Below are 60,948 nucleotides of genomic sequence, written 5' to 3'. Positions count from 1 at the left end.
CACAGCAGGAGAAGCACTTCTTTGTTGAGGTGGTTTTCAGGAAAGGGTTGTACCTGTCCCTGGGGGGAACGGGGAGATCAGGAATTCTGGGGGGAGAGTGACCTATGGGGGTACCTAGCCCTGCCCTTCGGAATGGGGAGATGAGGAATTTTGGGGGATGAGTGACCCACGGCTGTCCCCAGCCCTGCCCCTCGGGGGAACGGGGCGATGAGGAATTTTGGGGATACAGTGCCCCCCGCGGAGCCCCGGCCGGCCGCCCGCCGCCCCCCGCGCACGTGTGCTGCCGGCCCCGCCCACAGGGGTGGCCGTGCCCAATCAGAGGGCGGTGCGCCGCCCCGCCCCGCGCGCCGGCCAATGGGGTTGGGGCGCCGCTCCGCCGGACGCGGCGGGAGGCGCCTCTCGGGAGGTGACCCGGGACGGGCCCGCGCCACCCCGGAGCGCGTCGGCCCGGCAGCGCCTCACCCCGCCCCGGCTCCGGCCCCGGCCCCGGCCCCCGCCCCTGCCCTGCCCGGCATGGCGGGCCCCCCCGGGGGCGGCCGGCGCGGCGCTCCGCCCGGGCTGCCGGCGGCGGCGGCGTGTGCTGCTGGCGCTGCCCACGGGGCTGCTCTGCGCCTACGGCTTCTTCTGCAGCGTGCGGCCGTCCGACCTTTCCTCACCCGCTACCTGCTGGGCCGCGCAAGAATCTCTCCGAGACACAGGTACGGCGGCCCCGGGCGCCTCGCACCCCCGCGGGGTGTGTCTGTGTGTCTGTCGGTGTGTCTGTGTTTAGTTTGTGGGTGCTGGGGGTCACCGCCGCCTTCTCCTTCCCGCAGGTGTTCAACGAGATTTACCCGGTGTGGACTTACTCCTACCTGGCGCTGCTGTTCCCGGTGTTCCTGGCCACAGACTACCTGCGGTACAAGCCCGTGGTGCTGCTGCAGGGCCTGAGCCTCATCGTCACCTGGTTCATGCTGCTGTACGCCCAGGGGCTGCGGGCCGTCCAGTTCCTCGAGTTCTTCTATGGGATGGGGACGGCCACCGACATCGCCTATTACTCCTACATCTACAGCGTCGTCGATGTCAACCTGTACCAGAAGGTCACCAGCTACTGCCGGAGCGCCACCCTGGTGGGCTACACGGTGGGCTCGGTGTCCGGGCAGGTCCTTGTGTCGGTGGCAGGATGGTCCCTCTTCAGCTTGAACGTTATCTCCTTAACCAGCATATCCATTGCCTTTGGCACAGCATGGTTTCTGCCGATGCCACAAAAAAGCCTTTTCTTTCACCACGTCTCGAGTCAACAGCTCAGCTGTGAAATGAAGGTGATGGACTGTAAAAATGGATCGGCCGTCCAAGATCATCCTGATGTGCAGAGTGCACCTGGCTGGGAGGATGAGACAAAAGTTCCCTTAAATGGGGAGGGTCATTCAGCAGAGAAACAGGTGAGTTGTGCCCTGGGTTTTCTTAAGGAGAAGATGCCATACTGATGTGGTTGTCACACATGCATATGTGCATATATGTACATAGCAGTAGAGATGTAATATCTAACATCAAAAAAGTATCCGTTTGCTTAGCCCACTTTCCTTATTTATGGCACAGGGAAAATTATTACTGGCATTCTTTTGCTGTTTGAGCATGGTAGGCTGCTCCTTAGTTTTCTGAAATTGCTCTCCATGTCTTCCAATGCTATAATTAAAATGCTCTGGGCATCAAATTGCCACTCAATGGTACAAAAGCAAGGGATGTCTCTGGGGCACTAAAAATTCAGTATATATACAGATTCTGTGTGTGCTTCTGGATGCATCAGTGACTTGCAGAAAAGAGACAATTCTTCCTGCACTCTCATTTTGACATTTGTTTCTTCGACTGTTGTGCAAGTTGTGCAGTAATAAGCTGTGTAGTAATTGGGTTTTATCATATGATCCTGGAAGGAAACTAGTCTAGGAAGGGAACTGCAGTAATTCTTGAGAGCACTTGGAGACAGACATTGATGATTTATAGATGGTCAGAATACAGATAAATTACAGGAAACACCTTTGCATAATAGCAGCTTAATGCAGCCCATGAGAGCACTGAGGTAGTGCCCTGACTTGTGGCTTTTGTAGGTTGCCTAACCTCTAGCAAAGTCATTTGTATGGAAACAAGTGTGCAGACACCCTTGTTGGGTGATGGGATGTGTTGGGTCCCACAAGGTGATGAGTGAGCAGCCTCCAGTCTGGAGGCCCAATGTGTGTGTGTAGTTGCCTGCTGGGCAGGTCACTGCTCTACTGCTCCAGGGAAACACCTGTAGGGGGATTCTCAGCAGGGGGATTTGAGGGCCTGGGGAAAGGTCAGCCTTGCTCCTTGGACAGAAGGAGGCCTTGCTTGTTCTGAGAACAAGCCAGAAGGTAAGCACGGCTATTGGATTAGTCAGCAGTGGGTATTTCACTTAGCAAGTAAGCCACAGTTAGCTTGTTTGGGGGAGGCAGCATCCAGGGCTGCTTTCAGCTTCTCCAGCTACAGCTGAGAATTAAAAGTATTAACATTCCAGGGACTTAATCCTGCCCCATCCAGCACGATCTTGTGTGAGCAAAAGTGTTTCTAACTGTGTTATGCTTGTGTGCCGAAGGACATTTGTTAAGACAAGCTCTGTGCCAGTAATGACTAACATATAACTTATCCATCCCTTTTGTTTATCCTACTCCCACCCTGTAAGAGTACATGTGGTTCCAAAGTAATGGTGAATAGCTTAAAGAAGGAGCAAGTACACCCGTGTAACTCTCCGGAGTTCAGTTATACTTGGTGCTAAAAGTTGAGACTATCGTCACACTGGTGTGTGATGATAGTCTTCCTTCCTGAGGTAACGACAACCATATCTCACAAACATGAATGGCTGTAGGAATAATTATACTGAAGAAGCACTGCCAGGTGGTAGGAGGGCAGATGGGCCTTTCTGCTTTATCAGGCACATGCTTGGGCTGAATGTGCCGAATCAGCTTTTGCAGTGTATGTGACAGTTAGTTCCCTTCCCTTGTTTTCCTGTGCCTAAACTTGAGCTTCATGTGAAATCTTCTGTGTGGGCATTATGTGCTAAGGTCACACTGTCACAAGGTGACCTCTTCCCAAGTTGTTCTCTTGGACTTTGGAGGAATGGTCTCTGTATGCAGAACAAGAGTTATGCCATTGGCAAAGCACCAATGGAACTTCATGTGTTTAATGAAGATGCTTAGAAATTAGTGACCCTTTAAGGGGTGGAAGAAAGCAAGTTCAGGACAGGGTTCAGGCTGTGGTCTTTGGGAGTGTTAGTAGAAACACTGTAAAATGAGTTTTATTGCTCATGGAAAATAGTCTTTCCCAGGCACGCTGCACAATTCCCCCAGGCAAAGGGCATACCGCCAAGAGCCCAAAGTTGCTGCTGCTGTCTGGAAACCACGCTGAAACTGGACCTGTGACAGCACAATGTGCAATAGCTCAGTCCTGTGACACTGCTGTGTGTTTCCCTGCGGGGAATCCAGGTTCACAGGGGCCAGAGATGCTGGGTGGGCCTTGGGGCTCTGCCCAGTCTCACATAAGTAGTCTAACTGCTCCTCTGAGTCACCCAAGAAGGGTCTTGCTTGTTTGCACAGACTCTGTACATGTGTGCATGCAGCAAATGTTATCAGAAACTCTTGTCTACGAAGTAGACATGCTCTTTTCCTCTGCTGTTGTTGACATAAGTTGGTAAAGAACAGGACTGTAACAGTGTGCATGTAAAAAGCGATTTTGATTGTTGTCATCCCCTGTTGTTAGAATTGATCTATTTTCAATTATATTTTTTAAGGGTCTGCCCCCTAGTGTGCTCTTTCTGGACTGGAAAGATTCATTTTTTTACCTCATGCCATTTGACAGGGCACTTAATTTCATGCCATTTGTCAGGACACTTGTATGTACAGGAGCTGCCATTTGTGACAGCAGTGTCTGGTGGAAGTAGCTTCTGTTTCTCTTCAGATCCCCAGATGATATCTCTCACCTTCTTGAAGCCTTGGTGAGCTATAACAGGGGTAGAGTGTGTTGTAATGAGATTGCTTCTTTGAATATTAATAAACTCGAAATGTTAGTACCAATGAAAATCTACTTTTTTTGTGGGGAGATATACTCCTCTTTCATGTTCTTTGTGCTACAAAATTTGGATCATGACTTAAAAGTGGCAGTGATGGTTTTTGCCTTTATGATTTAAATGGCTGACTTCTGATCCTGTCTTGTCCAAGTGGATATCGTGTCTTGTTCTTCTGTGTCTCTTCTCTGGTACCTTTCTGTTGCTCATATAACATCAGCAGTTCCTGTTCCCCGATTGGGAGAGCTAGAGATGGAGGGATGCTTGGGACTGAACCCTTTCTCTGCACTTAAGGGGATGGCCCTAGTTAGTGCAGAGACCAGTTCCTGAGACTGTGGGATGAGGAAGCTTTTTATTCATTACTGTGTGGAGGTTTGTGTCCAAGAGTGGTATTGTCACTCATCAGTGATCAGACCACCTGAAACGGGCAGTTTTGTGGGTCAGTGTGAAGTATTTATAAACAAAAACTTTACATTTCTGTCCCCTTCCTTCTCCAATCTATGCAGGAGCAGAAAGTAGACATCGTAAAGGTGCTCAAGGATCTCTGGCGGGACTTCCTGCAGTGCTACTCCTCCCGGACCATGCTCTGCTGGTCCGTGTGGTGGGCACTGTCCACCTGCGGATACTTCCAGGTCATCAACTACGCTCAGGGGCTGTGGGAGATGGTGCTGCCTTCTCATAGCACAGACATCTACAACGGTGCCGTGGAGGCAGCCTCGACGCTCCTAGGTAAGCTTCCCTGACAGACACAGCTAGGGTGCTCAGTGTTGAGTTAGTCACTGCACACAGCTCTGATTCCTGTAATCCAGGACGTAGGTGTTTAAAGGAGCCTCCCAAGTCAGTCTTCATTCTGAAGTATTTGGCAGAAGGCTTCAGGCCTGTGGCTGGCTGTGTGTTCTTGGCTGTCACTATGGCAGTGGAGTTATGCTTGGTTTAATTACTTAGCATCAGACTAAAGGTCCTGTGCTTTTGGTTTTCCTTCAGCAGTGTAGGGAACATATGAAGGTTTCCTGTACACATACAGCATGCAGTGAGCCATGTTTAGTCATTTCAGCACTGTTAAGAGGAGAAGCTATTAAGATGAAAGAAGTTGGTCGACTTGAAAGGGACAGGTAGGTCAGTCAACACAAACATTTGTTTATTAAGTTGTTCAATACTGTTTCATTACCAGAACTAGGACAATAATTTTTTCACATAGCTATCCTACCCTTAGAGAGGCTTTCTAGATATTGCTGCAGCATGTTCCTTTTCTTTGATGGACTCATTGTTCCATCATCTGCTGTGGACATCCCGTACTTGGGGGCAAAAGAAACCAAGGTATACAAATAAATTATTAGTACTTTCTTGGGCGTACTCACCCGCCTCTTGAAGTTTGGTAGGATGTTGTAGCTGGTTTATAGTTCTAAAAGCTGGTCTACAGCCTATTGTTAGTTGGCTTTGGAACTGTTGGCAAGTTGATTTTGAAGACTTTGGCTATTCAGTAGTCCTTAGTGTGCTAAACCTGCACTTAAATAGCACAGTCATACACTGTTCCTCCATCCTAGCACAATGCTATGGCTCTGGTTTCTTGTTTGAATTGGCTTCCTCTACCATCCTGCCTTGTTCCCAGGAAGGAAAAGAATCGGTATCAAGGGAAGGAAGACCCATAATGTGGTCAAATGTCAGCAGATTTAAAAAAATGGAAAAAGAAAAGAAAAAAGAAAGGAGGAGTATTTTTCAAACCTTACCGCAAACATCTTTACTATAAAGGTCCTTTTTCAAAGGCCTATGAACAATGGACCTGTTAGAAAAAAAGGTGGATGGCACTAAACTCTTGTAAAACTGGAGTTTTTAGTTTCCCATTTTGATTTTTTTTTTCTCTAGTATCTTTTTTATAAATGGTTGAATCATTTTGGGTGACGTTTTCTGAAAGCAAATTAGCCTCTGGCCCTGAACTGCTCTAAAGACAGAACCAGAAGATCCTTTCAGTTGACACAGATTAATTGCCTGAAAGAAGTAAAGTTTAGTGAAGTAATAGTCACAACTAAAAGCTTCAAGTGTATATCAGGACTGGAAGGGACCTGTTAAGGATGAGCATGCAGTGACCTGACTCCCCAGGCACTAGAGCAAATGCTCTAGTTTCTGATTTCCAGTTAAAATTTATTAATGAGCAGTTTATTTATCTCTGATGTCATGCCATGGTTGTATTTTAGCACAAAATCTTTACTCTGAGCCAAAGAAATCAAGTTTTTCTAGTGTTCTTGGGTAAGGTTAAGCTTTTTGTTCTCTTCATCATCTTATTAGGTCCTCTTTGCACCAAACCTTGAGTTTGAGTTCCATTGTCTTTGAAGGTGGGTGACTGGAGCTGCAGTCGGCTTTATTCAGTGAAGCCTCAGACTTACAGAAGAACATACTGTTTACTCCTCTCCCTTTAGTAGATATACCTCTCCTGGTGCATCCCAGATCTGATTTTTCATCATTTTCATCACTTTCATCACTCTTAGTTATGAGCAGTGTTTGGCAACCTTTGTGTCAGATGGTGTTGCCATCCTTGCCTGTGTGGCCCTGCAGAAGGGTTTAAGTTGAGCAAGGTGACTCACGTCCCTGTTGGCTTCCTGTCCTGGGCAAGAGAAATAGTATTCCTTCTAGGGAGGTCAGCTGACTGTTAAGCTGCATTCATGCACTTTCTTGGGAATGTCCTTTATCAGGTTGGGTTGTGAAACAACTGGATCAGCTGCAGGTGTCTCATGGCAGGACACAGATTGAATATCTTAATTAGGTGTCAGGCTGATACAACCCTTACACATAGGGAGAGCACAACTTCATGAGTTGCCATGAGATCCCAGAGAGTCATGTCTGTTCCCAAATTTCAGAATTGCTAAGACAAGTAGGAAGAAGGCCCTAGGACTTTACCTTCTTTTTGCATCTCAGGGTTTTGCTACAGGGGAGCCAGACTTTCAAATGTCAGTCACATAGTGTCATAGCAAGCACTGGGAAGAAGAGTTTAGTGGGGGTAATAAATTCCTTTCCCTTGGCATAGCTCCCTTCTTCTGTAGTCTGCAAGATTGATGTGAGGCCTGATGGGATCACAGGCTTGTGCACACTGATGGAACACAAGGAGTCTTGGTGTGCTTGAAGGTTTTCTAAGATAATAGGGCATCTAAGGGCTACAAAGAGCTTAGATGCTGCACTATAGCACTTCTGTACTTATAATGCTGAATACAATCCTGTTTTTCACGGATCCCCAGTAAACCTCCCTTTGTCAGTAGGCTGTTTGTCTAGTTTGCTCTGTACAGCGGTGCTGTTATGCTGTTGGTTGCTATTTGGCTTGTTTGCAGAACAAGGCCTACCCCAAATGGGAATTTTCTATTAATGTAATATGTATTTAGGCTTCTCAGTAGCTACAACAGTGGTTCTGCATGAACACCTTGTCTGCTCATTGATTTGCATGAAATATCACATATTTTCCATCTTGTGATCTGTCTTCTCTCCCCATCTCCCCTTCATAAAATCCAGTCAGAGTTACAAACCTGTTCTGATTTCAAAGGATTGTTCTTGCACAATCAGTAGTGCATGATTGTACCCTGTGATTAGGCTGCATCCCAGGAGATGTGGATTTGGACTCCTCTTCTTACTTACTCTTACAACCCAATGTGCTGATGACAGTAAATGTAGGTTTTTGTGCCTCCAAGGAGAGAGCTCTAACAGCTGTGCATCAAAGTAGGTAATGTCTTCCTACCCCCCTAAAGCAGCACAAAATAATTAGCTGAGTGCTTTTGAGAACCAGGGTTTGCATTTCTCAACAGAAGTTGCCAAATTGACAACACTGCCACAGTCAAGTGCAGAGAACTAAGCAGCAGTGGCCTGAGTCCTGGGGCTGTGGAGAGGAGACTTCAGAGGCCGTCAGCATTGACCTTCGTATTTTTTTTTTTGTCTTTCTGTGAAAGCGAGTGGGAGTTTACAGGGTTCCAGGCAAGGGAGGGGTCAGGAAGGAGAGCCTCTAAGGTGGTCACATTCATGTCCTCCACTTCAATCATGTTTGGCTGTCAGGGCTGTACAGCTCCTAATACACGGTCTCCAAATTGCCCCAACTGCAATTACTAATGGTTATGCTTTCCTTCCTCTCACAGGAGCTGTTGCAGTTGTTGTTGTGGGTCACATAAAAACATCCTGGGCAATGTGGGGTGAAGTGGCACTTGCCCTGTTCTCCTTTCTCATTGCTGCTGCTGTATATGTCATGGACACTGTTCATAATATCTGGGTGTGCTATGGATCCTATGTTGTCTTCAGAATTATCTACATGATGCTAATCACGATAGCAACGTGAGTATCTTTTTTAATACAAACTGCTCTCAATGTTACAGCTGTTGTGAAAGTGGGGTATTTTCTGTGTAACAAGAGTCTATTGCAAGGGTTTGTGTGGTGATTCTGGTTGGAAACTGAGGCCTGGAGATATATTTAGCTGGCAGCATGCCCAAGCTTAAAAGTCTTATGACACTAAACTGACTACTTTTGAATATTATATAGTGCTGTTTGCCAGGGGGATGTTTTTTACAGACATGGCTGGAGTGAAGTGTTAACAGATGAGGAGAGGATGATGCTTTGTGTTAAAGCATCAACTCTTCCTAACCTGTAAGGAGGAAAACTTCTTCAGTGTTATTTGTCAGTTTGGGGAGGAAAACACTGTTGTTGAACCACACATGCATAATCACTACGAGACAGCTCAATATGAGGAGTGATGCTGAAACTGGTAACTGCAAAGGGAATTCTGGTTAGGAGGATGCCAGAGGTTATGGACCACACTGCAATGGATTGACACTTTGAGACTGCCAGCATCTCTATGAGATCAGAGTGTGTTGTATCATGTCTGCATGATGAGACCCTTTACATCGAACTGGAGGGCTACTTCAGTAACAGAAACCCAGAGAGCTCCCAAAGTGCTGTTTTAAGGTTTTTTTGGTTGTTTTTTTTTTTTTAAAGTTTTGCATGTATCTAAGGTTCTCTTTTAGCTTCTAGTCCATCATGAACCTGTTTAGAAAAGTACACTATCAGTGCAAGGTAATTTAGCTGTGAAAAATAGTGGACTGGTCCATGTAACTCCTAAGGCTGCATAGTTGTCTAGAAACATCCCTCCCATTTGTGCAGTCTCTTTTTCCCCTGTCCTTATGTTTCTGGTCATCCCTTTCTTTCCAGGTTCCAGATCGCTACAAATCTCAGCGTGGAGCGGTATGCCCTGGTGTTTGGGGTCAATACTTTCATTGCCTTAGCACTTCAGACTGTGCTCACTTTGATTGTTGTGGATGCCAGTGGGCTTGGGTTGGACATCTTCACCCAGGTATGACAGATGCTCTTACCTCAATTGATGGAAGGCAGGGAGGGAGGAAGGTAAACCAAGCTGTAAAGCTTCTCAGCTGCCTGTTTCTGGATCAAGGGTATGTAGAGAAATAATCACTGATTTCTGATATTTTAGAGGAGGAAGGGAGCTTATTTATTAACCTTCTTATAAATTTGGTAACTGCTTGATTTAACCACTTCTTTTTATTTTCTTTTCCTTTTCTCTGCAGTTCATGATTTACGCCTCTTACTTTGCGGTCATCTCACTGGTGTTCTTGGTCAGTGGCATATGCAGTATTGTGAGAGCTTACAGAAGACAAGAGCAGATGCAAAGCAGATCTCCTGAAAGCCAGTAGCGCACCAAGCGAAGACTCTTGGTGACTACATATGAAGATATAGATCTATTTTTAATCTCTGCCTTTTCTTCCCAAAGCAGTCACCTTAAACGGTATTTGATCCATATTTATACTATATTAGTAGCACATTTTAGAAGGCAAATGTATTAGCTCTTACATAAGTAAGAACAAATATCTTCTTTCTAAAATGCCTTTCGTTCTTCTGTTGCATGTATGGATGTGCAGCAAAGAACAGTAAAGCTTTCTCAAAGAATGAGAACCCTGGGAGGTTTTAGTCTAAGGCTGTCCGTCTACAGGCAGCTTTGTCTAGTCAACTGCTGCTCTCTCTGTCACTGAGGTGCTGCTGCAGGGCAGAAGTGAGGGCACACTAATGGACCTCTCTGTGGAGAGCCCCAGGCCTGGGACAGGAGGTGGCCTTAGGGCTGTGCTCTGCAGTGTGGCTCTCACTGGGGCTACCCTGTGATGCTGGGTGCTCCGTTTTGAGGACTGGTACACTAATGTTTCTGCACACGCACATGCTTCCTTGAGGAGCTTGTACTGTTTGTTTCTCCTGCTCCTGTCTTCTGTCGCCCCTTCTGCCAGCCCATGGCTGATCATGGTGCTTCCCCAAAAACATAACTGTGTCCTGGGGCAATTTGTAACACTGCTGGACTGGTAATCAGCAAAACTACTTGTGCCAGTACCCAAAGGATTGTAAAGCTGGAGGGGAAGTTAAGAGGGAGTTTAAATAGACGAGATGCTAATCCAAGGGACCCTTAGACAACTTTGCGTTTGTCCTTTAGGGCTGCAGGTTTCTGTGATTACAGGAGTCACTGCTTCACAACCCTGGGGGCTGAACTGTTTCAGTGGGATGGTGGATGTTAGCACTAAGAAGTAGGGTGACTTGCAGGATTTTAAGCTATTCTTTGTGGCCTTAGAGAACTGTGACTCTGATGACTAAATAGACACCTTCAGTTATGGTAGTTAGCACACTGACTGTCTGAGGCTTTGAAAAATGATGACTTATGGTCTATCAGTTTTTTCCCCCTTATTATAAAATGCCTTTATGCTTCTGATGGGTCTCTGTCCACTAATGCTACCTCTTCTTTCCACGTGAGCAGAACAATGAATGTTTGGAGTGGGCAGTCCTTTTGTTTTGTCCAGTTTAAGCAATTTGGGACTTGCATCATGTCTCTTTTTAAAAAATAATTTATTTTTTCTAAATTGCTTCAACACTGGGAAGGAGTTGCACAGAGTTGTCCTGGGCTTGGGCACCTGGATACTCAGGTGCCGTGATCAGCACAGCAACAGATATCTGCAGTATACTGTGGAAATGGCCTGTGGACTGTCCCTGTTGCTGTGAAGGTTGTGGTGATTTTAAGTGTACAGGAGAGCTGGCAAGGGAGAAGATGCAACACGTCGTGCTTCCCTCCATGCCTTCTCTTTGTGTGTTGGTTAGAGGTTCTTCCTACTTTCAGCTGAAGAAGCAGCTTTGGTTCATCACTTGCTTTTAGTGCCATGGAAACTTCACAGCATTGGGGTTGGGAAGGTGTTTTCCCTCTGACTGGGACATTTCTCATCATTTTCTGTGAACCTGAGCCTTTATCACACAAGGTGAATGATTAATGTGTTTGGGATCTGGGGCCTGGGGACCCCTTCCAGGCTGGCTGCTCAGGGTAACCCACTCCCCAAAGCTTCTCTGTGTTTGCAGGCTGCCTCCTAAAACAGTCCCCTAAAGAGGGCTCAGCTGCACTGGCATTTACAGACGTAAACTTCAGCCTTATCCTGAAATGGAAACTTGAAGCCACCCATGTATATATTCCTTTCTCTGCTGTTTTTTGTTTTAAAAAAAAAATCTGAAGCCATGAAATGCTAGCTGATGAGCTGTCCTGGTGCAGAGGTAGTCTGTCCTTTGAGTTCCTTGGTCTGATGGCAGTTGCAGCAAGGCCAGAGGAGTGGGTGTATGGCACTCTTGTCAAGTGACCCAAAGGAGCAGCTCAATTTTAATCATGTTTTTCATACAGAGAGCAAATCTTTGATGGGGAACAGCCCAGTTATTTTAAAAGCAAGCCAAAAATTAACTAACAAACTACAGCAATAGCAATGATTTGTCTACCAAAGTAATGAAACTGTGGCAACTGCAATAGAGAGGCATACTACACTGTGTACATCTTCAGGTCTGCTAATGTATGGGAGCCATACCTGGATGTTGTTCAGGTTCCTAACTGTGCTGTTGCTGTGGTGATGAGGTGACTATAAAGCCTGACTGGAGCTGTATGCAGAGTTAATGATGCCTATGAAATTCTGTAACCATGTTGACATTGTTGGTTTCTAATTGAATAGATATTTTTGTTAAATAAAACTACTTCGAGATATCCTGTGTGGCCAGTGTTTGTTTTCTATCTTGATACCTTGCTAATCCACAGCACTGCTGCTTCAGGTTTTTCTGAGCATCTTTGTAACAAAGAAGAAAACAATATAGGACAAAACACGCAAAAAGAAGGTAGTCTTCAAGAGGCTGGTAATAACTGGCTGGCTTCTGTAGGTTTGCAGAACTCTGTGCAAGTGTCTTGTATTAAAGATTCTTAATTGCTGAACTCCAGTTCCAGTGCAGACTGGTCCAGTGAGGTAAGTCATCACTCACTGATGTAGGGTAACCCTGGTCAGGATGCATCAGTCTCACTGAGGGTGACAGCAGGGGAGAGCAGGTGTAGGTTTGCCATGCAGGAGCACCTTTTTATTTACATTGACCTAATTACAAAATTGAGGCCTTAAGGAAGAAATGCTGTAAGTTCTGCATCCTGGCATACCCGCACTTGTCTGCCTTGGAAAGCTGTCCCTGCATTGTGCTTCTAGATGTCTTGCACCTCATAGTACAGGGTGGGCTGGAGGGCAAAGTGATCTCTGAGTACGTGCTGCCAGTTTGATGTAGGTTGGTGTGGGTAGTAGTCCAGCAAGCCCTCTGCACAACCCGAAAGGCAAGAGAAGAGGGGTGTTCTGGGGAGGAAAGGGGGAGGGGAGGCGTTTTTAGGATTGTTTCCTTCAGAGCTTTATTGCGAGGCAGGAAGGATAGGACTGTCAGCATGTCCAGTTTGCTCTGACTTTCATTCATCTGCCGTCCCTGGGTGAATGCAGGAGTAAGCTGTGCAGGGATGAGTTTAACAGTGTGAGGGATTAAAATCTCTGCTTGTATATGTCAGGAAGGCAGCTAGTAGCTCATACAGGCATATAGCATTACCCTCTCAGGTGGATTCAAATGTTTCACATGCGGTGCTGGTGCAAGGTGCTGTGACAAGAACCCTGAGGCTGCTCCTGACTTCAAGAGAAGCAAGTCCACATCAACAGTGGCAATCCTCCTTGCTCCTCCCATCTCATCCTGCCACATCGTGTACAGCTGAGAGAGCTGGAAAGGGACACACAGCTGCTGTGAAGGAGCTGAATTTCTGCATTGGAGATACAGCATGCAGTGCAGTTTGATGGAGATGAGATAAATACACAGCTCTGCCTGGGAAGCTGTGGCTGTTTCTTTGTTCCAGTTGATGCTCCGGGCTGCTGGAGGTGAGTGTTACTACTGAATCTGTGTGTCCTGCATCAGATCTTACCTGCTGGTAAGATCAAGACAGTACAATTCCTGGACTAAAGCTAAAGAGGGGGTTTAGTTCCTGGGATCACTGTTACATTGAGATGTGCTGGGCTTGTTCTGTCCAAAAAGCAAGAATAGTAAGAGCTGCCAAAGGCTGCTGTTTCGGGAGCAGCACCCACTGCTGTCCCTCTGGGCTAGCACTGGCTGTGAGAGCCCACCAGGGCATGGCAGGGCTACACTCAACCCTGCTGTGGCTGTGTGCATATGTGACAGAGCTGGCTGCTCTGGTGGTGCTCAGGGAAAGGGAAGGGCTCCGTATGGAAGGGGTTGCATTTTCTTCTCTGTTGGTGTGATCACAGCCAAGTACTGGGAAAGAAAGAGGGAATTTGGCTATGGAACTGGGAGCTCTGGACCCTGTTCCCAGTGGCTTCTAATAGTGTCAACTGTTTCCTACATAACATACAAAGGTGGTAAGGTGCTTGTTCACCATTACTCTGGAGGTGTTATGCAGCCTTTCTCTGTGAAATGTACTCTCTCTGCGTGAAACAGTGTTCCCTGAACAGTGTCTGATGCATTAGTGACATGGAAAAGAGCAGCCAACATGTCGGGGCTGGTCCTTGGAGCCCTGCACTGCTTAGCTGCTGTTTTCATAGCATTTTTCATAACCATTCTCTGTAGCTTCTTCACAGATGGGAACATCTGAAAACCTACATTTAATGACATGTGGGTTAATGAATGCATGCATGAATTTAGGTTGACCTCATATCATTAAGTTATCATTACCAAGCATCACAGCTTGATATTCAGACAATGGGGTCTAATCCTTGTCTTAATCATGCTGATTTGTTATTAGTCAAATAAAGCATCTCTTGTGAATAAAAGCATTAGCACTGGCTTTTAAGCTGAAGGATAGTCTTATGAAAAAAGCAGAGTGGAAAGCTTTGGTATTGTGCCAAGTTCTCTGAATTTTAGTGTGCTATAAATTTGTCAATGACACTTATCTGTAAAATGTGGAAAATCAGAAACTCGGTGTATTGTCTGCAAGGGTGGGATAACTGCATGCCCTAGATGAGGTCAGTGGTTGAAGTAATTCCAGGTATAGAAAGAACCATTGCCAAGCAAGAACCATACCCAAGTGTTATCTCCAGTAAATATTAGGGAGTCCTTCCAGCCCACTGGAAACAAAACCCGTTTCTCTTTCTTGCTATATGGTGTAGAATAAGCAGAAATCCTGAGGTAGTGGAGTCCAGCCTCCTCCCATGGCATGTGGCCTATGATGACAGATGTCTTCAGAGATCTCCTGAACCCCACCTTGAAGGGGTTTAGCTTTTCTATCCCATGTGACTGAGTGAAAGGGTAACTCTACTCAAGTTACTCTGAGAGTTATCAAAGCCCTGGCTTCGTGGCTGTTTTCTGCATGTATTTTCTTCCATTAACATTAACCCTTTAGTACAGCAGGGATCCTGCCCTCTGAGGTCTGTGGCCTTGTAGACTGTCATCCTTCACTTTGCTGTGCCAGTGTACTCATTTCCAACTGGGAGCCATGGCTGTGTGAAGAGAGTGTGGTAGGCACCATGTCAGTACTGCCAATGAGGACAACTCCCTCCCTCCACCCCCGGGGGGGTCATGCTGCCACAGCCCAGGGCCACGTTCTGGCAGGAGGGTTGAGGAGGGTCATCCCCCAAAATATGGTGCTGGGAAGCATCTTGTGATGCTGCGTGAACCTTGGTCACCCTGGAGAGCTGCCGGCAGCTGCTTCCCCTTGCAGGGAGCCCTGCGTGTGCTCCATGGCGAGTCTGATGGTCACAGAGCTTGTTGGGGACCTGCTGACCACAGGGATGTGGCATCCAATACCCGTAGGGGCTGCTCAGTCCCCCACAGAGGAGGCTGTGATGTGCCACCTCCCCCTCAGCTCTACTGAGGAGCCTGACACCTCTGCCAGCTCCCTGGCCCTGAAGGTAAATTGGGGTGGGTTTTTTTGTGTTTGGGTTGTTGTTTTTTTTTCCAGACGGGAATTAATTCAGGATGTTTTCCTGATTTTCTTTGTTTCTTTTTTTCTCCCCGTTTCCAAGTTCTAGGAGCAAAGTGTGGTTAACACAGAGAGGTGTTTCTCTGGAGAGTCACTGCTTGTCTGTCATTAGTGGTGAGGCACTGGAACAGCTTGCCCACGAAATTGTGGATGTCCCATCCACGGAACCACTCGAGGCCAGGTTGGGGCTCTGAGAAAACTGGTCTAGTTGAAGGTGTCCTGCCCATGGCAGAGGGGTTGGAACTAGATGATCTTTAAGGTCCCCTTCCAACCCAAACCATTCTGTGATTCTATAATTCCGTGATTAACAAAAGCCCGAATTCTGACGCTGCTGGCTCTTGCGCTGATCCGATTGCTCATCATGAATAATACAACACAGAAACCGAGGCTCTTCCCTGGCAAGTGCATAATTTAACAGCATCCAAGGGCTTTCATCTGGACAGGGAGAGCCGCCGGCCGCTCTCCTGGGGAGGGGGGGATGTCCCCCGGCGCCCCTCAGTGTTCTGCTTCCCGTCAATCCCCAGGCGTTAAATGGAATTGTGTCACACGGAAGGGGGGGACAAGGAGGGGGGTCGCGGCGCGGAGCCCCGTCTCCACGGCAACGGGGCGGCGGCGCCTCTCCAGCGCCGTGCCCGGCGGGCGGGAGCGGAGCGGGGAGGAGGGCGTTTGTCCCTCGGGAGCCGCCGTGCGGTGACCGGCGCCGCAGGGAGGTGAGGGGGGGCGGCCCGCTGTGCCACGGCAACGCCGCGGCGGGCGGCGGCGCCTCCTGTGCCCCGGGGCCGGGCAGCGGCGGCGACCCGGCGGACCCGGGCAGCGGGCGGGCCGGCTGTCCGAGCGGAGCAGGGGGTGCTGGTGAGGAGCTTCCACACCGCAACGGCGCTGGGCTCGGGTTTGCGGGTCTGTGTGCCTGTATGTGTGTGTGTGTGTGTGCATGGTTTAGCGCGAAGGGACAAAGCGACAGAAATCCATCGCTGTATCCCGCCTTTTGCTGTGGCGGTGCCTGAGTGTAAGCACGTAGAGGTGTCACTAAGGTGTGCGGAACAGTCCCCCCACAGACACACCCCGGTTGGAACAGAAGCAGGTGGAAATGAAGGTCTGAGATTTTCTGAATACTTTTGGTCCCTCTTAAAGCTGAATCACTTTAGTTCATGAGACCCCAAATAGAATAGCAGCTGAATCCGGATTTTCTGGTGCCATCAGCATAAGAAAGACATGCTGGAGCAAGTCCTAAGGCGTCCAGAAAGTTGATCAGGAGACTGAAGCACCTCCGCTACAAAGACAGGCTGAGAAAGTTGGGCGTGTTCAGCCTGGAGAAGAGAAGGTTGTGTGGAGACCTCATAGCACCTTCCAGTATCTGGAGAGGGACTACAGGGATGCTGGAGAGGGACTCTTCATCAGTGACAGGACAAGGAGCAATGCGTACAAATTGAAAGAGGAGAAATTTAGGACAGAGGAAATTCTTTACTGTGAGGGTGGTGAGGCTGGAACAGGTTGCCCAGGGAGGTTGTGGATGTCCCATCCCTGGAAGTGTTCAAGGCCAGGTTGGATGTGGCTTTGAGCAACCTGGTCTAGTGGGAGATGTCCCAGCCCATGGCACAGGAGGTTGGAACAAAGTGATCTTTATGGTCCCTTCCAGTCCTTATCTTATGTGATTCTATGAAACAAGGACGTAGAACTGGAAATTCGCTCTTCAGCCATGACTACTTTATCTTACAATAGAAGAAGTTGATTTTTATGCTGGTCCCCTTTATTATACTCTAACTAAATGAATTGAACAGTTTTCAGTGTTTGTGTTGAGTGCCACAGGCTAATGTGAATGTGTTTTGTTAAAGGCACAGTTCAGCTGTGCAGGTTTTTTGTCCGCTTACCATAATGATGAAGTCATAGAGAAATAGTTCTTTTGTGCTCAATATGTACGAGAGCAAAGTAACCTCTGTTAAGAACCCAGGTACATGTCACCACCCAAACCAACGATATTTGTGAAGGAAAGAGCATTTTCCAGCAAAAATCATTACATGTCATATGAGGTGGTGCAGGAAAATGATCGAAATAGACATGGCGTGGAAAGCCAAGGCAACAGGCTGAAAGAGCTCTAAAAATTTAAATTCTGAGAAATCTAGCGTGAACGAGTGACTCTGGTGGCAAGTGATAGCTTAAAAGAAGTGAAAAAAAAAACTGCCAGATTTTCTCGAACAGCGTATGGATCAAAGAAAAGAAAGACCTTTTAAAAGTTTCTGTACAAGTTTGCAGCAAAAAATGCCCAGCTCTATTACCACTTTTTTCTCTTAGACAAATCTTGACTGAATTTTGAAGTCTAAAAGAGCAGCACTCTTCCTTGGATGAAAGGGTTTTTACAAAATGCATTGCAGAATGCATAGACAGATTGGAAACTCCAGGTGCAGCCCTTTTTGATTCTGAGGTTCTATGATTCTGGAAGGGCAGGATGGTCATATGGCAAGAGCTGTCTTGCTGTTCCAGGGCCATCCAGAGCTAACTCTTACACCCATATTGCGTTGCCATAAGCTAATGCTCATATCATAGAATGTTAAGAGTTAGAAGGAGCTTTAAAGATCATCGAGTTCCAAACCCCCTGCCATGGGCAGGGACACCTCCCACTAGACCAGGTTGCTTAAGTTCCCATCCACCCTGGCCTTGAACACTGCCAGTGTTGGGGCATCCACAACCTCCCTTGGCAACCTGTTCCAGTGTCTCACCACCCTCACAGTGAAGAATTTCTTCCTAATATCTGTCCTAAATTTCTCCTCTTTCAATTTGTACCCCTTACTCCTTGTCCTGTCAAAACAATCATGATCTTTAGTATGTTGTAAATGGCATGGATTTGTCCTACTAGAGAGACACTCAGAAGTGGCACCTTCCAGCCATAGCAGAGGGTACAAAGAGGACACGAACGTTCAAATAATCAAGAGGGTTTTTTTCCATATTGCTTTTGTAAACAGTAATAAACAAATTAGGGAGGAAATTATGAGTGGTTAAAGCTGTCAAAGGAGCAGGATCAGCTCTCTAGGCTGCTGACTGTCTCCACGTCTTTTGTGTCTTTAAGATGGAGACAGATACCTCCTACTGAGTGAGCTGAGCTGAGGGGTAGCAGGCAGTCAGCCTGGAGCACCAAGCACCGGCTTCTAAGCAGTCCTTCAGGAGCTGATGGCATCTATGTGCTAGCAGTCCCAAGATTGTTTAAAAGACTCAGTCCTTACAGTAGCTCACCTTCAGTTTTGTCATGAGTATGACTATATCCAGCCTGACTAACAGCTTAATGAGTATTTCCCTTTGTTACCCTTCTCAGAAATTCAAACCAAAACTGAATATTTTTCTCAGCAGTCTCAGGTGGTGTCTGTGTAACTTTATTTGCCCCCATTACTAGTGGAGGGGATGTGGTTTGGAAGCTGCTGTAAATGCTCAGGCACTCTAGCAGGAGGTTTCTGTCAGGAGTCCAGTCAATGAATGTCTTATTTTAATATGTCATTATGAGAAGCTTTTTGGTAATTTGATCTAATGTAAGCTGTGGCTCACATGGTTCTTCTAGGACTTGTAAGTCACCTTAATTTGCTTTAACTTAAATCTTCTCCTAGTAGCAGGAGCTGGAAAGGCCAAAATCATTCACATTTATAAACCATCAGTGATCCTTAGTCCTGATGTGCTGTGGCACTGTCTAACGTGGTTGTATTGATACTGCTCACAAATTTGATGTGGGTGCCAGAGGAAATACCAGTGTTCTATATTTGTGTGCCACTGGAGTTTTAAAACATTTTATTTTCTCTCCTTTTTTGTAGTACTACTCTAACACATCACCAAAATGAGCGAAACGGAAGATCAAGGAGATCCAGCAGATATCAGCGATTTAACAGAAAATGTAGAATATGAGGATGATTTTGAAAAAGACCTGGAATGGCTAACCAATGAAGAAGAAAAAGGAAACCTTGTTGAAAGAGAGGTATTTGTTACATTAAATGCTACTTGTCTTATATAGAAGACAAAATTGAGTAGTATTTGGAATCATAAGCACAAAATTCAGTATCATTTGAAATGTGTAGGTACATTCACTGAACTTTGACAAGGAAGGTTATTTGGGATTGTAGTGAAAAACATTTCAGTGAACTAACTGGTTTGGTTATAATTGCCTTAAAACAGAAAATTCAGTGTTCATTGAAAATAATGTTTGTTTCAAAAGTGCTTTTGAGTTCCTTTGGGCAACACTTGTTCAGGTTTTATGCTGATTTTACCCTTGTTTTTATGCACAAGCCATGGTTAGTTAAAATTTGCGCAAACGTGAAGATGGAGAAAATACAAGAGAGTTGTTAGTGCCAAAAAAAGCTGTTAGTATATGCACTATTTGACAGCCTTGTTTAGAATTAGAGTAGTTAGTACTGCTGTTCTCTGTTGCTGTTTCTTTTCTCTTTCTTTGATACTGTTCTTTGTTGAGAGAAGAGACTAGTTTATTTTAATTTTTTTAGACTCCTGAAGAAAATGAAGAGGATATCGAAGAACAAATTCTTAAAGCTGCAGACAGCTTTGAGGAAGTCATTGAGGAAATTGAAGAAAATCTAGATCAGCTTTCAGAGGCAGAAGTAAGTGAGACAGTGAGATACTCCACCAGTGAAGAAAGTTTGGAATCCAGGTCAGATACTGGACAGGAGGGCTATGGGTCTGATACCAGTGGAGAAAGCTCTACCCAGGAATCCAAGCTGGAAAGCCAGGATGAACTGAGTGAGATAGCAGATGAGGAAATAAAGCGTTACATCTTAGAAAAGATTGAAGAAGCCAACAAAGAGCTGGAGAATCAGGCTCCTGTGGATCAAAACAGAGAACGGAGGTTAAAATTCAAGGATGAGTTGGTGGATCTTGAAGTTCCTCCTCTAGAAGATTCTGGAGTTTATAAAACTGACTTTGCAGGAGGAGATGATGTTTCAAGTGTGCTATCTCAGTTGCATATTTCTAATGACATGGGACAGGAAAGCACATCCCTTTCACCTCGTGCTGGCATAGATGAGGACCTGACAGATGGTAAAATCCTAGTGGAAAAAGATGGGAAGTTTGAACTCTTAAGTTTATGTGATATTGAAAGCCAGGGCTTTTTGCCCCCAATAAGTGTTTCTTTTACTGATATTGAAACTCACCATGTGTCTCCAAAATCACACTATGATTCTTTTGGCACTCTCTCTCAAATAAAGGAAATACCTCCAGTAAGACCAGGAGCACGTACTTTTTCTCCTAGTGAAGAAGAGTGTGTGTATTTCCCTAAACCTCCATCTAACTCTAAGTATCGTCCAAATTCTGCTGTCAATGCTGCAAGAGGTCTGGGAAAACAGAAGAATCCACAGAGGACTCAGTCTGCAGATGTGTCCGTGAAAAGCTCCACTTACAGTCTTTCTCCCAGACAAAAAGAATTACGGAAGCAGATAGAAAAAAGGAATGAAAGACTGAGGAAAGAGGTAAAGATATAGAGACACAGTGGCCATCCTGTTCCTCTGCATCACAGAGATCATGTGCTCAGGGCATTATTCCATTTTTCCAAGATAAAAGAGTTAGCAATAGCAATAATAATAATAATAATTCTCTGAGATTTGTAAAGAATCTTTCAAAGCTCCTTTCCCACAGAGTGGTGTAGGATCATGCCTTGCTCAGAGGAGAAATTAAGTCTTTATTTAATATGTCCTTCATAGGTAGGCTGCTTTCTGCTATACTGTGCTTACTGCTTTTGCTTATTGCCTCTACCTAGGTTCTGTTACAGTCCCACTATTCCACAATTTAGCACTTGGTGTCACATCTCCACAGATTACACTGCAATGCAGGAAATTTACATTAACCACAGGTTAATGGCAGGTTCACAGTTGGGTGCTCGTGAAGTATGAATTAGGCAAATATATGGGAGATTGTTCAGTCATAATATAAAATTTACACAGGAGAATGACTGTGAGAACCCTTTTAATTCTTTCTCAGCTCCTTACTCAGAAAAAATTTAATAGAGAGTCAGCCTCTGACAGCTGTAATGAGGACTTCAGAAATCTTTACCAAGGATTTAAAAAACTTAGATGTTTTTCTTCTCTTTGCATTATGATGATACAATTACAAAAACATAACTTGCTTTGTATGCTCTATAAAAAGAGCCTGAAGCATCTGCCATTTTTCTGTGCCATGTTGTACTAAGTAAGCTGGCTAAAGTAGCTTCCAAGGTTGCTTTCTGTCTGTGGAAATAGGTCTAGCCTGCTTTGTTTGAAAAGGTTGCTGAGGCTTAGCTCAGTAATGAGGGGTATGAAGTGTGACGAGCGATTGATGTGTTTTCTGTGCACACACAAGACTAGATCTCGACACCATGCTGTGTGTATTTAAAGTAAAAGGTGGTGTGGTGGAGGCAAGGAAGGTTATTTTCATAACAGCATGTGCTAAATTTCTTCCTCTGTTGGCTGACTTACAGAAAGGTAAGGATGTGTTACCTTATTTCTTCATTCTTGAATGGAATTCTTCCATTCTGTGATGGATCTCACAGGCGTGAAACATTTCTTGACATTACTGGAATCCATCTGCTTTATTTTGGTGGGGTTTCTTTCATTCCAATAAATTACAAATTGTAAGTTTAGAGGATAATCTGGAAGTTGTGTGTAGGTAGGAGGAATGGCATATATTTGCAAGAAGAATAGATTTCTGCAAGTGTTGAAATGATTATGGATTGTAACTTTTGTGTCAAAGAGAGTAAATCCTGGTAAAAAATGTCCTAATCAGCTTCCTGAAGCATTCATTGAAAACTTTTCTCCTCCTTCTAGATACTTCTTTTCAGCTAAAACATGATTAATAATTAAAAGAAACTTTTTTACATTTTGAAAAAATCAGTTCATTTTGTAAAAAATGTTTCATTTTGAAAAAAGCACAAAGCTATTAATACTCCTTAAGTAAACATATTACAACTTCACATCCAGAAAAAAGTCCTTTTTTATAAGGTAGTGCCTGCAATCCATAGGTAGTTAAATATCCTCTAGGGTTTAGTCACCCATCAAGCCTGAGAGCTGCATTCATTTTTAAATTGCCTCAATTTGAAGTGATTTTAAGCCAATCTGAGCTATTGGGCAGACTTAATTTTAAAAGTTTTCACCTGATGCTATTTAAATGTCTGTGAGTGGAGATGTATCATGGAAATTGAGGTAATCACAAAAAGGATTAGACTGAAAGCATCTGAATGTGTCATGAACCGCAGAAGTGCTCCAAGTAATTTCTTCCTAAAGGTAGTATCAGCTATGATGCAGTCTTTGAGTATTCCCATTTCACTGGTATTTTAGTGTGTCTCTCATATAATTCCAGTGGCTTATTTATTGCCTGTGAAGGTCTTTGCAGATTAAGATGATTCTTTTAAAAGCTAAGTTTATTCACCTTTCATTCCACTTAAGGAAGAAGAAAGACAAAGGGAACTAGAAGAACAGAAGAGAAGAGAGAATGAGATAGTTTTTAAAGCTTGGTTACAGAAGAAGAAAGAACAACTGCAGGAAGAAAAGCGAATTCGCCGCGCAAAGCAGCTGGAAGAGTTGAGCATCAAAGTAAGATCTTCATAGGGGAAAGCTGGGATCTACAGTGCTCTTGTTAAATAGGAAAACCAAATTCTAAGCCTGTGTTCTTAGCAAAGTGTATGAAAATTTACAGCGACAGGGAATGTTCTTGTTACATTGTTTTCAGTGAAGAGCCAGATAGACTTGCATGTTTAGGGTTGTTCTGCTTGGCAGGGTGGCTTGAGTGGTGGAAGTGGCATACGTGAACTTAACTATAAAATCACAGGGGATACAGTGATACTCCTGTTTATCAGGGGAATGACTTGGGTGAACCCTGCAGTGAACAAGCACCCAGAAAACTCTGGGAAGCATGTTCCTAGCCATCAGAACTTGTTAATGCACATGACCTGATCAAAAGCTGGAGATTCAGATACTGTTCTTAAGTTCCTCTGCATTGCAGTGATGGGTTTGAACAGCTAATTTCAGTATCTTTTAAACATAGCACTTTGAATGCTGGCTCATGTATATATCCCATGCCATATTAGCATATGCTCTAGTTTGCTTATAAAGTATGTTTTGTGGAGGGGAGATGCCAGCAGAGTTCAAAAAAATTATTATAATGTGATTAATATAAAGATCCTTTAATGATAAGCTGTATGTATACATGTCTTTTTTATTAACTAGGAGAGGAATAGGGATCCAGAAGCAGCCTACAATTTATGGCTTAAAAAAAAGCACCGAGAACACATGAAAGAAAGACAGATACAACTTTTGAGACGCCAAGCTGAGGAACTTGCCTTTTTTCCAAGGACAGAGGAATGCGACAGAGCTTTTAAAGAGTGAGTAGGGTCATTCCTAAGGAACCATATCTGAAACTTTTGTAGTCTATAGCTTGGTACTGTAGTTATGGTACATTTTTACTGCTGAAGTCCTTACTGTTTTGGGGGGGGGTTTGCATGAATATGCCCTTTTAAACTTACTTACAGTCTAGCAAAAATACGTCAACTCCTTAATGTTGTTTGTTCACTGTTGTGAAATTACTTGTCAGCACCTGAGCTGAAATAGCGAATTGCTTTTGCTAAAATGGGATCTTCTCCCTAAACCCTTTTTGCCTGCTTTGGAGCAGGCTTGGGCTGATTCAGTCCATTAAATGAGTATAATGTTAATCTGCCTTAACAAAGTGGGGGAGGTAAAGATAGGTGCAGAAGCAGGAGAACTGGGGTGGAAAGGTAGTGCCTCCTGTGTTTGGGTGTGGCAGCTTTTAGACTGTCTTGGCCATGATACCTAACATTACCTTGCAGGACAGGGTGACTCCAGTTTTGGGGGGGGGTTGGGGGGGCAAGTCTCCTTTGAATGGATGATGTAAAACTTTAAATTGCAACTGCCAGTACTTCTGGTCCTCTTTCCACAGATGGCTCAGAAGAAAGAGAGAAGAAAAACGAGCAGCAGAACTAGCTGCTAAAGAGAGAGTAAGGCAGCTTAGATTAGAAGCCAGAAGAGCAAAGCAGATGCGGAACATCCACTGTATTTAGTTTAGAGCCAAAATCCTTTCACTTCACAGACCATTACAGCTGAAAATTTGATGTAACCACAGAGTTCTTGGTGACAGTCTTCTTAATTTTTATGGCTTGAGTTTTTGCTCTTTACAGTAACTGACTTTTTGTGGTGTATTTAAAGCTTTCAATTGAGTTTAACAATTACCTTCAGTGACAATGATTTTCCTATTTATTTATTTGTAATTTTGTTGAAAAGCCTGCTTTTATACATAACTCAGGGATCTTCTTGGTTTAACCAAATCTAAATGAGTGCAAGATCTATATATGAGGGTGGCAAATACACATTCCCATCTTTTAAAGGCACTTTATACTTAACTCCACCATGAATTCCTGGATGCAGGCTGTTATGTAAGATGTTGGATTTTTGCTGGATTAATATTGCTGTGTGCTGCTGCTTGTGATGAAGGCTGTACCAGGTGTTATGTTGTTGGAAAATCATGTTTCTTGTACTACTTCCTATTGATCTGCTGACCAGCTCTAGACCAGAGGACTATTTTCTTTTTAAGGTTTAAGGAAAGTGGTCATTGAAGGCTAACGTGTAGGTGAGCGTGCAACAGTTTGTAAAACTTATTTCTGTGAGTCAAATTCAGTAGTTTTGTATTCCATGGAATTAAAAGGTTGTGCAATTTATGACCTTTCCTAATGTTAAGGAGGCTAGGTTCCCTGTATAGATGTCAATGTTTGCTAAATTTATTATAATAAACTACGTCACCTTACCCAGCTAAATTGTGAACTCTTGACAGAGAACATGCCAAGGTCACTCATGAAATCATAAAGTCAGTGAAAGAGGAGGAACTTTTTGTCCAGCTATACATCCAACAGATTTCATGGTCCTGGCATTGCTCTTCTATTTTTCCTCATTCAAAATGTTTTCTGGAAGTACTGCAACAGACAGAAGTGTAGTAGATGCAAAACAGATTTGCTGTTAGCATTTTTCTCTTTTTTTTTTTTTTTGAGCTAGTTACAGGCATATTGAGAGAGTACTGGTGTTGGACTGGAGAGTGCTGTCTTGCAGCTTTTGACAACTTAAATAGAGGGCGTGGATGCAGATGAAATTTCACATGCTAATGAGAAACATGAGTAGCAGGTACCTTCCTCCTTCCTGTACCTTCCCTGACACCAAAGGGAAGAAATGCTTCTTGTATCTACCAAGCAAATCTGGGGGAAAATTCACAAAGGTGCGCACACACACACACACACAGACAGGCAGACAATATCATCTCCCTAACTGTAGTAAGCTACAACAGAAATGCTTCTTGGTTCATTACCTCAGACCAGCAGGGTGAAGGGTTTCACGGGTCAATGTCATATAGTTCCTTTTATGGTGCATTGAACGGGGTCAGAAATATCACTATATTAAATCCAAAACTGTAACTTGAAAGCAAGCAAAGAAAGTTTATTGTAGTTTTCATCACGCAAACCAAAGCATGATCAGCAACAGCAAGAATTTATAACTTACTGATCTGATCATAGTATGAGATTCAAAGGAAAACTGGGTAAAAGCAACCATTTCAGAAACCCCTTCCCTAAACTAGACAGCTACATATGGTAAATCTGGGGGTCGAACTGAGAAACTTAAATAGGCTTCTTTGGATTTAGCAGATTAGCTGCTAAAAGTTCTCTTCAAACATATGTCAAGAACTTCAAACCTACATCAAGATTATAAAACCATACAAGTAAAAAAATACTTTTTTTTATAACAGTACTTGTGCAAACTTGGTGCCTATCTTCATCTTCCTGTAATATCTAGGAAGACCTTAGGCAAGGACTGAGTACTAACATTAGGTCAGGTTTCAACACCATGTAGTAAAGGAAGTACATCAGTCTGCCTTTTCTGAGGTTCAGCTATGCAACAGCTTCACTCTAGAAGCTGAAACAGATGGAAAAGCCATTATTTCAGCTTTATGAAAACACAAGAATAATTTCCACACACCCCCCAAGTTTTCTAGAATTCATTTGAAACCAGTTACTATTTATTATATTTAGCTAGAGTTCATTCTCTTTCTTGCCAGGAGGGCTGACACTGCATATGCTCTTCCCTTCAGAGCTTACAGCTATGAAGAATCATTGCACATATTCCTTTTTATTACTAAATTTAAAAGGCTGCACATAGACTTGGGGATGGTTCATCCCCTTGGCTAACATTTAAAAAAAAAAAAGCAAAAAAAAAAAGCATGGAGCTGACCATTTTCCATTACTTTTTTTTTTTTTTTTAATTTAGACATAACCTATCAGCATGTCATTTACTTTGGTATACTTATACTTCTGTCTCCCTCTAAAGGGAAATTTATTAAGATTTGCTAATAAGACTATAAACCTTAAATAGTCGTGCCTTTGTAGAAGAAAATAAGTAGCTTTCCAGACTGAGAAGAAGTATCCCAGAGGCTACAGAAATCCTGCCAGTCCCTAACTTCAAGAGGTAGAGAAGCAGAAACTGCATGATTTCCAATGTTAAACCCACCCATTATGAAAAAAAGGACAAAGGGAAGCATGCTGAACATCAACTAGTGTAATTCTTCAGGAGTGCATGTGCAATTGTCTTGGCTGAATTTTTAAAGGGCTATCAGCTCTCCTTGACAGTGATTGCAGCAATTGAAGGTTACATCTTCGTATCTTGTATATGGGTGAAACCTTCCAATACTCTTCTTTGAGGAAAGGAAGGAAGATGGTGAAGCCTCAGAAAAAGAAACTTCTGTTGATGTTTCTGGACGTGCAGCTGGATCCAGTACACGTAACATCTAAGGATGAAAAAATTGAGACTGAAAATATTTCTGTATTGTTTGATGGGTTTTTTCCTTCCCTAACAGCTAGGAAGGATTTCTGCTCAAAAGCAACTTTTCATTTTTTTTCCAAGTTGAAATATCTATCTATCTGTCCAGAACCTCAATATAAAGACTGACACGTATCAAGAGTTCTTACCATTTCGGCCATTTTCTCAGCAGGGGTATTGCAAAACTCCACACTTGTTGAAGTCTTTTTTGGACTGTTGGTGCCAACATTTCCCAGAAGATGTGAGCTCACAGCTTTGGCTAGCTTACAGTTCACAGCTGCTAGCTCTGTTGTAGTGTAAGGCTGGGCACTAGGGTAATATGTCTGTTGTCTCCCCCATTGAAGAGAGACCATGAGCTCCTCCAGCAGCCTGTGCAGGAAGGAAAGAAGCAGGATTAGTGGGCTTTGTACTCTATACTGTATAATCAGCACACAGCACACTTAAGAGGAATTGTCTCTTCCCAAGACTTAGTACACAAGCTAAATCTTCACCAAAAAGGTGTTTAAAAACAAGGAGACAAACAGCCTATTCTCCAAGACCTCACCAAAACACTACTTTAATAATGTTAAAACTTATTTGACATCTGGCAGAATAAGCACTAAAAAGTCCACATAGGTAGAAGAATCTCTGTGTTTTGGAAGGAGACAGAGGAGACTTGAAGTCAAGACAGTAAGTGATTAAATCGAGAAAGCCTAAGTGATGTCAGATATGAGTGATGTCAGTTCCACAGTTTATTACCCCTAAGACTTCACACCTCAACAGAATGGAGAAAGAATTATGTTACTTTTGCTCTTTCAGGTCTAAGACTATACATCAGCATAATTAATTTTTGTTGACTATCACTGAAACAGGTGAAAGTTATTTGATTCTTCTCTGGCCTAGAATAAACTGGCAAAAATGAAGTTGGCACAGAGGTAGTCTGGATTAGAAAAAAACCATACTTCTGTGTATCAATCATCTCCTGACGGAACTGATCCCGTTCATTTAGCAAGTCCTGGATTGCACTTTGGGCATCCCTGGTTTGACGCTGAAGAATTGCTCTGGTATTAGTTAACTCATCAGCCATAACCCTGCAAAAGAAATCTACAGTCAGTAGTGTAAGTGAACAGTTTGGAAGTCACCTTTGTTCTACTACAGATCATCATCTGTCAGTTCAAACTGAGGATTAAGCTGCTGTTCTCTCTCCCCTCCCCCATACAGAGCCTGTATCAACCTAATTACAAAGGACAGGTATTAAGAATAATTCCTCTTCAACTCCAGTCAATACAAGTGCAAAATTCTGTTTTGACTCACTGAGTTTAAACAATTTTAGGTCACTTAATACAGATCTAATGACAGACATTTCAAAATACCTTTGATAAATTAACGTGGTTGACAAGAATACTGTGAAAGAAAAAGCTGAATACATTTTTGTTTTACTAACATTTCTCACAAGTATGCTGTAATTGCATCTGTTCACACTCATCTCTAAACATAGCAGCTATGGCTACAGGCTGCATTCATTTACCTCTTTGCCTTTCTCAGGGGCAATGACTAGATACCAGATAAAAGTGTTTAAGAGCTACAAACGAGACAGGTGTTGTCACATTTTGCTGTTGCCATGAGGCTTGGCACTGACCCCTCCAGCAGGCATTTCAAATGCCTGTGATATTCCAAATGCAAAAACCAGAATGACATTTAAAAATCTGAGATAAAAATGAACCAGATTGTTGCAATATTGAAGAGTGTTACTCTAAGCACATTGCCGGGACTCACATCCCTGACCTCAGAACTCCTATTAATGCTAAAAAAACAAGTTAGGATAGTAACTCTTGCTTAGCTAGGACTTGAAAGTACTTACCATTCACCCAATATGCTGAAACTTCTTAAGACCAGCAAATTAAAGGGAGGAAATTGTACTCTATTACCACTTCCTTCAAGCAGCAAGGTCTTTTGTAATATGTGCTAAGCATCATAATTCAGTCAGTTATATCCAAGCACAGTAGAAAATTAAAAATCCTACAACACTATTTACAGTTAAAAGTCCAATTCGCTGTCAAAGGATATTCTGACTTTCAGAGCAGCTTTTATGGTTACAGAAGTCAAATAACAATGGGATTCTGTGCAGTAACACAGTGCTGCACACAGTTTATCAGAATTAAGAACTTCTCTTGCTATGATAGCAAGAACTGTAGTTGAGATTTTAGGAGGTTTGGGACTCACTGTATAACCTTTGAAAAGTAGGACTATTCAGATTTACAAGGAGTTTACTTTCTTTATACCTTTGTTGTATACTCATGTGTCATAGTAGATGTCAGTACAGCTGTTGTGGCTGTCCTCTGCATATGTAAGCACGCTGCAATGAGTGCATGTGATGAAAGACTGAAAGAGAATGCTGTTATGACAGCTCTGTGAGAGGCAATACCTGCTTGCTAGGAATTTGCTTCGCCACACGTCACATTGGATAGACATGCGCTCTAATTGTTCAGACAACTGAGACATATTCCGGCCCAGGACTTCATTTTCTAGGATGAGCTGATTTTTCTCACGAGCCATCCGTTCAAAGTGATACTGCAGATCGTCCCCCACAGAAGCAACAAGTAATTTCTTCAGCTCCCGATTGACCTAGAATTAGACCAGACTCTCTTGTGACTATCAGCAGAGAATAAAACAATTCCTACTTCCAGAATACAGTGCAAATTATTGTAAATTGCTAACAATAAATTGCCTTTCTCTTTACAGAATGGGATTCATCCAGGCAAGCATAAACATTTGAGCCTAATGCATGTTTAACGTATCCTTCTTTAAACTATAACAGAGCAAAAGAGGAAGAATGAAAACCTGCTACAACAAACACAGTTTCAGTAGTATCTGACTCCGGAATCAGTAAGATAACAAAGGATTAGACAAGACATCCACAGATACATTATATAGAAAATTATAGTCACCCCTTTCTATAGCGTGACATTTCTCATTAGTGGTTGAGAAACAAAATCTTTTCTCATGAAAGGATTCATTTCCCTGCAGCCCCCTAATGTGTTTCTCCCAGCTTCAAACCTTTGATTCTTTCATCTGTTGTCAGAGAAGCAGGACTCGATTACTTTGATGTACTTCTACTCTGTATCTTAGCTGGTAAGTTCAAAAAGGAAACTATATGTTTCAAGGCTAGAGTGTCATAGCAGTTCTCTTTGGTCACATTCACAAACTGCTTATATAAACGAAAACAGTTCAGCTGTGTGAGAGAAAATACCTTCAATTTCTTACCTCTGTCTGAATACGCAGCTGATTAGAGAGACCTTCCTTATCCTGTAACAACCGCTTTTCTGAATTTTTCAGCTTTTCAATTGCATTTTTAAGCTCTATCCGTTCTTTCTTGGGATCTGTGGCTCCATCCAACTGATGGAACGTGTCTCCTTTATGTCCCACAGATTTAGCTACCTTAGCATTTTTAGTTGGAACAACATGGGTGATGGCTGCTTTGGGGACTAATATACGAATAGCTTCAATTTCCACTGATTTGTCAGCATGTACTTTCCCCAGCTGCAGAACTCCAGGACTCAGGGAAGAGGCTGTCTTTTTATGTGGGCTGTGGTGGATGTGATGGTTCGTAGTGTTGGCTCCAGTAGTTACTTCCACCGATCCAGCTGTCTGCTCCATTTCCATGCCATCGCCAGGTCCTCGAACGGGCGATGAGGCCTCATCAACTATAATTTAGAAATTGTGGAGGGAAAGTTTACCACCTTTCAACTTGGTTATAGTCTCACTGTAACTATTCCTTAATTTCTGTACTTCAAAGTTACAGATTTTAATTGTACACTGCACGTGTAAAATAGTCTTTTGCAGCAGCAATTATCAAGCACAAGTCAGAAAAGTCATAGAATGGTTTGGGTTGGAAGGGACCTTAAAGATCATCCAGTCCCACCCCCTGCCATGAGCAGGGACACCTCCCACTATCCCAGGTTGCTCCAACCTGGCCTTGAACATTTCCAGGGATGGGGCATCCATAACTTCTCTGGGCAACCTGTTCCAGTGCCTCACAACCCTCACAGTAAGTTCTTACTCAAATGTGCATTCCTCATTAAAACTAACAGTACAGGCCACAAACATTGATCTGAATTGCATTAATTTATATTTCATGCTGCCACACAAGATTAAATGCAGACACAAAAAAGAACTTGCATGGAAAAAATTCTTGACAACATTACTCATAGGCTGAAAGCAAAATCAGGTTTTGGGAGCTGACAGAATCAGAGCAGTTTCATTTTAAAAGCAAGAAGTAAATGAAAAACAGCTATTAGCTAGACAGCTGCTGACACCTTAAGAAGTTTAGCAGACTTTTAAGTACTATCTAACATGTGTCTTTAGCTGTCCAAATGAAGGTTTAAGAAAAGCCAACAAGCCAGTTCTGCTCCACTTCTAATCAACAGACACCAGTATTCCCAGTAATGCTGCATTCTGCTCTACAGCCCCCAATATGCACATTTACATTTTTATTTAAGTTCACTAAGTTTTCAGCTGAATGAATTACTATTGTAGTAAAGTTTCCTCACAGTAGGTGAGAGACAGAAAGTTTCTGAGAACATGGCTACACATACTGCTTTTTTCCTCATACTGCAGGCAGTAACGTGAGCCTGTGTCCTCTATCCAAATAATGGATTTCAAAAATGCTGTGGTAACACCATTATATTGCCCTACTTTCCAGTTAGCTGAATCAGTACCAAAAGGTTCTGTATACCAGAGGAGCACTGGCAGATAAGTATACAGATGGCAGTACCAGTGACAAGCTTATTTTTCAATACAAAGCTGGATTAGAAAAAGTAACATTTAATTACTGTTCTACCCAGGCAGCTCTGGTTTTCACTGCAATAATGAAGTCACAGAATTACTTCCTCATAGCTACAGAAAATGAATAAGTTTAAATGAATGGAGCCTCGCATACAGCATAACTTGTATTTAGAATTCCAGTTAAAAGCACTTTTAGCCCAGCCTGCTTAGATGTCATATGAACAACCTACCTTTTTCTAGAGACGTCATTTTCTCTTTAGCAGTCAGCTCTTCCTAACTAGGTTAAGTCTGAGGAAGAAATGAGGAGAGGGGTGGAAAAAGTCTTTAGCAATGTAACAGTGACAGTTAATTTGGATTATCCTATTTTCTAGTACAACCTCTAAACTCCAGTTCAGTAGCAAAGTAAAAACCCATCCCAAAACAAAGGAAAACACTCCAAAATTATAAAAACTACATCAAGACCTAAAGAGTTAAAAGGAAAAGGCTGTGACACTTCTAGCACTTGTTTCTTTTTTCATTAAGAGCTGCACTTCAACTTCTTTCTCTTGCTCCTCATCCAGCTCCTGTTTCCATGCCCCAAATTTCTCTTTCTCATCTCCCTCCTTTTTTCAGTGAGCCCTCATCTTTCCCCTTAAAATCCTGTAACACTTTCAGAGTACAACTGCATAACCATGCAAAGGTAACCTAACCACAGAACCACAAGGGAAATCCTCCACTGAGCTTCAAGCAGACCAAGAGGTGAGGAGGAAACAATGGTAACTGCACAGTTGCACAATTGCTTTAGCCCTGCTTGCTAAACACAGCTTTTTTGATAGTGCCAATTCTAAGCCAAAGAAGTCAATGCCCTGAGTGGCTGCACATGCTTACCCTAAGAAAAGAAGTTTACCACCAGCTTGGCCCAAACTACCATCCTGGCCATTCTCTCACCAATGGTATTGACCATTGCCACCTTCATCCACAGGCCCACCCACTCTCAATTCTACAGGTTGCTCATCCCCTTTTTCTTGGGTCTGTCACTAACTACATTAGCTTGAGATCAGTATAACCCTATTTGGTTTTGGTTGTCTGTTGTGATGAACAGAAGACAAAAGAAACACCTTTCCCTCCTTGAGCTTTCTCAAACTATTGACACGGGAACGTCTCGCCATCTGTTGCTGCTACAACTGTAATTGCATGTTACTCATTTAATAGCATTACACATTAATCACCACTGCTGTTCATTCCTTTTTGATTGAGGATCTCTATTTACTTGAGGAGAACGAGAAGGACAAAAGAAAGAGACAAGAATACTCAATAAAGGGCTCGTTACGAGCATTTGGGCTTATCCGCTCCATCTGAGACCACCTGCTGACAACTCTGCTCCTTCAGTGTTCGCGTTACAATCCCGCCCTGTTACGTGCAGAGGCCGTGTAAGCCTCTCCACGTACCCCTCTTACTACATCTCCGCAGGCAGAGCTCCTTCCCTGGTTACATCATTAACACCACGGCCCCTCCCCGCTGACGTGCCCCGCAGAACCCGCGGCCTCGCACAGCCACAGCCACAGCCACAGCCACAGCCCCCGCCCGCCACCCGGCCCCGGCCCCGGCCCGGCCCCGGCCCCGGGCCCCAAAAGCCCCCGCCCGGCCCCAAAAGCCCCGGCCCCAGAAGCCCCGTGGTCCCCAAAGGCCCCCGCCCCACAGACCGGTCCCGCAGCCCCGCGATGTCACGACAGCCCCGAAAGTTTGTAGCACCGCGGCTTCCGGGGCGGGGCGGGGCGCCCCGCGCGTCTGGTGTCCGCTCCCGCCCCGCCGCGCGGCCCAGCGCGGGGGCGGCGCTTCGGTCGTGCCGGGCGGGCGGGTGTCGCCATCATCGCTATTACCGCCGTCATCGCTATCACCGCCGTCATCATCGTCACATCCGCCATGGTGAGCGGAGGCAGCGGGACGGGGGCGGCGGCAGCTCCGCGGAGCTGCGCCCTGGGGCGGGCGGTGGCAGGTTGCCGCTGCGGGGATGTGGCCCGGCTCGTCCGGCTCCGTGCTCAGGGGCGCCGTGAGGTGCAGCCAGGGCGAATTTTGAGCTGCCGTTCGGGCTCGTGGATGCCCAGCTGTTGGGAAGCTGTTGGGAAGCTCTAGGCCGCCCTGCGTTAGGAACAGGCTGGTTCAGGCAGTCGGGAGCGAAGGCAGCTGGTGCGTTTGAAGGAGGGAACGCGTTTCACGTGCGACAGTGTTTATTCTTCACCGGATCCACTGTATAGTAATGCAGGGCGGACGGCAGGATGTCACTGCAGGGGCACTAATAAAGAACCAGTTTGCACTTTGATATCAGGAAAAGGTTTTTTCACCTCGAGAGTGGTCGTGCACTGGAACAGGCTCCCCAGGGAAGCGGTCACAGCACCAAGCCTGACAGAGTTCAAGAAGCGTTTGGACAACGCTCTCAGGCACATGATGTGACTCTTGGGATTGCCCCGTACAGGGCCAGGGGTTGAACTCGATGATCCCGATGGGTCCCTTCCAACTCGGCGTGTTCTGCGATTATAACGCAGCTCAGCTGAGTCCCCTTTTCCCAGGATGGCATGGTAAACCCAGTGTCGTGAAGCTGTTTAAAACTGAATTTCGTATTCAACCATATGTGCAAGACACATGTAATAGCCTGGCCGATGCACCTGCTCACCGTGTAACACCTGCCTCAAGCAGGTCAGGTTTGCCCCAGTCTGTGCAGCAGCTTTGTTTGCACCTCACTTTCAGAATGAAAGATCAGCATTTGCCACTTAAATAAGAATGCCACTGTTTGTTTTCAAATACAGGCATTGTAAGTCTTTTAATCCAGGCAAAACTGTAATTTTTGATTCCCTTGTTGAATTTATTCACACCGGCAGGAGTCCTGCTTTGTGAGTTCCTGCAGATGTCGCTTAGGTAAAGCGGTTGCTTTGTTGTAGCTGACTGTCACTGAGAGTGATGTGTTTCTAACCTCCCTTTATTTCTAGGGTGACATGAAGTGAACTGATTCATTAAAGCAGTGTTGAATCTTGCAGCAACCTCTAACAAAACATTTCATGGTGAATTTGTTTAATTTCTTTTGAAAAGCCTTCAGGACCCACACGATCTGTTGACATAATTCCATTGCATGATGATTTTTATAAACTCAGTTCTCTGAGTGTTTTTCTTGTTATATTCTATGCCACAAATGATGCCAGGGATTACATGTTTTGTCCTTGGTGGGTATAAAGATATTCCATTTTTGTCTTTTATATGTGAAAGAACTTGAAGATTATAACTTCACCCTTTCCTCTTTTCACATTTTTCTTTAGTAAACAAATTTTGTTCTTTTAGCATTTTCCTACTGCTTATATGGTTTTAAAGTTTAGATATTTTCCACTTTGTCTGCAGTTTTCTCTAAACGTGGTGTTTAACCTGTAGGTTGCTTGCCAGCTGCGGTGTGTTTCACTGCTGCTGAGCAGTGCATTTGTTTCTTGTGTCTTAGATGTTCATATTGCCAAATTCTATCATTTTTTCCCTGAACTGTTTTGCACTCTCACTCTAACTGCAACCCACTGTAATTATCAGATTTTTTTCCCTGTGATTTTGTTTTCTAGATAGTTTTTCCCCTTGTATTTGATTTTTTTTCCTGATCGTTGTTGTAGTACTTTGCATCTGTCTCTATAGAATTTTCAGATTATCATTTTGAGTTCTGCTTCTAAACTGCTTGCAATCTTTCCCACCTTAGTTGTCAGCCCAGATTCTGGAAGTATGCTTTTGTAGTTTCATTTTCAGTGTAATAAGGAAAATAGGAAATAAAGCAGATGCATGGCAGATCATTGTGGAACACCATTTGACTCCCAGTTTGCAGTGGAAGTATTCCTAATTACGTTTTCATATAGTAGTCATAACAGCTCTTCAGTTTAGGCCCTAATGCCTTATTCGGCTTGTGAGACTCTCAGATGACTTAGATTAAAAACTGTCAATGCCCTGTTTGTCACACCTGTGGCTTCTCCCTTCCTCACTGTGTCAGAAAAAGATTTGTTCTTGACAAATTCACATTATCTGCTTTTTATTATTGTCTTCTTAGATGCTCAGTGACTGAGTGCTTAATAACTCGTTGCATTATCTTCCTAAAGACTGTCTTTCTTGGGACTCTCTCTCTTGCCCTTCTCCAGTGCCCTGGGACCCTTCTCTTTTGTTTTTCTGTGGTCTTTCAAGTGTTAGAGTCCTGTTTGTTCCTTTTATACTTAAAAAGCCATCAGTTTTCCCACTTACATACCCTTCCGTCCTGATGTTTTCTCAAAATGCATTAAGAATAATTTGTCTGCTGGAAGCTGATGGGAAAACATGTTTTGGGAATGTGTGCTGCCCAGTTAGGTATGGACACAGCATCCTGGGAAAGGATAAGTTATGTGACTGTTGGATACCATGAATTTACACACCTGATCCATCTCAGACTTTTTCAAAACATCTTTTCTTGGAGCAACAAATAAAAAAATATCGTATCATGCTTGCACAAAGATAAGGGTTATAACTTTCAGGGGAATTGGTTTGTAGTGTATTTGCATCAGACCTTACACTTCAGTCATTTGCAGGCAATGCCCTGGAAGTAGTTGTGTGCATTGTAAAACTGGGCACATCGCTGTGGTGGAAGCCAGGGTAGAGGGAGAAATGTTCTGAAATATCCCACAGTTATTTGTCTAACAGCACCTTGGCTTTACAGGTCTGCTGATCATTGGGAAACAGCTTTCACTGTCATCAGGTGGCAGTATTTCAAGTCAGTTCTGATGCACTCTGGCATCTTGATTGTGATTGTGTGACTCATGGCTGCTGTGGACAATGAGCAGTAAATTCCCAAAGGGAAACCTGCTTATCCCCATCTGATGTGCTCTCCTGAAATGCATTATCCTTTAATGGTACCTTTCATGTAACCATGTGCAGAGATGAATTTGTCCATCATCTTAATAGTGTTAGTTTCTTTTTATTAATGAGTTTGGTGCACTCTGACACTTGAAAGTGTTCCAGATAAAGAAATGCAGCATTTGCCAGAGAGCAATGGCTGACCTGCCTAACTGATGCCATCTGGCATTGATTTTGTGGATGTAGAAACAAATGGTTAGTGGAATAAAAGTGTACAACTACCTTAGTTCTTTTTGCAAAGCGGGGGAAAGTATATGTGAAGTAGACTCTCCCAGTTGCCCGAACTTGCACTCTTGTAATTTTGACCAAAATCTTGAATGTATCAGGGAATGAGCAGTTCAGCTCACTTCAGCAGAAAATTTTGCAACTTGTATGTTATGTTTGTTACTGTTATCATCATCATCAGTTCATTGGTAAAACCTGCATCTTAGAGAATAGCAACATGGAAAGCCTCAGTTTAGACGAGACAGGGAAGAAAAATGAGTAATTTTTTAAAAATGCTTTCATTCATCAGTGGAAAAGACTGTTTTGGAAAATGGGTCTTAGAAAATAGGAAGTGAATGAGGAATTTCTAGAACTTGACAATGGAGAGTCCTGGGGTTTTCATGGTGTAATGTGATTTTCAGCTGAAGGCTTTATAAAGGCAGTAGAGCTCATGGGGCAGCTGTAGAATATACCTTTGTTTGCAGGAGTTTCATTTGGGACCCAGTAGTCTAATTGTACTGGATGAGCTGGTAAAATGGAATAACTTTGAAGATCTGTCATTCAGAGCTATCATATAAACAGACGAAACTGTTTCCTGCTAATAGACTTTCCTGAACAAGTGCACATTTATAAAATGACTTTTCTTTTAATAATTTTCAAATTATGTACTTTTTGTTGCAAAATAGCTGCCATTCTGTCTGACATTTGCAGCATTTCATCACAGGGAAAAATAAAATGTTATAATGCAACATGAGGAAAAAGTAAGCAAAATGCTATCAGATAGCCTTTAAGTACTTATTGCATGCTGAGTCTTCCTATGACCATCAAAAATATGTCATGGTTTCTTCTTGAGCTAGTGTTTCCAAGTAATGCTAATTTACTTCTTCAGCAGATAGGCTGTATGCATTGCAGAAGATGTAGCTGGTAAAATAACAGATTCTTTGGCACTCTGTCAGGCAAATGAAAACTGTTAAAAAACCCCATAGCTTTCCTTTGTTCCAGGAGCTCATTTTGATTTCAATGCTGACATCTTTATGACATTATGTGCTATATAAAATGCCACCCTACAAATATGAAGTTGACAGGTTTAGAATCCATGGGATAAATTACCTCCTACTGTAGCCAAGTCTTGGCTTTGGCTTGCAGAAATTGCCATCTCTCTAAAAGTAATTTTAGATGCATTGGTGGCTCTTCTGATAGAGTGGTTGAAATAGGTGACATTATAATAGTCAAAGTTGTCTAGCATTACCTAATGATAAATTTAATACTAATCTCCATTTGTCACCCAGAGTTGGCTGGCCAGACCCTTTGGGTTGTGGGTGCAGATCTTAATAACTTTGACATGTCTGTCCTAATTGTATGCTGGGGTTCTTTTTTTTTAATATGTACGTTGTCAGAAGGTCAAGAAATTCAAGAATTACCCAGTGAACCATTGCCAGAAATAAAGAAAAGTTAGGAACTTTCAGTTGGTAATAAAAAAATAGTAGGATTTAATGACAGAGACAGTGGTTATTTAGAGAATTGTTCCAGGCAGATTTGACATGGATAAAATTTATACTTAACAGCGTTGTGTCGGAGTTCTTAATTTTTGAAAATACATGTAGATTGTTGTTAATAAAGGAACCCAATAGGTCTATGGAGGATCTGGAGCAGCTTGGAAGGAGGGACATTATCTTTGGGCAAAGAGACGCCAAACTATGATAAGAATCACAGAATCATCATTTAGGTTGGAAAGGACCTCCAACCTGCTCAAAACAGGTCTAACCAGACCAGGCTGTTCCAGCCTCTCTCCAGGCAGGTCCTGAACATCTGCAAAGATGGAGATTGCACAACCCCTCTGGGCAGCCTGTGCCAGTGTTTGACCACCCTCTTGGTAATTTTTTTTCCTGGTATGTGACTGGAATGTCCCACTTGTGTCCTTTGCTTTTTCTGCTGTCGCTGTACACCTTCAGGGATAGTCTAGATCCATCTTTTTTGGATGTCTTTCAGTTAGGTAGTTGTGCTTTGTGTGTTGTGTTCTCCAGACCCCAACTGCCTTGGTGGCCAGTGGCTACTGAACCTTTTATCTTTTTCTGTTTGATGGTGTCTCTTTCCTATAAGCCAAGGGAATAGTGACCCTCCAAAAGGTGAGTTTGGCTGTTCAGTTAACCATTTTAGCTTCACTTTCTAGAATAATATGGTGATCTAGTATAGCCAGATGGGATACTCTGTTAATCATTTACTGGCTGGTGAGAAACAGTGGTAGTAAGTGGTGTGTTTGAAGAGGGCTTTTTCCATGAACCTTGATTTTTAACTACAATTTTGGCTGCCAAGAATAATTACTGAAAGTACTATTTCCTGGAAGTAAGCACTGTGCTTGGCCTAATCCTCCCAAACTATTGTTTGTTCACCTGTGTCCTTATACAGATGGAAACCAGAGGACCTGGTGCCTAAGCAACACACCACAGTCGCTCAGTAGTGTTTTGTGGTTGAAACCCAGTAGTTCTCTCCCAGCCAACAAAATGGAAAGAAAAAATAGCATAAGGTTTGACAAAGGGAGTAAATTTTGTGTGGTTGGGCTTTAAAACATACTGTTACAGTTTAATACTAAGAATGAAAGCTTATCAAGGATTTGCATGTATAAAGAGCATATCCCTGATCAGATGAGCACATAAGAGGTAGAAATTTTTTTTTCCTCATACCATATGCCTAATAGAAATGTCCCCAGTATGAGATAAATTATGTAAGATAGCCCTTGCAAGTTGTCCTGGAGTGGACAGCTCTGATACTTGTCTAACACCTGTGGCATAGAGATTTTTGGAGGCTGGATGTTTCCAGCCAGCGTGGGTTTAGGAAAGGCAGGTCCTGCCTAACCAGCCTGATCTCCTTTTATGACCAGGTATGACCTAGTGGATGGGGGAAAGGCTGTGGATGTAATTTACCTGGACTTCAGCAAACCCTTTGATACCGTGTCCCATGTCATTCTCCTGGAAATGCTGGCAGCCCACGGCTTGGACAGGTGCAGTCTTGGCTGGGTTAAGAACTGGCTGGAGGGCCGGGCCCAGGGAGTGGTGGTGAACGGTGCTGCATCCAGTTGGTAGCTGGTCACTAGTGGGGTTCCCCAAGGCTTTGTGTTGGGGCCAGGCCTGTTTAATATCCTTATTGATGATCTGGATGATCTTAGTAAGTTTGTGGATGACTCTAAGTTGGGCAGGAGTGTTGGTCACCTGGAGGGCTGGAAGGCTCTGCAGAGGAATCTGGACAGGCTAGATAGATGGACCAAGGCCAGTTGTCTGAGGTTCAGTAAGGCCAAGTGCTGGGTCCTGCACTTGGGTCACAACAACCCCAGTCAGTGCTACAGGCTGGGGAAAGAATGTCTGGAAAGTGGCTTGATGGAAGAGGACCTGGGGGTGCTGGTTGACAGCAGCTGAGCATGAGCCAGCAACGTGCTCAGGTGGCCAAGAAGACCAATGGCATCTTGTCCAGAACATTGAGGTGTTGGAGTGAGTCCAGAGAAGGGCAATGGAGATGGTGAAGTGTTTAGAGGGTAAGTTGTACGAAGAACAGCTGAGAAAGCTAGGATTTTTTAGCCTGGAGAAAAGGAGGCTGAGGGGGGACCTTAACGCTCTCTACAACTACTTGAAAAGAGGTTTTAGGCAGGTGGGGGTTAGACTCTTCTCCCAGGCAGCCAGTGACTGGACGAGAGGGTATAGCCTCAAGCTGCACCAGGGAAGGTTCAAGTTGGACATCATGAAGAATTTCTTCACTGAAGGGTTTTTAAATGTTGGAACGGGCTGCCCAGGGAAGTGGTGGAGTCACCGTTCTCCGGGGTGTTCAAGAAATGACTGGATGTGACACTTAGTGCTATGGTGTGGTTGGTAAAGTGATAATCAGTTAAAGGTTGAACTCGATGATCTTGGAAGTCTTTTCCAACACAGATGATTCTGTGATTCTGTGAAGAAAGCCATGTGCCCACGTGTCAGCAGTTTTCCTGTGTGAAAGGTCCTTATCACCCAGGCTGTTGTGATCTGTTGCTTTATCATTTAGTCATTTCTACCTCCACTTAAAAGGTTACTCATTTTGAGGCATAGTACATTAGAAAACAATGGCAAACAGATGACTTACTGATCATATCAGAAGTTAATTCTTGAGTTTTAAATAAGTTGCTCAACCTGTCCCTGGGCACCAGAGGGTGCTCCTGTATTTGCAAAGAATTGGCTCTTCCAAGATGTGTTCCTGAGAGCCTGTTGCATATTCTTTGTTTGCATGGATTCTTCAATAACTGTAACTACCTTAAGTATCTTTTTAAGAAATCACACTTTTTCTACAGAATATTCTAACACACTTGCAAAGAGAGCCACGTGTGAGAGGTCTGCACGTGGGAAATGGGGAAAGGTGGGTAAGCACACTGGAGGCTGTGTACCTGTTCTTCCACATTAACACTGCACCTTTAAGTATGATCCTTTGCTAAACTTAGTATCCCTCCTATTTTTATCCTTTCCACATATTCTTTCTCCTACTGTAGGGACTGTATTATGCTGTTTGTTTTCTAGTTACACCAATGCTGTCCTCGCCCTGTCCCATGTTCTCTGTTACAATACACTCCGATAACTGAACCATGGTCTCCAAGTCTGAACATCCCCAAATCACTGGTGAGGAGGAGGAGAATTGTGGTCTGGATGCAGCTACTGACATTCTGGGCTAGCAGTGTTTCCTGGTGGCAGCTGCAGGGGCAGTGGGCCTGGCAGCATTTTCTGACTTCTTCCGCAGGTGCCTGGTTCCTGTGCTGCAGTGAAGGTTTTGTGGAGCAGGAAATGAGGAGGAACTGACTGAGCTGCCTCTGTCATGTTTTTGTCAAAATCCAGGAGGATTTATAATGCTTAAATAGTACAGATATTTTAGCTATTAAATCTTGCTGTCCTTCTGTGAAAGGAATGATGGTGATGATTATTCCCATTTTACAGAATGACAAAGTGGGAAATATGGCCTCCTTTTTTAAAAAGTGCTGAACATCAAATGCTCTAGTGCAGGGGGCAGGTGGGAAGGTGAAACTAAGCAACTTGATCAAAGCTGTGTATGGAATAGGAATCTCTTAGTCAGTGTCTTCATCCAGCAGAGACCTTTGCATCTCCAGGGAATAGCAGTTAGTAAAAAACTGTCATGACAAAAGTCTGCTCTGGAAGAGAAATAAATCTTTGAACTGTAAAACAGATCTTCATAAGATGAACCTGTAATAGCCTGAAACGATTGGCAGAGTTTAATAATATGTTTGTACTTACCCACTTTGCCTTTTGTACCCCACAGAAGTTTTAATTTTTTGACTTTACTAATGGGAAATTGCCGAACAGCTTTTGTCATGAGAATTTCTGTTAACTTGTAACTTGTCATTAGTCTGACTTCAGAATAAAGTATGACCACAACATCTCTACTAGCTGAAACCTGGATTTAGTTCAGCTACCTTAGAATCAAGACTTAACACAATCTGAGGGGAAAAAAGGAGTTTTTTAACATCAACATTTGGTTAAGCAGTAGTGCAGACAAGATGCCTGCAATAGTGAATAAGAGACGTCAGCAGTTGTTTGTCTGCTTCATAGGATCATAAATGGTTACTAGACTGTTATAAGCTCTGACTGCTCAAGGTAGGCACAGCATGTGTGGTCTTTAGAGCATTCACACAAAATCCTGAGTGCTAATTGCTTGTAATATTGGCTGCTGAGGGATCCTCCTCCTTTAGCTGTGATTCCAAGGCAACCAACTAGTTCTTGTTAAAAACGCTTCTCAGAAGATTATTATGAGCTGAGATAATCTGAAAATGCTGTAGGCATTATACTACTTCGAAGTGCTGTTGGCAGCTTTGGTTTAGGTTTTGTAGGTGTTTCCTTTGAAACCTCTAATTCCAGCTGCTTGTAACTTTTTCAAATTTTAACCACTCTATGTGAAAATTTCCAGGCAGATTCTATTGGAGGTTGAAAATTTAATGGACTACCTGAATAAGAATGTTTTGGGAGAAAATGCTTCAGAGTCCTAATTAAAAATAAATAAATAAATAAATAAATAAATAAAATTTAAAAAAAAAAAACAGTGTTCACTTGAAACACTTCAGTTTTAAAAATACTGGAAATTGAAAGCTGAGAGTTTGCCAGACGAATGATATCTATGTCAACTTTTATGTTAGGCCAGGTTTTGAGCCTTTCAGAAGTGTTTTTCCTGTAAGTACAGTACCTATTGGAACTTGTAATGGGATGTGCACAGGTAGCTCAGTGTATGCATAGCCCTGTTTTCCTTTCTGGGATGGCGTGTAGGCACTGATCTCCTGGTTGGAGGGTGAAGACAGCTGAGCGTTCAGCAGCTGACCATGGCAGCGGTAGTTGTGCCACTAATGGCTGATTAGGGGCAAAGCACCTAAATTCTACTCTCAGGTGTAATTAGTGAGATGACCTGCATTACAAATGCTGTTCTGAGTTGGGGAACAGCTTTGCTGTTGCTTAAATCACTGTGGGACTCTGCTTGAGTTAGTGGAGGCAGATGGACACACAGACATGCTGAGCACTGAGCACTGCTGACTACTCTTAGGGGAATTAGCTGTGATTAAAAGTATAATAATACATGCTATGATCTGCAGCTTTAAAAACATGCATTAAATGGCGATATATTGTCCTAAAGACAAGGTTTACCTGGTCTTCCGAAACTAAACTAAAGTATGGCATCCTTCATGTGTTTTAGGCATGTAATTGCAGAGGATTGAAGTTAGTGGTTGAGAATCTGAGTTCTTGATACTCTTAGAGACTGGGGGGAAAAAAAGGTTAGGTTACACTAATCATGCCTACATGCATAGGAAGCTTACATAATTTGCATAATCTAGTAATAAAAGAAGATTTCTTAGTAAATTGACAGAACAGCAAAACAGTTTTGCTGATGTGAGACGGAATTGCAGATTCCTAAATCTGAGAAGAAAATTTGAGACCTTCAAACTTCTAGAGTTGTGTTTATCACAACCCCTGAGTATATGGGCATGGTTTGCTGAACTGAGATCCCAGCTGAAGAGGAAGATTCATTTTGTTAGTGCTACAGGGACAGAAGTATCCCCATGTTACTTGGCAACAGATGCTCCAGGCAGCAGTAGCCATATGAACATATTTAGCCCAAAAGGTACCTGAGAAGTCTAAGTACCAGTAGTACTGGGAGTCGAATAACTGTGCGTCTAAAGGATGTAGCACAAGTTGCAGGAGGGTAAATGTAAATGAGTGTTTGGCTCACTTAATGGATTTCCAGATATCATTAAGAATGTTACTAATCTAGCCAATTCTTAATTAGTTTGAAATAGTCTAGAATTTGTGTGAAATTTTCAATAGGTGGGATTTGCTTTCTACAAGGAGAGCATTAAAAAGGATACTGCTTACAAAATTCACCAGCGAGCTTCTGAATGTGAGACTTGGATTGAGAATTGTCTGGAGTCAAGACATTGTCACGGAAATTGCAGTTGCCAGATGTTTCTCTATTTGAAAGCTGGTCTTTTGATTTTACTTTTTTGCTAAAGAAAAGCCTGTTGAAAAAGTAGTGGGAGGACCAACAGCAGTGAGGGGGAGGCAAAATTGGAGTTCTAAAAATTATTCCAACTCGTGTGTCAGAAACATGAATAGAAGAGGAGGAGGAAAATGAGCTTTAAGAGACAGAGCTAATTGAGCACGCTATCTACACAGCGTTGTGGATTTAAGTTTTGCCTGGAAAATATCTTGTATTACACAAACTGAAGGTAGAAGATGGCTTGAATAACAAAGCTTGGTAAATGTGTACTATTGGGAATTCATTCTGGGATTTAAGGTGCACTGCAATGCTGAAAATTAGAACACTTTCTACCACTGAGAATGTTATTTGTTAAATACCATCAGCATGTCTGAGGAGTCATGTTTCGGTTTTGCAAAATTGTTGCTAACGTTCAATGTCTTAGCTACTTCTGTGCTTTTTTTTGACTTTCCCTTTCACAAATGGGGATTTTTCCTGTAAAGAATTACTGGTGATGGAAAATTACTTGTAGTATGCAAGTAGAATTTTTTATGCAGCTTCTTTCTGTCTGTCTCAGAAAACCTGAATTTCTATGATGGCAGTTTGTTGTGCGTATCTGACCCCTTAGTTTTCCTGCTGGGAAGTTTGAAATTTGCTGTCAGATTTCAGTCGGATTTGGTAGAGGGATAATGATGTTCCTCCAGGTTTCACAAGAATGAAGGGGGTGAAGAAACTCTCTAATGTGTCTTTTAAGAAAGTCTCTACTGAGCAGAACCATAGTTAGACATCAGAGAGTCCAAGTGGGTACAAGCCTTTATTAAATGCCTGAGCTGAAGAGAGGCTGTGGTCACAACAGGGATGGGAAATATGAATATAGAGAACTAGACCTCATTGTTTCTCATGCTTGCAGAAGTACTCGACTTTTTATGTAACATTTTATTACAGATTCCAATTGTTTTAAGTGTTTTTGAATTGTCTTTTTCATCTTTATGTCTGCAGAGGACCATTTTATTGAAGATGTCCTTACATGAAAGAGTAGCACTCCTAACCCACTGGTTGAGACCATCTTTAAAGCTAATTGAAGTTACATTTTTTTGGTCTGGTGGTCTGAATTTATGAGTGCTCAGTGCTGCTTGGAAGGCTTGGCGTAGTGTAGGACCTGCACCTAAAAGCATTCAGCTGAAAATAAGGTAAGGCTAGCCTGATGTTTAAATGGAAGAAACGGGAAAGCTAACAAGTCAACCATTTAAAAAAATCCAAGTGATGCTAGGGCTCTTAAGAAAGCAGGTGACACTGTGACAGTGCTTCTGTCATTGGCCTGCTGGGGGAGTATAACACTGTGAGTAGCTACCTTTGAGGAAGGCAGGGGCAGATCTGGTTGAAATTCCTGGCTCTTGCTCCTCAGACAAGGAGTTTGTCAGTGACTTCCTTTTCATTTGTGGTGAAGTCCTCCTCAGGACTAGGAGGTAGAGTTAAATCTGAAGTGGTGATTACCTGGAAGATGACCGAGTGATTGGCTGTTTATGAGCTTTGAGGAACTGCTTCAAATAATTCGTAACAGGGCTTAGATATCTGCTGTAAGAATTTGATCACACATTTATATACATTTGATCATACATAACAATAACTTCAGGACCTAATTCTGAGAATAATGTTCTTAATGAAGGCAGCTGGTCAGGACCTAATTCTGAGAATAATGTTTTTAATGAAGGCAGCTGGTCAGGCCCCCCACTTCACCCCACTGTCTGAAGAGCACGAGGCCGACATCTGTCAAAGGAATGCACCAGCAAATATGGCAATAGTTGGGGTTTTTTGGTAGAACCTATAAAGAGGAAAGACAAGGATAAAGATACATGTTGACTGGCCATTTCAATAAATACATTTTTTTTGCCAGAGGGTGGTTGGCAAACTCTCAGACATTTGTGATTTTTTTTTTTTCCTCTAAAAACATAAGTGTAAGCACTAATGCATAAGCAAACCACCTGATGTTGGAGTCAGTCAGCCTTGTTATATCTTCACCTGAAATGTTTTAAAATAATTTGTATCCTTATGCTTTGAAACCCATCTCATCTTTTATAAAAATATTCTTGCTCTTCCAAAGTATTTTTGAGAGTTCCACCAGCCTGGTTTGAGGAGGGAACAGGTTGTGAGAGAAATGTGCCCTTAAAATTGTTGCCAGAATTTTAGGAAGTTTCAGAGCAATCTTTCCAGAAAGCTTTTTTGGTGTATTAGGAGAAATACCCTTTCAGAGTGAGAATAGTTCTGTCTGCTGGTCCATCCTGTTCCCAGTGATTTTCATAGAAACAGCTTGATCCGTGCTCGACTGCAGGTTTTCCCCATGACAGCACAGTTTTACAAAATATAGAACAGAGATATAAGGATGGATTGGATTCAGCTTTTACTGAGGTTTGTGCAGGCTTTTTATTGCTTCATTAGGAGATGAGTCAAATCCTTTGATTCTTTTTCTCTCTGGTCTGATTTCAGAGTCACTGAGTCACTGAGAAAATTGAAGGAGCAGCAGACACGAAGCTGCGCACGTAAAATGTAACAATCCTTTTCATGATTCCTAAACCAATAAATATGCGGCCGTGAGCCCGTGTCAGATACACCATCCGTGCCGAAGTTCCTGGTGGCATATGTAAGCCTCAAGGAGACCAGGTTGCTAAGAGCATGTCGAGGTGCACTTTCTAGATTCCTCAGGGCTTTCTAATTTTAAGAAATATTTTGTTGCTGTTTCACATGAAGTTCTTTTGAGTTGAAAAAAAAAATCAATAGCTCCTGATTCCCTGTATTGCCAATTTTAAGAGAAACTCCAGCAAGAAATTTCTAGTCAAAACTAGAGAAGAACAGAAGTACGTTCCCCAGAAGACTGCAATAGCGTGGCAGTCACAAGGCATCTTGAAGCTGGAAAAGCAAATCCAGATAGATGTTCTGCATAGTTCAGACCAGAGGGATAAAATTGTTTCTCCACCTTCCCGTGAGAGTTCCTTAGTCTCTGAACTGCTGTTCTACCACTGCTGCTTCTATTGAAAACATTTGGAAGATCTCCCTTTGTTTTACTGTCAACAGAAGCCTTTTGTAAGTTTAAAAGGTTGACAGGACAAGACATCATATCCTGTCCAGCTCCCTAATCATTCTGCTTTCTGGTTATGAGCATCCTTGGCAGTTTGGTTCCAGACATATTATTTCCCTCTGCAGCAGAGTTCTCTGTGAGCACAGCTCTTTGCTGAATGCTTGGATTTAGTTTCTAGAACTTAGTCCCATGCTAACTAAGAATGACTGCTTCCCCCATCACTTTCAGAACTAAGTACAAAATTTATTTTTTTTAATTCAGCTGTACTTGAATAAATGTTTCTCATGTGCATAGAGCCATCCTACTGCAAATTCACACATGCCGATATAAACAAAAAAGCGTAAGCTAGCAAAACCCACATGCATTTAAATGTTTTTCTCTGCAGCTTATAAGAGGAAGAAAAAAATATTCTTTCCATCTTCACAGTATGTGAACTTCTGACATCACTGATCTCAATGGCCTTAGATTTTACCATGGAAAGGAGATGTAAAACTTGAGCTCAAGACAACTATTTTAAAAGTATCAGTATATAAATATAAAGTGCATAGTCACTGCTGGGCTTTTTAATATTGGTGATTTTTCCACTGATGTGAACAGTTATGAAAAAATATTTCTCCTCCATTAGGCATTGCTTGGTTAATTACATAGTCATGAGAGCAGAGGCTATGTGTGATTTTAATGAGGGTATGGTACAGAAATGAATGGAAACTAATTCTTTAAAGCAAGAATTTTCTGAGTTATAAGGTATTTATTTATTCACTTGATTCGTTATTACTTGAGCTGTTCCCAGGAACGTGATTTCAGTAGTGACTAACATGTTCCAGATATTTCCTGTGGGAATGAGGTATCGGGGATCTCTGGTCAAGGGCTGTGATATCTCCCTCTTTCAGGACTCAGTGTTGGTCTGGAGCACTGTGGTGCACTGAACATGATACCACCTGACAGGTCATTGCTGTTCTCTAATCACTTTTCCCTGGACAATTATTTTCTCTGAGTTTCCTTTGTTAGGAGGATGGACAGAAGCTAAGGATGAAACTCAGCATGTCTCCCTTAGTACTTTCTCATCTTTACAACTCCTTACCATTTTGCAGTCAGGGCACACTAGTAAAGGGTATGTTAGAAAGTTGTTTGCCATACCTGTTCTGTTTATTTAGTGGTAAACTGATGGCAAGTAAATGTCCAGAAAAGATAATTTTAGGGCTGTGAAGACTTAAAATTTTATTGCAGTTCTTCCAGTGATGGGAAAATGGATAGGTTTTTGTGTTTGGGTTTTGCCTCCTAAATCCTACTCCTCCTTTAAATAAGTAAATCAAAATTTCTGTTCTCATTTAAAATCATATATTATGAGCTTAATATGTACTCACTTTTAAAAACTTGTGTTTTTAAATTAGTTGGTGTTTTTAATGACCTGGAGTGGCATTTTTACAGAAATGCCTGGCAAGATCTTCCCAGAATATGTTCATCACATTGTGATTACATTCAGTATTGTCTTCTATCTGGTTTAAGACTATTTGCATGAATCTGCAATAGTAAGATTGCAGTTCTACTGTGTTTTACATTATACTTATTTGGTAGGGTCTTCAGTTTGCTTTTAGGGTTGAATTTCTTCACTTTGGGGTGTGTGCCTTTAAAACAATTTACATGTTTGCAAATGTATTCTGTTTCCAGTTATCTTTACAGTGTTTGCAGTAAGCTTTTAACTTCTCTACTGCTACTGTTCTCTACATCTAGAAATATTTATTGTAATAGTTTTATGCTGGTACAACGGAGGAAATTCTAGTTATAGTCCAGGAGAAACTTTAGAGGTTTTGTTTTGGTTATTTTAGAAAACTACTAGCTCTCCATATTTTCTAGATACAAACCAAAAGTGGATTCAAACTGTGCTGCTTACTGATAACATTTACTGTGTTTGGGTATTAGCTCTGTAGTTTTTTTCAAGTCTAAGTAGCATTTATTACCTTGCCTTTGCTTATGATGCCAAGAGAAGATAATACAGAATGATGATATTCAGCTGAATAAGAAGTAATGGCGAGCAGAGATTGCTGAATAAAAAATATTAATAGCTCAGACATTGAGTAAGATTGAATTGTTCAAGGTTGGATGGGGCTTTGAGCAACCTGGAAGATGTCCCTTCCCATGGCAGGGGGATTGGAACTACATGATCTTTAAAGTCCTTTCTGACCCAAACTGTTCTGTGATTCTGTGAAATAGGACTGTTTTGTTTTTAGTCAATCTCTTTGGTAGAGAATTGCTTCTTTATAACATCCATCCTTGACAAGGTGATGGTCAAATTAATTGATCAAATGTCTTGTCTTCTAGTAGTAGGAGTATATTTAAGATCAAGGTTGAAATCAGTAATTTATTATTGTCTGCCAGCCCTTATTTATTGCTTACTGCCAACAACATACCTATGTAGAAAAATCAAGGTATGAGTTTTGACGTAAGAGTTTGTTTTGACTTCTATATCTCCAGAACAATGATGATAGCAATGAAGACCCAAGCATGACTTGCTTAAGTAAGAACCAGAAACTGGCTAAGTCCCTGGTTTTACTGGTGGATGCTGCACCCAAAATAGGAGTCTAACTATTGTCAAAGGCTGCAGTGTGTACTGTACAGATAATACAGAAGTTATAGTAGCTCATGTAAAGAAGGTTTTCAGAGCTGTACAGACTTCTACAGATAGAAAAGGAAGCTTTGCATCCCTACTGCATGAGTCTTTCTGTGGTACAATCGTATCTTTGTTTTGCAGTGTCAGGGTACCATAAAGGCTGGCAGGAGGGTGGGGCACTTGCTAAGATGCTTTTAACTAAACAGGTACAAGTATTCATCACATTGTAAAATTCTAAGTTTTTTCTTCATTATCTCATTCTTTCCTGCTACTGCTTGTGTTAGGGCTTCAACCTGCAAAAGCACTTATTCCTAAGTCAGTGGTAAGCTGAAGATGCTGAAAGAAAAAATGCACTGACAAGAGAAGCAAGATCATGGTGGTTGTTTTGTTGTTTTTTCAAATGTCTGTGGGCTTCCACTCACTAGGAAAATTATTATTCTTTTCCTGCTGGTTTTCCAGAATAGTTAATGGAAGCCCACAGGAACTCTTTCTGTCCTGTTGCGTTATGAGCTGTCATTGTAACAACTGAAATGCTGCCGTCTTCTAAAATCTGAAGTACTAAAAAGACCTACCTGGCTGCAACTTAAGCTACCAGTGGTTCCTCAGTGTTTATAATGTTTAAGAGTGCAGATACATGTAAAGAGTGGAAGCCCATGGCAAGACCATGCTTGCCCTTAGGAGTAGCAATCAGATTGAGAGGAATTGTGGAAAATAAAAATTAGAACTCCGTCTAACAGCCATAAAATAACTGATATTGCATCAATAGCTGACAAACATATACCACTAAGAGGTATTAAAACTGCACGTCCTCGTGCCTCGCATCGTCTTTCTGCTTACTTTGCTGGGGGGGGTTATCCTCTGGAGGATGAGGAGTGGAGACAAACTGTGCATGTGGTTACACTTTTAGAATTACTGCAATCTGTCTCTCGTCGCACTCCTTGAGGGCAGAAAATGAGTTGTAAATGAGGTTGGGCTATTTATGCTTTATGTAAATTTAAGGAAGTTAAGTAGTGAACCAAACTAATGTTGTCCTTAACTTGAATATGTTTATCTCCTCATTAAGAGGAGTTTAGTTATGACTGTTAAGGAAGTGGAAAGTGTTTTCTTGTAGGATGTGTAGAAAACGTATGAAGAGTCTGTAATTTAGTTGTAGGCAAACACTTTTTTTTTTTATGATGAATGAAGGTAAATCAAATACTTTGATGAAGTTAAAAAGTCTAACAACAACTTCTACAATATTCCATACTTCATGACTGATGAAATCAGAGTAAGTTATGAGATTGCCTGGAAAACTGCCATGATCCAAGTTCCATTATACTTAAAAGGTGATAGCTAACAACTGAAAAGATGTCACCAGCTGGGGTAGGCAGAAGATAATATGCAGAGTGTGCAAGTCCATTTATTAGTGATTTATTTTTTTTTTTACTTTTCTGATAACAAATGAAGTTTTTTTATTTGTGTGCTTTTACATATAAAATATGTATGCTTTTGGTAATTACCATTTTTGCCCCTTTTCCAGAGTCAAGATGAGAGATATGCTTTCATTGCTGAATGGTACGACCCAAATGCTTCACTCTTTCGACGTTATGAACTTCTGTACTATCCAAAAGATGGATCAATTGAAATGGTAAGAATGAAAGAAAAAAGAATCTTTTCTCATAACTGTAATATCCAGTTAAACATTTCATAAAACAGCAAGCTACTGCCTATGCCTATTAATTTTCCATGTAAGAAAATATTATTTAAAATGTATCTTACTCTGTTTCTAAAACTAAAAGGAAAGTAAAAATATGAGTTCACAGCGAAGCATGTGGAATAGCACTTATGTTTATGATTTTTTTTCTTTCTTAAAGTTTGCTTTTGTGTGGAGAGATTCATTTGCACAAATCTGTTTTCATTCAGTCTCTACTTGGGTTTCAGAATTGAAGCTCAGCAATACTGACCTACTGCTTGAGAAGAATTAACTGAAACTAATTCCAAACAGGGGAATAAGCTTCATCAGGAATTCCAGAAATCTCTGAAGAGTAAAATGTAAAAGAGTCTAATCAAAGTGGAGGAAATGGCAGATTGCTCTTAATTTGGTTTTAATGAAAAGTAGGACATTTCAGGCAGTGGGATCTAAATTTTTCCATCAGTGGTGTTGCACAGACCTTTCTGACTTGTGATTCATACAGCTGATCCCCATTTTTTATTGATAGCAAGTGAAAACAAGCATTTTGCATTAGCAGGCATGTATATAAAAATATAATGTATACTGTACACATAATCCTCATAAGCCAGCCAATGCTTTGTGCTTCCCTTTAGGAATGAGTGAATGGTTTGGACTATTCCAATTTTTAATGAAGACCTAAGAATAAAAGAATAGCCTAGATTTGGATATTCACACTTACTAATTTCATTATCAGATTTTAACTTTCCTGCTATAAGTATCAAATGGAAAAATAAGAAGCTAGTGAAACTTGCATTTTCTTAACCCAAACTACTGCTTGCAGAAACCATGATACTCATCTGTACGAGGAGATGCACTTTGCATTTGATGGTTTCTTTAAACAAACTCTATCATAATGTTGTCCCATTTAAGTTAGTTCTTTGTATGATGTCTGTATGTGCACAGTTGTCAAAATGTGAGGATTTTTGTTTTTTCTTTCCCAGAGATGGTTTAATCAGTCAGGAGTTGTAATAATCTTCCTACACAACTGCGTGTGGGCTGCTGAAATTGTTGTTCGTTTCATCTAGACATCTCAAAATCAAGAGCTTTCAAGGTGTTCCTGAACTACTTAATGCCCTGTCTGTGGCTTGGTAAACTTCTGTGTTTTGCCAGTGTGCTCTTAGGGGAAGATAGTATGGTATGTACGCAGTCACAGACTGCACGTGTCCAGGACAGAAGTTAAAAATCAAAAATAGATGTGAACACCCTTAGAATATCTCAAAATCACTTTTGGAGTGAGTTTCTGGATAGATGCTACATTTAGAATTCTCTTCTGGAGTTTTTTTTAAATTTCTGCAGAATTCAGGGATTCTTTGTTTCTTTAGTACTGCTTAATTCTTCTGCATCTTTTGATATCTTCCTGAGGAGATGACAACCCGCTCTTACCTTCAGCGTGTCTGAGAAGAAGGAAAGTAATAGATATGAGCCAACTTTTCCCCACTTATGAAAAGGATGTTTTTTCCCCTTTCCCACCTCCCTGACAATAGCTCTCTTTTATCACACATGTCAGCTGAAGGTGGAGCAGAGCTGTTGAAGGCATTTGTTACTTGAAATCCTGAGCTTACCTCTCCATTCTGTCCTGTCTTGCTTCCTGTAAACAAAAATGACAACGGGAATAATAAGAGAAGTTTCCTGCTTGCTTTGCAGCTGGGAAGAAGACAGCATAGATTTTTGTCCAAGGACAGCAAGCAGCTCTTACAGTCAAACTGGATCTCTTGACAGAGGTGCCCCCATTCTCTGAGTTTCCATAGTTAATAACTCTCATGGTGAATTCTGAAAACCTGAATAACTTTTCTTGCTACAAAAGATTTCCTAAAAAGAGAGAAGAAATCTTTAAAAAGGACAGATTCTTAGCAGAGAACTATTTTGTTTTGGGTAATTTATTTCTATATGTACATGGGCAGCAGGGGAACAGTGCAAACAGTCTTGTATTTCTTCTACTGTGGCTTATCATTCACTTTATAAAAAGATCTTTTAAAGAGATCCAGAATTCCACTCTAAAGAAGAATTCTTTAACACAGGTAGATCCTCTTCTTTTCTTCTTCTTGAGAAGAGAGAGACAGTACAAGGTGCTTTTCTAGGAACCATTACTTAAATAACCAAGGAAGTGTTCAGATTTTTAGTCAAGATACTGAAGAATTTGCATATGGCCAAGATAGTTAACACTGTTCTTGCCAAAGTCCAGGAGAAAACACTTAGCTGAATTCAAATGATATTTTTCTTTAAACATGTTGTCATTTCATTCCCTGCTGCACTTGAATAGTGAACACTTAGTAGGAGCATGTATGAGGAGCTAAAGACATTTCAGCAGGGAATGATTCTTCCTGATAATCATGCCCTCAGCAGGAGTAAGTATCAAAATAATTTATATTCTCTGACCTGCAAAGTTTTGACTATTCTGAAAAAACTTTTTTTTTTTTTTCTACCCTTCTAACAGAAGAGAACTATATTTACACACTTCAGAACATGGAGTATGTAACTTTGCTCTTAAATTTTTTTTTTCCCTCTAAAATTTTTGGGAATGATATGCTTTCTTTTATTGCAGTTCTAGTTGATGTATCGTTGCAGTGGAGTACAGTACATGTAACTTGAGACAGAAGGGGAAGTTTAGCCTGAGGAGGACAAAACTCCTCTTTTCATTGGATTCCACTTCCCCCGGAAATTGAAGGCATCTGTAATATCTACCTGCGGTCAAGAAACAGTTCAGCAGGTTGCCTTTTGTGCTTTGCCAGCCCACCCAGAAAACTACATGTTAACGTCTGGCTTCTTGCTTGGAATGATGAGATATAAAGCTGAGTGGCCTTGACAGGCTTTTGAGCTCGCAGCTCTAGGCAGTGAGAACATCTCAGCCAAGTGTTGCAATCATCTACGCGTCCCTAATTCTGAGTCCTACACAGTCAAATAGAGCATGGTATCACTGGAGCGATGCCCTGAAGAGGAGACCTGCCAGGGTGTATCTTGATCATTGTGGTACAAACCATTGGTCTGTGAAACAGCGTGGATCTGCTGAGGGAACTCCCAGTGAGACTGGGCAGAGGCATCCACGAGGCACCCGAACCTCTTATCGCAACTTGAATTAGAACAGAAGCAAATTCAAAGATAGCTGTGAACCTGAGACTATTTAAATGGAATACATTTGTAATTGTGGTTTAATCTTCTAAGTTTTCTTGGTATACCTGTAAGTTCAAAGGGTTAGGAATTAAGTCAGTGATCAGATTCAGTCCTGCAGTACTGCAGAAATTTCTGAAGGTGACAGTTGAGTTTGCCTATTACTAAATATCTTGCTGTGGTAGATTTTAATATTCTTTTTCCTGCAGTACGATATGAAGAACCGCCGCACCTTTCTGAAGCGCACCCCGTATGAGAGCTTACACCTCGAGGATTTATACGTGGGAAACAAAATCACTGTTTTTTCCCGTCATCTCTCCATAGTGGACTATGGGAATCCATATACGTCTCGCAAGCTTGGGAGCCGCAAAGAGAGGTAAGAAGGGAGGATTTTGAAATCTCCCTTTGTGGTTGGGGTTTCAAAGTAGTTGTTTGCTAGAAATGAGGTAAGTTTTCTGTGCTAATAGTGGGGAGAAAATGTAGCTACAAGTTTGCATGCGGTTCAAAGTGATCTGACATACTGAGAACTGGAGAGAAGCAAAGTGGTCTCTGCTTGTGGGCAAACCCATGACTCCCACAGTTACCTGAGTGTTACCTTCAGGGCCAGCTTCTCCATGGTGTCAACTGCTGGCTCCTCTAGGTCTCTTAGGAGAAAAGAGGGGGACAAGGAGGAAAAGAGTGGTCCTGTTCAGCTTTGTTACTCCCCCAGGGCAGGCAGCAGTAGGATTCTTGTGATCTGTGGATTCTCTTGGGGCAGAATTAATGTGGTAATTCTGATGTGTGCTAGAATTCAAAGACCTGAACCTTGTGAAGCTGCCACCTGTCTCTCTGGGATCTGTGTAGAAGCAGAGAACCTTACCACTCTGATCTGTGTGAGAGTAGCAAATGAAAACACTAGAGACCACTCACATTCTCTATTTTTCCCCACTATGGAGGACTTTTTCTGATAATTTTTTTCAGCATCTCTCAGACTCTGTGTGCATGAGGACAGAAAGTTTAGAGTGAGAATGTCAATAAAAACTACAGACTTCTTTGTTAAGACAAAGTTTGTTTATAATGGGTGAAGATAAGACTCATCACATATTTTTGGTTTAAAGATTTGCTTTGGAAAAGATGTTAAGAGCCCATCCAAAACCAAAAATATCAGGAAGGACTTAATAAAATGGCACTAAGATTAAATTTACAAGAAATTTAAATCTGGTTTATTGACAGTGCAGGTAATATCTGAATCTGGAAATTAAAAAATTTTGATAATTTACCCCATCTTTTTTTTTAAAGAACACAGAACATTTTCTTAGGTATGATATTCCAGTGAGCCCTATTCACCTACTTGTTCCCTCCTGCTAACTGGGCTTATTTTGAACTCTTTTTGGGGAGTTGTACATAACCAGACATAGAGGAAGAGTTTCAAGTTTTAACACACATCTTTGTCTTAACTGCACAAAAATATTGCTGTGAGAATTCCTGCCTAATATCTTTCCAGAAAGCGTTCTAGTACTTTTTCTCCAAGCTGGGGTTGGGCAGGGTGAAAGAGTAGCAAAGGAGGTAGAGAACACCAGGGGATGGATTTTGTATATATGGCTACTTTTGTTGTTCCTCAGTGGAGCCTTGGGTAGATTATATCTTTATATTAATGTGTATTTTCTGCTCTGTCTAAGCTAACATAAGCCCTGCTTCTGATGCAGGGCTCGTGCAGTTATACCAAGAAAAGGCAGCTTATGATAAAATGACATTTATTCCTGTAGGAGGCATTGCTGACTGCAGGGCAACACTGTAGTTGTGTCAAATGAAGTGGTCTTGGGAGGGGATGAATTTTTGTACTGCTCTACAAAAGGAAGAAAGAGCATTTATGACATGTCAGCTGTTTGGAAAACATTTTAGGAATGTCGACTGAAAGATAACATAGATATGCAAGTGCAGTTACATATTCAGAATAGCCCAGAGGAACATAGTGAAAGATGCCTTACACAGGGAAGGGATTGTCAAAATCCAATTTCTTCACAGAAGCTTTCACTGAGCAAACAGGGTCATATTAAAAGAGTTTCCTTAGGCAAAACAGTTGCATATGAGTTATTTGTCTTTTTGGCCTGTTCCTAGCAGGTTTTACAGCAGTTATTAGTTAATAGAGATAATAAGATTTCTGCAGGGCTTGATAATGCCTAAAATAATCTGTAGTTGGAGTTCTATTAATAATTTTAAGGTTGTTGTATGAGGCAGAATATTTCCCTGTATTTTTCTTGCCTTTGTGCTGTACAGGACTTTGGCAGTTCAGTTCAACTTTGGAAACATGTTCTTTGGTCACTGAATATGTATGCAGACAGAGGCCTTTGAGGGAGACTGAGGAATGTATATTAAAAAGAAAAAAGACTGTTTTGAATTAGGGACCTTTATTTTTGTCAGTAAAGCAAATATGGATGTGACCCTAGGTACATGAGTTACAAAAGAGATATGTAGAAAAAGGCTATATTTGCATAGGCCCTTCCTAGAATTAGGCAAAAATTATTAAGACAGTTTTATGGAGTTTCAGTTTCTATAGCTTCTTTTCTTGACGGTATATCATAAGGAAACCATCACAAACAATAACTAAAATGGTTAAGTGAGCATGGGCTTGCTTACAGTGTGCCACAGAAGGAATCATTAGCATGGGACAGCGATTTCTGTTTCTGTAGTGTTTCACTTGTGATCCTGGGTGGTTGTAACCTGAGGTAAACATTTGTCTGCCTATTGTGTCCTGTCTAAGTAGACTATACTTAGAGTCAGTATCACTGGTTTTGAAAATGGTGTTAGAAACCTTGTGTGTCAACCAGAAATACTTGTATTCTGTTTTGATTGGGATAGGTTATTCTTAGACTTCTAGTCATTGACATAATCAGTGTTTCTTCCCCTACAAGACATAAGCCACTGTACATGCAGCAGTCCTATTATTAGAAATAAGTAGATCTCAAAAGCATAGTCACAACATGCTCTGTGCATTGTTCCTTTGATCAGTTCTCATCTTCTGTTGTTTCAGTACTCACTGCAGTACTGTCTCACAGTCCCTCTGAAAATGTAAGCAAAATAACTTAATTTTCATTTTCTCCTTTGTTCCTAAACACAAAACTGTTTCAAAATCCACTTTGTGGACTGCATCCTGTCAAACCACAAGAAACATATTCCTAATTAAAACTAAAAATAGGGCACATGAATCAAAATCCAATCTCAGAAACAGTCTTCAGCATCCTGAGCTATACTTTTTGTACCCTGCATACGTCTGAGAAGCTCACGCTGACATGTTAACGTTTATATATTAGTGTTAGAGAAAAGGTATTATAAGAGTTGCTCATTGCAGTTTGTATTAATGTGTTCCAGGTAAATTGCTTCATAATGCAGTATTTCTTTACGTATTTGTAGGAATTACAGTATTACTATAAAGGTTGAAAGTAGAAGGACAATTTATTTCTAGCATTAGCAGTCTATCTCAAATAGCCTGTGTAATAACACAGACTCAAAAAGTGTTCCTCGAGGAAATGCAAACGGCATTGGAGATCTCATTCCAGTGGTTAGATCCTTATTGTTCATGGGAAATTACAGTGTAGAGAACAACTTATGCCAGGATGAAGGTTTGTGTCATCGGTCAAGCAGGTAGCTGCTGCCCCTCATGGTCCTCAATCACATGGTACACCCTGTCATATGATAAATAATACCACAAAATGAGGTGGAGCTTCTTTGGGGAAGAGGGGGACAGGCTGTAGGCTGCATGGAGTGTGCTGGCAAACTGTTGAATGTTGGTGAGAGGCCAGACTTTGCTGATCTGAAGATAAGGCTAAACCAGCTTTAGTTTGCACTGCAGTGTACTGAGGCATAGTCTTGGTTGTCTACTTCCATGCAGTTCCTGGCCGCATCCTTAGTCCATCTGTCTTTTCGTGTCATACTTCCCAATGGATCTGAGGCTAGGGTGATCTATGTATATGAACTTCATGATGCTTGAGGAAATCTGTTTGTTTCTGAGCTCTGAAGGTCATCTAGGTCTCTCCCTTAGTTTCAGATGAAATGTCGAATACATTCAAATCTTCCGCGTTACATTTCCTAATCCTAACACCTCCCTTGCTTTGCATTTGTTGTGAAATGGTCTGTCTCTTGCCAAAGCATCTGTCAATCTGGGGTCACTTAAGGTTCAGAGTAAATGTAGTGGAAGTTTATCCCCACTTCCTATATCCTCAGCAAAGGCTGCTTTCTGTGCTATGCTGGTATATAAAATAGGAAAAAAATAATTTTCAATTATTTGTCTTCCATTTAGGGAAGCACTGCAATAAAAAATTGCCTCTTGGGTAGCCTTCTTTATTCAAAACAGTGTAAAAGATGGAAAGTGCTCTTTAGGATTGTCAGAGATGTGGAGTTTCTGTGATACAGGGTTGAATAAATATGTTGGTTTGTAAGCTGAGCACATTTGAAGCTGACTCACCACAAGATGAATGCAAATAGAAAATGCAATTTTACAGACCTTCTCTTTGTGCTTGTTATTTTTGATTAATAATACGTTTAGTGCTGATGGTGTACTGGGTGCTATGCAAAGCGCACTAATAAAACAGTCCTGGCCTTGGGGATGTACAGTGTAAAAAGATAATTACCCATAAGACAGGATGTACTTGAAAACAAAGATGTGGGGGAGAGTGTCGAGATTTTTGAATTGATGTCCCTTAGAATATAGCTGTCAGTTAGTATAAGAGATGTGATACCTCCTCTGCCATCCTTTTATTGTGTCTATTAACAGTGTCAGCTATTTGGCATGCACTTTGTATGCCATGGAGTTTTTGTACTGTACCAAGTACAATAGAATCTTCTCACTGAGCACTACAAATATTTAAAAAAGAATAATAAAAAAAAATCATTTAACTTTGAGTTTTATGGAAGAGGCCCATCATGAAGTAATATTTTTAAACAGAGAATTTTAGCAGCTTGAATTTTATGTGTATAATGATTAATGTTAGATAGAAAAGGAGCTGAGCAGGGAGGGATTAACAAATCAGTTGTGTTCTAACCCAGAGCTGTGAGTGAGGAGCTGTAGAGATATCCATTTGCTAAGGAAGAAGTGGTCAAAATGATTGCTCTGACAGCGAAGTCAGTAAATAATGACTGCTGGTGGAACACTGTGAGCTGGCTTGGACCAGAGAGCCAAGGAAATTATAATGCACAAAGCTCATTCTTATCAGAATAATGTGTTGCACAGGCATTCAAGAACAGCATGGAAATCGATGAGACACTGGGACTAGGATATGTGACTGTGACAGAATTTCTTGCTTTGATGTGGTGTTTTTTTGTCTGAATATAAACCCAACATGCACACCAAATGCTCTAAGGAAAGTAGTGTTGGCTGTATCTCTCTACTTTTCTTTTTTTTTTTCCACCAGAACACTGGCTTTGATTAAACCTGATGCAATGCACAAAATTGGAGAATTAATTGATATCATTATTAATTCAGGATTGACAATAACTAAAGCCAAAATGATGCTGCTTTCAAGGTAAGGATTTTTTAAGGTTAGCTTTATTGTATTAAGTATTTTTGCAGTTAAGAATGTTCTCTAAAACTATTCTGTGTTGTTACACACATCAAATTTATTCCAGTGAGTAACAGAGGTAAGACTCATCAGTTTCATAATCCTGTAGATTTCTGAGGGTATGTAGAGATTTAAGCTAAGTATCAAAAAGTGCTGTGCAAATGAAGTATGTAATGTCTCTTTATGAATCCAAGGTAGTTACCGTATCTTTAGCAATTTGGCAGCGTTTACTACTGATGTGTCTTTGTCCTCACCTCATGGCTTCCTCATACAGACTGTGTTGCTGACTACAACAGTGTTGTCCTTAAAGTATGTGGTTTGCTTGCTCTCAGTAAATCTGTTGTCTTAATTTGTGCTCTCAGATTCATGCTTGTTTATGACTGGAAGTCCTAGGCAAAGCAAGTGATCTTCTGATGATGTTGCAGAGTTGGACAGATTTTACTTGCGCATCTTCCTAAGCCT

General features: G+C 42.0%; 4 protein-coding genes across 5 annotated transcripts in view; 3 read left to right on the top strand and 1 right to left on the bottom strand.

The window, feature by feature from the left end:
* Positions 1 to 207: 207 nt before the first annotated feature.
* SLC19A2 (solute carrier family 19 member 2) lies at positions 208 to 12,065 on the top strand. The gene is given in 10 exon segments (XM_029960632.1): positions 208 to 325; positions 439 to 585; positions 588 to 641; positions 644 to 664; positions 667 to 698; positions 813 to 1,418; positions 4,555 to 4,777; positions 8,158 to 8,350; positions 9,221 to 9,362; positions 9,592 to 12,065. Coding segments are annotated over 10 exon segments (1,662 nt in total). The 3' UTR covers positions 9,718 to 12,065.
* A 4,069-nt stretch (positions 12,066 to 16,134) lies between these two features.
* CCDC181 (coiled-coil domain containing 181) lies at positions 16,135 to 25,073 on the top strand. Its single transcript, XM_029960685.1, is given in 7 exon segments — positions 16,135 to 16,160; positions 19,100 to 19,260; positions 19,781 to 20,758; positions 22,706 to 22,852; positions 23,486 to 23,640; positions 24,213 to 24,321; positions 24,323 to 25,073. Coding segments are annotated over 6 exon segments (1,581 nt in total). The 5' UTR covers positions 16,135 to 16,160; positions 19,100 to 19,122; the 3' UTR covers positions 24,377 to 25,073.
* Positions 25,074 to 26,851: 1,778 nt separating this feature from the next.
* BLZF1 (basic leucine zipper nuclear factor 1) lies at positions 26,852 to 32,251 on the bottom strand. The gene is made up of 6 exons (XM_008922496.3): positions 32,122 to 32,251; positions 30,371 to 30,810; positions 29,532 to 29,731; positions 28,069 to 28,197; positions 27,277 to 27,496; positions 26,852 to 27,095 (listed from the first exon to the last, which is right to left on the bottom strand). Exons 1-6 carry the CDS (start codon positions 32,138 to 32,140, stop codon positions 26,910 to 26,912), a joined length of 1,194 nt encoding a protein of 397 aa, XP_008920744.3. The 5' UTR covers positions 32,141 to 32,251; the 3' UTR covers positions 26,852 to 26,909.
* A 14,684-nt stretch (positions 32,252 to 46,935) lies between these two features.
* NME7 (NME/NM23 family member 7) overlaps positions 46,936 to 60,948 on the top strand; it is a 76,027-nt gene continuing 62,014 nt past the window's right edge. Inside the window, exons 1-4 of one of the 2 annotated variants that reach the window (XM_018074619.2) lie at positions 46,936 to 46,999; positions 51,656 to 51,763; positions 55,162 to 55,328; positions 60,340 to 60,450. In XM_018074619.2, the coding sequence (XP_017930108.2) occupies positions 51,761 to 51,763; positions 55,162 to 55,328; positions 60,340 to 60,450 (281 nt within the window). In that variant the 5' untranslated portion in view covers positions 46,936 to 46,999; positions 51,656 to 51,760. Of the gene's footprint in view, positions 47,000 to 47,589; positions 47,665 to 51,655; positions 51,764 to 55,161; positions 55,329 to 60,339; positions 60,451 to 60,948 lie in introns of those variants that run through there. The other variant, XM_018074618.2, reaches the window with a different exon arrangement.

Source organism: Manacus vitellinus, unplaced genomic scaffold, assembly GCF_001715985.3.
Source record: "Manacus vitellinus isolate BGI_N305 unplaced genomic scaffold, ASM171598v3 scaffold_28_pilon, whole genome shotgun sequence".
NCBI lineage: Eukaryota > Metazoa > Chordata > Aves > Passeriformes > Pipridae > Manacus > Manacus vitellinus.
This window is presented reverse-complemented; position numbering and strand designations above follow the sequence as displayed.

Coding starts and splice junctions, on each gene's coding strand:
- BLZF1 (XM_008922496.3), bottom strand. Junction 29,732..30,370: donor AGCTGCGTATTCAGACAGAG/GTAAGAAATTGA, acceptor GTCTAATTCTAG/GTCAATCGGGAGCTGAAGAA. Junction 28,198..29,531: donor AGCAAATTCCTAGCAAGCAG/GTATTGCCTCTC, acceptor TTTCTTTTGCAG/GGTTATGGCTGATGAGTTAA.